Consider the following 72089-nt stretch of genomic DNA (forward strand, 5'->3'; position numbering starts at 1 on the left):
CAGGATGTTTGCTCTGATAGATCAACTGTTTCATCAGCATTGTCGATAGGGGCAGACCAGAAGAACTCATCACAACCATCGGCATTATCTTCGTTTACAATGGTTGTGAGTTCGGCTGTCTGATGTTCGGTTACACCTGTGACCTTATACACCTGATTTGGTGTTGTCCTTACCTTTTGGTAAACAACAGCCTTTTCTTCAAGTTTCAGGGACTTTTGTTGGGCCAAGCGAGCAAACTCCACAGAATTTTCTGAGATGAGATTTTTGTGGTTTTCGGGTTCGCTCTTGACAAACTCAAAGCAGTCAACTTCATCCTCTACAGAAATTTCACTCATGTCATTATCCTCATTAAGCTCAGATGCATTTTCAACATCGATTTTATTTTCTGAGCTCAAATTGGCATTCAACGAGTCAAATTTTTGTATGGTTTCGGTCCTTAGATTCAGTTTGTCATTTTCATCCAAAAGGTTTTTCAGCATGTCCTTATGGTCCTTGGACTTAATGAAAGATTCAATTTTGTCTAGACCATACATATACGTCGGATTAACATCCTCAGACGAAACCACACTTTCACAATTGTATGCTTCAGCGTCGATTTCATCCTCCTTAAACTCAAGGAAGGGCAAAATGATACGATGAATTTTCTACCCTATTTCACAATTTAAATGAAGTTGAGTAATATTATTCTAAAGACGCTTAGCAATCAAACAAAAAACATTTTGCTGTTTGAAAAGTTTTAAATTGTCTCTTTGCAAATAAATGTTTTCGTCCTTGGTTTTGATAAACTCCGACTCCTTCAGTTCGATCCACATCCTCCGTTCCTCACTCTTCGAAGACACCCTGCTTATTTGGTCAGTTAGGTTAGAATTGGTGACTCGAGTTTGAGTTAAACTGCTGTCTAGATGAGAAATTCTTGAATTAACATTTTTTAATTCTTTTTCATATGAGCATTGTGGGACTTTGAATGAAACAAAAACGGATTGTACCTTCTTGATCAGTTCATCAAGCTCTTTGAATTGCATGCTGAGCGGTTTTGCTGTAAAGCACATGTCCTGTTGCTCTTTCGTGTCTTTATTCCCACCATCTGTGTTGTATCCCCTCATCTGAGATACATCAGACACCATCAAGCATTTTCCACTGCTATCCTTCTCTTTCGCCACATAAGCTTTTCCATGAGAAGGTCTCCTTACTTCATCATCCTCGGAGTCGGTTGACCAGACCTCCACTCCTCCGAATTCATCATTTACTATCGAACCCTGCACAATTAAAGCATTCATAGAAGGGTTAGCAGTAGATTTCTTCTTCCTGATCTCATCCAGCTTTTTCAGCAACAAAGCTTCTTCATCTTTTTCCTCATCCTTTTCTGCCATTTTCTTGAGGACACAATCTTTAGCATAGTGATTCTTTCCTCCACAGTAATAGCAGCTCACTCCCGAATCTCCTTCAGCTTTCGGTTCCTTCTTTGATTCTTCTGCTTTTGGTTCGTCTTTGACCTTTTCAGAGCTATAACTTCCCTGCCAATTTCGGTTCTTATTGGTGGGAAATCTTTTCTTGATGAACCTCTTGGGGTCTGATACCATCATAGCATAGTCTTCAGAAGTAAGATCATAGTCTTCTATGTTGAGGTCTTCATCTTCCATCACCTCTTTACTTTTGGATAGTAGGGCCAATGAACCCAGGCTTGAAACTACATTTTTCTCCTGTAGTACGATCTTTTCTTGAGATGTTAGAATACCCACCAGTTTCGCTAGAGAATAAGATTTGAATTGCTCATGCGCTTTGCTGTGGACACTACAGCTCTCCACTCAGATCTGAGGCCGTTCAAAAACGTAACCTTCTGCTCAATTAGCTTCCTTTCAATATCATGTTTAATCATCTTGCTAAGAAGATGATTGAAGCGATCGAACGTTTGAGTCACGGTTTCTTCGGCTCCCTGCTTGAATTCACCAAACTCGGATAAGAGTAAGGTTTGAATGTAGTGTTCAAGATCTTCGTCCGTAGAATACAATTCTCGAAGCCTGTCCCATATTTCTTTGGCAGTAGTACATGAACTCACCAGCCTGAAAGTGTCAGATTGAAGAGCGAATATGATTAATCTCAATGCTTTAATATTGCACTGAAATTTATCTTTTTCGTCTTGGGAAACATCTTTAACATCTTTCAAAAGATCATTATACTCCTTTTGAGTTTTAATAATCCTTGAAGTTGTAGAATGAGCGAAGGGTCCCGATACGAGTGCTTCCCAGATGAGGTATCCATTATCCTCAGATCCTATAACATAATCTTCAAAGTGATGTGCCCAAACTTCATAATCTTGGGTGTAAAGGATGGGAATCTTCGTTGTTGATCCAATGTTGTTCGAAATATTAATGGGATTAGATGGCGACTCGTCCATGCTTGATCGAATAACCTGTTTGAAAGATCAGACTTGTAATATATAATATAGGGCAAAACGAACAAGTAATGAGATACGTCAATTATGGGGTGACGACTCAATAAATATTAGTTAATGCGGAATAAACCCTAATAGCTTCTTTCACAGAAGAGATGTGTATGAATTACACAGCCTCCTGCTCTGATACCAATTGATGAGATATAAACTCTCTTTGATCGGTTAGATCTTTGTAACAGGTATATAAAGAATGTAAAGCAATGAAACAATACTCAAGAATGGATTTGAATGTGTTGAATGATTAGAACGTTCAATCCTTAGCAGAGCTCGATAAAGAACTTCCACTGTAGAGGATTCTAAGGTTACAAAAAGATATCTTCTTCAATTACACGTAAAAACCTCGATCTATCAGTTACTAAAAAGATGCATGAAAACATCTATTAGTACACAAACCCTAGACAATAAGATACGGATGGACAGGCCCATACCGTATAAAAGATGGGCTAGGAAGCGAGCCTAAGACGCAACACCAAGTACCCAACAAAGACCTAACCAAAAGTACTTATAGTACAAGGTAATTTCATAGAAAATGCCACATCGGGCATAGACAGAAAACGATTCCTTTTTAACAAGGGAAAAAATAAAGTAAAGCGTCTACTACCGGCGACGGTCATCCCTCTGGTGAACTCTCAGCTCAGCCATTTAACGTTCCATATCAAGCAGGTATCTTTCGTATACCCTCTGACTTCCGCTCGGGTTTCAGCTAGTGCTTATAGCAGGGTTTTGTGGCTTCTCTCAGATCTCTCACGAGCATGTTCAAGGCTGTTGGTGTGAAGGATACACATCCCTTCATTGGTGTCAACTTCTACGATCCGACGTAGAGCTATCCTGCCCTGAATTTCGTTTTGGGCAACTCTACGGATCAGGATTGGTAGAACTCTATCTGCTGTGCTCCTTTCATTTACATTGTAGAAGCTTCGGTCTCCATTAAACGGAATAGGTTGATCTTGATCTTCGCTCCATGCTTCCAAACACTCAACCCATGGAGGCGTTGGGCCATGAAAAGCCGAAAGAGGGTTAGGAATTGGAATGGGAGTTGCCTGGGGTAGGTTTTCAACCTCTGGTTCGGAGTTAGCACTGTCCAAAAGGTCTTCATCCTGGTGATCATTCACAGGGATTGGATGATCATTCTCAAGTTCTTCTTCAAACCCTCCAGCAATGACATCGTTCAGAAGGTAGGGGTTGCTATGGGGATAGAGTCCAGCCATGTTATCTACGCGAGAATTGGGGTAAGAAAATAATTATTAGACGAAACTATCTACATAATTATTTAGAAAATCTTCATTAGTTACATCGCTATTTGTGAAGTGCATACCAGTTATATGTAATGAAACAGGATAGGCCTTCGAATAAGTGATATTAACTCCAAATTCACACAGAATAAGGGTAAAGTAAAAATTTTCACAGATTCTAAGTCTATAACATCCTAATTACATATAGCCTTAGTGTATCCAGTTAGCAACTATCAACTTAGTAACGAAGATCCCATTTTAGTTCTCAAGTATTAGGTAGGTATAGTAACACCAAATACTCCTATAGTATTTTAAGTTTAATGTTATGTTTTACTGTTCTCATTGTGGTAGGGTTGGCAAGATTTTAGACTTGTTGCAACCACACAATTACACTTAGGCACATGCTAGTCAACCCTCAGATAATATAGTTGATCAAGCTATATCTTCCCAGTTTTGACTATATGTCTCTAAGTCCACCTGTGTTGCCCAACAATCGTAATTCTTTTGTCCTATCCTAGTGACACCGATTTTTGTATGAATGCAACACGTATACTTAATTAAATATTTTATTATTTAAAGTATAAAATCTTGGTCAGAGTATTTTTAATCCTATTGTATTTATAGTTAGTATATCTTTTATGGGTTGACATACTTAATTCACTATAAACAATGCTCTGATACCAATCTATCACACCCCAAAACCATGAACGGCAGAAACGTTCTGGGGCGGAGGACGTCATGTACAGTATCACAACAATGAAAAGTAGTAAACAAGCAACAACATCATCCATTGCATTAATAATATAATTATTATACAAGTGTGTTCTGTCAAATTTTGATAAACACTAAAGCATAAATCAAAATGAAAGATGAGTCTTGAACGAGCTCCATCTTCTCTAAACCTTGGATCGGTACCTGTCTATGTTTGACCTGAGGATACAAGTTATTTTGAAAGAGAGTATCAACTTTAAAGCTGGTGAGATTATAAGTATTTTAGTGGATTAATTTGTATGTATATGAATTGTAAGTATTGAAAATGTTTGTAAAACAAATGTAAACGTTTGAAAAACCCTAGAAATCCCTATGAGTGCTACTTTTATAACAGGGAGTCTTCTACCAAGACCTAATTGATCTATATGTAGCCTTCTACCAAGGCATCTAGTGTTTGTGTGTGTCTCTTGTAAGAGTGTGTATTTTCCCAAGTATGACTATCATTAACCAAAACTATAGTTTCTACATTGTCGTGCGCCGTGTTTGTGTTCACGAAGTGAATGTAATGGGAAAATAAAATAGTATTATGGTGTAGTGCCGAACTACAACCATACCAATTACCTTAAGTCTAGGGTAATTCTTCTAAGTACTGTAGCATTTGAAATAAATAACTACATCGGTACTCAACTGCCTTATTTGAGGGATAAGGTATAATGTGATGTCTAGATCCCAGGCTATATGCTCCCCTGTCAAAGGGATTTTGAGACCTACCCACAATGTAACGACCAAAAAATTTCAACATAATTTAAACTTTTCAAAACAATTCATTTTAATAACATTATTACAAAGAGGTTTTCAATACATTATTTATCAGAGTATTCCCAGGTCCATTTCATAAAACATAAACGCCATGAACGGTACGATCACGCCTTTGCCTTGCCACAGTCTCCTGAAGAACCTGAAAAGCATTAAACCACAACTGTAAGCCCGAAAGCTTAGTGAGATACCCCCAAAATACCAACCACATATATGCCCTTCCAGGCCACAACCTTCCGGTCCAAAACATATTGCCTTCTGACCCATAACATATTGCCTTCCGACCCATAACATAAAAAGCATACATAACATAACAGAACATAGAACAACCATGCATATCGAGTCAAACTCCTGTCCAAACAACCCTGTGTACATAACATTCAATCATATAACAGTTCACGGTCAACAAATCGATCAAACAGATCACATAACATATCATCACCCTAACCCGGATACCGACCTAATCGATCACGAGCATAACATCACCCTACGTCTCATCCAAAATACTACTTACGCACATACGCCTTTCCAGGCCATGACCTTCCGGTCTACATAACATAGAATGCCTTCCGGCCCATATCATAATGCCTTCCGACCCATATCATAATGCCTTCCGGCCCATATCATAATGCCTTCTGGCCCATATCAAGCAATATCATAACAGACAACTATCCGGATTTCCATCCGGTAAAGGGTCGGCCTTGGTGCCGTAGACCCTGTTGATATAGTGAGGATAACTCACCTCGCGATTACCGATACTCTGAACCGAAGAAGCGGACTCTCGAATCACCAACTCACCGCAAATCCTGAACTAACCATCATCACAAAAATAAACATAAGGTCAATCATACTTTCACTTATCGGGCCAAGACCCAAGTCCAAATCTCACACAAAGTCCAATAATTGGACCAATTTAGCAAATTGGGCCCACCTCACCAAATGGGCCTAGATCCAAAGACCATAACAATAATTGGGCCCAAAACACTTTATTCATAATTTCCCCGACTTGTCCCAGTAACCAACAACCCAAAAATAGCCCAAACTCAAAAGCCCAAAATGAAAGTCCACAGGAGGAGTACTGTCACACCCCCGAACCAGACGGCGGAAACGTCCGGGGGCTATCGTGACTCATTGAATACCATTACAATGCATATATATGAAACATAACATTATACATCACCAACATTTGGAATTGATACAACTGGTAACGTTTACATACATTACATTGTTCCAAAAATTACATTCAAAGAAATAACTGTTTGGTACTACTTAAATCATAGCAAACGTCAGCGAGTACAAATCATCTTCACTTTATCTGTTACCTGAGAATACAAGTATTTTGAAAAACGTCAACATACGAAATGTTGGTGAGTTCATAAGTAGAGTTTGAAATCCGATGTGTTGTTTAAAAACCATTAGAAAATCCGATATTTTCTAGAAATTGAATGGTGTAAAAATAATAAGTGATGATCCATGAGTATGCTTGTTTGAATTCTATAGATGTAAGCGTAAGGGTTGTGAAGTTCGATCGGCAATTGGTAATCGTTATTGAAATCCCAGGAAAACCCGACGTTTTCCCATCGTTGTATCGTTGTATTCCGGAGGCATCGAGGGTACAGAGGGTGGTGAAGTGTTGGGACAAGCGTTCGTGAAAACGACAAGTCAACAACCTTACAAGCGATCCTTATAGGCGTCACTCGTAAATCTTCACGCGACTCGATCCTACCGGACTTGTTAAGTCCCACGACCGGAGGGAAGGAAAAAGGTACGAAACCTTCGGGGTTTCCCCGCGTCGTCCGAGACCAAATGCAATTGCGAAGGGCCCGAAGCCCAACTCGCAATCGTGAGTTACAGACTTTACTAGCAGCACTGAAGGACCCTTGGGGACCAGCAGCATATTGCCATTGAAAGTCCTGTTACGTCATGTAGGGTCGGTAAAACCCAACACTTCGTAAGAGAGAGAGACCTTCGGGCCTTAAGATCAGGTCGTTGGGCTAGCTAGGCTCAACGGACAAGATTTTACACTTTTGGGGCCCAAAGATGGTGCGTAGACGTCTGTGCACACTCGCATGTAATCGTAATCGTTATGGTTATGAATCGAAATGTCGTAACTTCGTTGTGTTAGTGATTTTGGATTTTTATTGGTTCGAGACCGAACTAATTCGTTTGACAACGACTTTTGGTATTGTAGTATATTGTATTTCGTCGACAAGCGTGTTACCATCAATTGGTCAAATTGCATGTATTAATTAGCCTTGAAGATTTTCTGTTTTCAGCCCCTCCTTGATTGAAGGATTTACTCTTTTTACCCCTTTATTTAAAAAATTTCCGGTTTGGTCCTTAAATCAATTTTCTTGACATTTTTATACCAAAAATTATTGACATAAGTATTTTTCCAGCAAACTTATCATAGAAAACAGTTTAAGCCCTTGAAACTTCAGTTTTCTCGGTTATAGCCCCTATTTTTCGCAACTTTTACATTTTTGACCCAATTTGGAAAAATTTTACAATTTTGGTCCCTTTTAAATTTGGAAAGCATTTTAAACCTTTGAAAAGCATATGGAACACTTATAGCCCACTGTTTTACAGAAAAATGCAGTTTTGGTCCTCCAATTTAGAAAATTTCGCATATTGGGCCCTATTGGGCCGAAAATGTCATGTTTAGCCCAATAAGCTTGGAGTTTATGTTTTTTTAACCCTCTAAATGGTATATTTTCAGAAAAATACATTATGCAAACTGTTTTGACTCATCACACCCATCAGATTTCGAAATGTTTCATGTTAGGCCCTTCAACTTTGCATTTTCAACATTTTATGTCAAAAAAATGAGTTTTTAGCCCAAGTTAAGTGTTGTTAAGCTATTTAGCAATTTTCTTAGCATACTTTGCATGTGATAGTCTATTTTATGCTATGATAAGATGTATGTCTCGGTTTTTAGCATATCACCCTAGATCTATCAATAAAATCATACAAAACATACATATAAGCATAGAAATCAACCACAACATACACATAATGATGGATCTTCACATTTTCTTGTATTCTCCCCCATAAAAACTCATAAAAAATCGAAAATAAGGGGATATGAAACTCACCTTGGGTGTTGTTTCGGTTTTTGGGAGAAAAGATGGAAGAAAACTTGATGATTTTTGGCCTTAGCACCTTCCCTTGGTAGATCTCGAGTTTGAGATGGTTCTAGGGTGCAAGATCACGATTTTTGCATAGTTTAGGAAAGGATTTTGATAAAAAAAGGATTTAAATCATAGATCTATGCATAATCTTACCTTAGATGAAGAATTTTGTGGAGATTTCCTCTTGAAGGCTTCCTAGAACTCGAGATTTTTGAGTGGAGAGGGAGAGATGTTCTTGAGTGATTTAGAGAGGATTTGTGAGAGAGTTGTGGTGTGTGTGTGTGCTTGTGGCCGAGAATGAGAGAGGAGAGAAGAAGAGATGTGATCTTGAAGTGATTTGCATGGAAGAATGGGAAATAATGCATGGAGGTCCTATGGGTAATAGTGAGGTGGCAAGCAAATAGTCAACTCTTCCTCACCTTCTTGGATTTGGGTCTTGGGCCGAGATTTTTGAAAGGGAAAAGAAAAATTTGGGCTTTTTCCCTTAAGCCCAAAATTAGAGTTAGTTAGAGTGTATTTTATGCTTAAAAGAATGTAGTATGATTTTTCTATTTTTGATGAACTAGTTTAGGGTGTTCATGGCTCAAAGCTTTCAATTCATTTCGTTTCTAGGCCCAATATGGCCCAAAATTGTTGAAATAAATAAGTGTGGGTCCAATTAGAGCCCAATTAGGGTTCTAAGCCCATGATAGTCCAATTGGAAGTTTATTGGTCCATTTGGATCCAATAAGGAAGTCTTAGTCCAAAATGGACTTAACCAAAACTTCTAGGGTCTCCAATTGTTTGATGACTATTTGTAGTACTTGCATATTGTATTTGATTGAAGTTTTTGATTCACATTAGCTTGAATGTATGGATTACATGACACAAAATTTCCAGTTGTGACAAGTACGCTGAGCGTACTCTCCTTGGTACACTGGGCGTACTGCCATGATCACCAAAAGAAAACGGGGCATTGGCCCGCTACGCGGGGCGTAACTGCGAGATCTATTAAGCCTTTCTAACCTCTTAATGGCTTAAGCTCTTAAGCCCAAATTTCAGATCCAAAGGTCAAATATCATTAAAATTCATAAAGTCTTAGACTTTATAACTTGGGACTTCCTTAAGCCCTTAATCCAAGGTCTTAATCCATTAAGACCTATATATCTCATACATGGAATAGCTACAGCCCTTGGGACCTCATTTTTATCACTCAAGACCTCTCCAAAGGTCTGAAAGGACAAATAATCTTGACCAAATTGAACTATACCACAAGGTGGGGACTTTTGGGACAAGAATGGTGACAAAGCTTCAAGATACATAGATCTATGCAATATGAAGGTCAAGCAAGAAACTTTATACCTTAAACAAGCCCCAAAGGGTGATATTTCTTCAGATCTACAAGCTCCACACGTTCTTCTTCTTCTTTGACAACTTCCCTTTTCTCCTTCAAGCCTTTCTTTTGCCAACACAAGCTTTTCAAGGTCAAACACACCCAAATATGAGAGGATACGAGATCTAGGGTTTCTCTGAGGTTGAAGATGAGCATAAGGAGGCTGAGGGGTGAACCAACATGTTCCTTATATAGTGGCTGACCCTAAAAATAGGGTTTAAGGTTTCTGAGAGTACGTTGGGCGTACCTCCCTGGTATGTTGGGCGTACTCACCCGGCCACCCACATCTATTCGCCCCTCTACGCTGGGCGTACGTCCAGCTTAAGCTGGGCGTACCCACCCACCTTTCAAAATCAAAAGCATGAATGCATGGGACCATTTCCTTCTTATTCCACAAAGTACTATAAACAATGATCAACTTCGAAGCACCGCAACTCCTCTAATCTAAACCCACTCTCAAATAAATTTACATTCATACGAGGGTGACGAGAAGCCCAATACTTCTAACACATACACCTGTCCAAAACCTTCTCAGTTGAAGCTCATTTCTCGAAAAGGACCAGAATCACCCTTCCTCTTAAATCTCAAGGACTTATAAATGAACACTCGAAGAACGGGGTGTTACACACAACTTCTGTATGTATGAAAGCCCTGAGCATCCACATTACTATTATCATGTATACTCGATATAACTATCACAATTGCGATGTGATACACACAACTTCTGTATGTATGAAAGCCCTGAGCTACCCAAGGGTATTGAATGAACTGGAAGAACCTTTATGACTATATATGTACACATGTTATATAACTAATATTTAAACGACGTTCAGACGGGTACCCGTTATCCCACCAGACCACATCGCAAGCGCGAAAAGGAAATAGGGTGGATAGCCTTCCTAAGTCTTTTAAACATTTCTTATATAATTATACATATATAGGCATGCAATTGATAATATAAAAGCATAAAATAAGTTTGGTAAAACCTTTGAACATAATTATTATCTAAGAAACGATCAACTTGATGTCAATCTATAAAACGGTTTGAAAGCGTGGGTTTGATAAAATAGTTTAAGTATAAAAGAACATTTGCTTGAAACACAATTATAAATGAGTTTGAAATGAAGCGTACAGAGTAAAGTGTACAACTTAAAAAGGAGTGTTAATCATATAAAATGTTTACGAAAATCATTTGAAGGAAACTGTTTGGTAAAATGGCTAATGAGTAGCCAATCATTTGAATGCTGCATACTAATCACATGTGATTGATATAGTAACTAGCATAATTCTACTTGTATCCCCCCCCCATAAAACATTTAAAATTGATTAAGGGGTATGAACTCACCTGTTGTGGGTGATACGGATGAACTGAAGAGGTAGGACTGCTAGGTGTCAAGTGAAGACTTTAGACACACACAACGGTCCTAATTTCATATGAAGACATATGTATATAAACAATTAGTGATTATAACACTAATTAAACATTTATAAACATCCTAATGCAAGGAAAACACTTTTGGTCAAGTGCTAGGAGGCTAATGGGTTGCAACAAAGGAGTGCAAGACCTCTTATGGGAGTTTATGCTCAAAAGACCATATGTGTTGGAGTTTACAGCCCATGGGAGTAAACTCCTGGCCGTAAACTCTCTATAGGGCCCCTAAATGAAGCTTAGCATTATTACAACTCAATTGGTGAAGTGATTCTAGGCTTAAACAAGTGTTTGGGCTTCCTTTTAACTCCTTTGAGGAGTTCACGGCCCTGGGACCAAATCCCATGGAGATTATGACCGTAATTTCTATTGGGAGGGTGTTTGTGGTGTTTTCAACTCTCTAATTTAACTAGGAACTAAGCTAGCCTAGTGTACAAGGCTTTAGAACAGTTTATAGCACCATTTGGCACTATTGTTTGGAGTTCACGGCCCAGGAACTTTTTGTTCCGTGAACATCTTACTCTTGGTGTTCTAATGGTGTTTGCTAGTCCTAAACTCATTAGGGTACATGTTTAAATCCAAGCGTAAGCCTTAGGAAGTTTTTGTGGCATCAAAACACCCCTAACTTGAGTTTTCGGCCCATGAACCATTTGGTCATGAGTTTGCGGCCATGAACACCCATAGGTGTTGGTATTTTGATTGTTTTGGGTCCTAGACACGTCAAGGTAATGTGCTATGCTAGTCTCTTGGCTCAATGAAGGCATTTAGGGCATTTTGGCAACCTAAAATGGAGTTCACGGCCCAAGAACTTCCTTGGCCGTGAACTCACTTTCAACCTTTGATTTTTAATGATTTTGTGGTCTAAACATGTCCTGGTAGTTCCTAGGTTGAGTTTCAAGGCTTAGAGGGACATTAGGCACTCTTTTGGCCCTTAAAAAGGAGTTTACTCCCCAAGGTGTTCTTGGGCGGTAAACTCATGGATCTTAGTGTTTTGACATGATTTGATGTTATTAAAAACAATCTAAGCTATATAATATAACTAGATAGAAGTACTCACGATTTGGGATAAAAAACCCAAAGATCCATAAGAGAGAATTCAGCTTTTCTCTAGTTGGAAATGCAACTAATGAACGAATATGGTTCAGATTTCTATATACAGTCCTGAGATTTTTGGTAGAAAATATTTTATTCCCGGAATAAACTCTAATAGCATAGAGTATTGGAATAACAGTGTTGCACAAAAGCCTAGTGCATCCACTCTCTTGATATCTCCTTAAGTGCTAAACCTAAAATACTCAAAGTTATACCCAAAGTCTGAAATTTCACTGTAAATGTTCTAACTTCTATTGGCTTCATATGGTTCTTTCAGAATGGAAAGTTCGGGTTTTCATATACGATGCGTCTCCCGAAAATTACCGTGGTGATGGTAATTGCATTTGTTGCACTTTGGCAGGTTCCCAGCATATTGTTTTGTCGGTGCGGGGGTAGCGGGAACAGCAGTGGGATCAGTAGCAACATGGACCACCACTATTTGTTTCATAGTAGCGGCATGGACCGCCACTATTTTTTTCTTTGAAGGTTCCTCGAATTTTGACCTTTCCTCTTGTTACAAAACTTCTTCTTGTTTTTGTTGTTGGCATTGATGTCATTATTGTTGCTCCCTTTGGTTGGTTCTGGAATGACGGTTGTGACACTTTGGCAGACCCTATGATCAACGAGAGATTGTGCCGGTTCCTTGGCCCTGTCGAACGTTGTGGGTTTGCAAGCTAGCACACTTCCTCTAAGCTAGGGTGACAGCCCCCAGATATACGTTTCCACGTTCTAGCTTTCCAGAACCATCATTCCTGGACGAAGTATCGTCAAGTCACTAAATCTATTTGTATAGCTTGTGATGTCTGAGCCTACCATCGTAAGGCCCCAAAGCTCCTGCTTGAGCTTCTGAATCTCACCCCTTGGGCAGTACTCTCGTAGTAGCATCTGTTTTAGGTTCTCCCAACCCATGGAGTTTGCCACCACCAGAGTTAGTGATTTGACATGGCCATTCCACCACGTTAGGGCTCGCTCGGATAAAATACATGCAACAAATTTTACTTTTCTTTCTTCGGGGCATGAGCATATCTCGAACACAACTTTCGTTTTCTTTATCCATTAGGATAGAGCGATCACTCCCCTAGTTCCATTAAAGGGGGTGGGTTTGTTGTTGAAGAAGTATTTATAGGTACATTCCCCGGAACGACCCTGGTTTTAGCCATTTGTAGAGTTGTTTATCCCTCCTCCTGATCCGTTGTTACTTATTTGTGCCATTGTTGTGGTTACGGCAGCTGTTACAGCAGCCTGAAAAGTAGCAACATCCATCGATGGAGGGGGTGGTGGAGGTGTTGCTGGTGCTTCATTTGTATTGAAACGTCGGGGATTCCTTCTTGGTGGCATAATTATGCCACAAGTTAAGAGACAAATACTTGATAAGTCATTTGAAATGATTAAGGAAGGTTTATAAATTTTAGTTCTGAACATTTCTGGTTTTTGCATGTTAACGGAAACTTCCTAAAGAAAACAAGCGTATGATTCTTTTAAGAATTAATGGGATACTCAAGGAAGTAATAAATGTGTTTCAATTTCATTGATATTAGTATATGATACAACGATCAAGAAAATTTGACCTTTTATAGGTCTAGGGTACATCAATGAAAATGGGAAATTTTGATAGCATTCTGGCCTCCGAATTGTGTACTCACAATCCATCGGGTTTACATTTATACAAGAAAAGGCAACACCAACACTTAGCCAACAGATATAAATATAGCATCAGAAGTACGCATTCTACTTCGAGCGGGTAGGGCGCTGCGGACCATGGTAGTTAGTTGTGGAATTCTTAGCTCGGCCTACCTGACGTTCAACCTTGATGATACGCCTCTCCATTGTGGCTTGTTGCTCACGGAACTCCCTTACTTTGGTTCTAGCAGCAGTAATGTCTTTTTGAAGGGAAAAGGTGTGCTCTATTGTCCGATCGTGTTCTTCGTCCAGACGACGAAGACATACCGCAGTGACAATAGCGGTGGCCCCAATGTCCAAGAGTTGGCTAGCATTTGTTCTTGTTTGCTCGCCTTGGTTGGCAATGCAACGAACCATGACAGGGAGTGCTTTGTCAGCCGAAACCTCGTTGCGGAGGTCATAAAAGCTTTGCGTCATATCGTAGGGTGGGCTTTGCCCTTGTTCCCTGCTCCATTGCTTCAGATCCATAGCCCAGCGGGGCGTCAGGCCCTGAAAGTCTCATTGGGGAATTGCTGCTTCTTGGGGAGGGTTGTAGACCTCAGGGTCCGAGTCTGTGCTCCCACCATCTCCTTCCTATTCTGATCCTTCGTCTGGGTCTTCCTCGGGATCCTCTTCGGATTCCTCTTATGGTTCTTCCTCTAGAATTTCCTCTTCGGAATCCTCTTCTGGGTCGTCCTCAATCTAACCTCCATTTCCTTGGTTGGGTAGGGGTCCCCGGGAATGTGAAATCCTGCCATTTTGTCTGGTCGAGAAGTAGAGGTAAGAAAACTTCGGAGTAAAAAGGTAATTTTTGATAAGAAAATATTTATTTGACGATTTCCTAATTTTAACTAAATATTGAGGTTTGCATGATTTCTATAGCTTTTATGGGTCTATTAAAATACTCCTATAGTATTTCAAATTTGTAAGTTTGATTCTAGTAATTTCTTTGGTAAGTTTTTGACTTGTTACTCACTACGACCATTCCTCGACATATGTTGGTCACATCCAGGATAAATATAGTTGATCAGGATATATTTATTCTCGATTTGATTACATATCCCGAAGCCTAGTCGTAGTGTCGCAACTTGCCTTAATACTTTTTAAAAAAATTTCTATGATACGAGACTGATGCATCCGTGTACTTATACTTTTATAAAAAAAATGTATATCACTTTAATTTATTAAAAGTATCGTTTATGAAAATGTTTTGTCAAACGGTTTTTGGTCCCTTTGCATTTATAGTTTGTATATCTTATGTGGTTTGATATAATTAATTCACTATAAACAATGCTCTGATACCAATCTGTCACACCCCCAAACCAGAATGGCGTAAACATTCGAGGGTGGGTGACTTCACGTAGTATCATAACAGTTGAGTATTGTAAAGAAAGTAAACACAACCATCATATATATAACAAAAAATTACATTGTTGCATGTAATACATGTTTCAAAAGAATATTACAAATATGATGATTTAAAATGTTTTGATAATAGACGCCTTAGCACTCCTTCTCCAAAAGCTAATGGTTACATGTCTTACTGATTCCTTGAGAAATACAAGTAGTTTTGAAAAAGTGTCAACAATTAACTTGGTGAGTTCATAAGCGTTTTTGTACTGAAATATGTATGTCCTTTAGTAAAAGTAACTGAACATGTTTTCCAGAAAATCCAATATTTTCTTCCCATAGTTTGAAAAAGTTCCAAAGGCTGGAGTGCAATAGTATCTTTCGTGCTTAAATGGTGAAAGTGTATGTATACTCAAAATAATGTATTTACTGAATGCATTCAAGAGTCTCATAAATCAAACTTGTTTTTAATACTTCCGTGTGAGCCTTATAACCATGCTATTGACCCAGACTGCATGTAACAAAATTCTTCAGGTCTTGTAGTGTTATGACATTTGTCACCCCAGACCTACCGGTCTAACTGTAGCTAACAGTTTAGGTGTGGGATTGTCAGTCCTGTATAGATCTATACACAAGTATCACGCTCTCCCTCCAAGAGATAATGGTTTATAATACAGGGCTTGAAATGCGTACTTGAGAGTACGTTGAAGCGAAATGTCTCACAAGAAAATTCTATGTTTCGTGTAGATGAAAGTATTTCATTTTCATAATGTTTATGTAAAGATGTAATGAATAACTTGTAAACTATACCTATTATAGTTTTTCCGAAAGTGTGTACTATTTGGTGATAAAAACTCGATGTAATACTAACTTTGTATATGGATTATACGTTGATATTGAAGTTATTTAACATTTATAAAAATATAGGTGGTGTATTTGGATTTATATAAAACGATAAGTTTTTCTCGTACAGCACCTGTATTCCCCCCCCCCCCCCCCCTTAAATATGAAAAGACGTGAAAAGAAAGTAGGGGTATGAACTCACTTGGAAAGTGTGATGATTTGAAGAGAACGAGCTTTTTCTCGGGCGGCACTCCGACTGGAAAGTGGCGAGATTCTGGGGAATCTCGAGGCTGAGGTATGAAAACGGAGTGTCGGGATCGTCTTGGGATGCTAAACGGGGAGTACAAGTGAGAGATAAGAGAGAAATGAGCAAGGAAAGTTGGAGGTCTCGCAAGGTATTTATAGGTGAGCTGCCATGCTTCGTACACTGGGCGTACTCTGACGTACGCTGGGCGTACCCTCGTACGCGGGGAGTATGTCAGCGATGACGTCTCCAGTCTCTGGTCGACAGATGGGACTGCTGTAGAGGGTGTAGGGATGATGTGGCCAATCCGATTCTGTGCATTACTAAGGCTGGGCGTACTCCGAAGTACGTTGGGCGTAGTCCTTCGGATAAGCCTCGAAGTGTGTGACAAAAACTTCAAAAATGCGTAACTTTTGCATACGAGCTCTGTTTTTGACGTTGTTTACATCCACGCATAGGTAAGAATATACTCTACAAATTTCATTTAGACTTCGTCGGCTAATTTTGACTTTAATTTTTAATATTTTATTTTAAATAGCCCGGGATAGGATAATTTCGTTAAAAATCCATAACTTCTTTATCTGATGTCCATTTTCTTCTGTCTTTTTACCATTGTACTACTATTGTAGAGACCTTCAACTCTCGTTTAGGTTGCGTCGGCTAAAAATCGCTCGATCTTTATCCCGAGTTTTTAGTTGTCTACCGTTGTTCCGAAATTTATAAAATTCGTAACTTCTTTATACGAAGTCAGATTTGGGCATTCTTTCTATGCATGCTCACGGTTTAACGTAATCTACAAATTTCGTTTAGGTGTCTAGGGCTAAAAATTATTTTATTGAAGTTTCACTTTTTGCGCTTATCGGTGTCTTACTAGGTGTCTCGTGGATTTTCGATTGGTTATAAATTTTTCATTATAACTTGGATTTGAGTGTTTTTTATATTTTTGGAAACCTTGACACGATATCTAACACTTTATGCATCCCAATTTAGATTTTAGAACACTTCATTTTTTACACTGATTTCTTTGATTCTAAATAGTTCATTATATTTGACTTTTTGAATGTTACATTGGTTTGAAAAATATTGGGTTGTCACAATTTTTTCCGACGTCCTTCATCATCGTGTTATTAGTCGATAGTATGGTGCAATCATCTCACGTTATACCTTAATTAACAATTGATTTAAGGTAGTTAGCACAGCAGTAGTTACTATAATTCAAACGCTACAGTACTTTATTATTTCCCCATTGCATTCACATTGTAATCTTTTCATATAAACGGTAATGTAAAAACTATATTTTTCGTTAATGATAGTCACACTTGGGAAAATACACACTCTTACAAGAAACAAACATACAGACATCCTCCGCCCCCGAACGTTTCCGCCATTCCGGTTTTGGGGTAGGACACATCGGGACTGTAGTTAAAGGGAGTTAATGATATGTTTCTTTTACATGAAAACCAGGCCATGTTAATGTTTCTTGTCCTCAGATAGTGGATATGATGGTTTTGGATCCGACACCTTTAGCTTGACAATTACCAGATGGTTGGCTTGGTATAGTTGGAGTCTCGAGGGTTGGGGTTTGAGTTATCAGTTTTCTTCGATGCGGTCAGATGTAGTATTTGTTGGTGTCTCTAGTTCCTTTTTCATTTATGATTCCGATGTTTTAGTTGTAATATTGAATGATCTGCTAAATGGTAATGTCTTAATCAACTTTGGTTTTATTTTAAATGATTATGTATGGTTAGATTATTTTTATTGTGATTTTGTGAATGCATGTTGGAACTCTTTGGTGTTGTTTGAAGGATTTAAATTATTTCATGACCATTATGGTCAGGTGTGGTTGTTAGGAACCAAGTAGTAAAGTTTTTGGGTTGAGTTGAAAATTCGAATGGTTATGAAGTCATTAAAGTTTAGCCAATTTCAAGTGGGGGAGAATTGCCTTGTCATATGGAAAGATTTCAAGCTACAGGTAATCACGAAGTTTCATATTTAATGATAATAGAATATCAAGTTTTGGTTTTTATTAGAAATGAAGCTTATGTAAGGGATGTTGTTCAGCAGTCAGTTCTGATTGAGGTAGCAGATGTTGAGGATTTAAGGTTATCTCGTCTGAAGACTTGAAACATTGATAGTGACACAATATTGAGTTAATGTCTAGGCTCAAGTTAAGGGTTGTGTGAGGGCCTTTTTGCCTGTTCTTGTCTGATGAAGGCTTTGGGGTTCGAAGCACGACCTGAACATCTGATGGGGTCTAGTAGATTATGGCTTTATCTCGTGTCATTGTTGTTTGTTATCCTTGTAGTTTTGTTTGGAAGACCATGGTTGGATCATGACAGGAGAGACTACAGTTGGGCTGTAGCAACAAAAGTGACTATAAGACCATGGTTGAATCATAAAATTCATATATGAAAGACCATGGTTGGATCTGTTGGGTTATGAGAATCCTAACACTCCTAAGTGTACATGCAACCCTAAATACCTTGGATCTACGTTTTCTCTATTATACATGAAAATATGAATATCCAAGGTATTATCCTAAACTAGCATACAAAACTATCAATATAACAAGATAGAATACATACCTCTTTGATGGTTCTTGTCTTCATGAAGCTTGAGTGCCTAGTGCCCCAAGTGTGACACCTCAAATGGTTCACAATCATCAAAACACTTAAAATAACTTAGAGAGAATTCTACACTTCATGAAATCGGCTAGCCCTTTCTTATTCTCACTAGTGGCCGATTTTTCCTCAAGAATAAGATGCTTATATAGTTATACAATTAGGGTAAACCCTAATTGTCATGACTTTCCATTTCCTTGGATCCATGGGTTCAAATACACCATGGAGCATCCATGGAGCATCATATGTGTTTTGGCCCAACTAGATAATCCATGGAGCATTAGCCCACTATACAAGTATGGATGATTTACACAATCAACCCATATATTTAATTAGTCTTCTTTTGATCACTCAATTAATGCTAGATTAATTCTTGATCAATACTAATTAAATAATCTCATTATTCTTATTATTAATATACTAGAACTTATAATATATTAATAACCATAAGTGTTTTATTTCTCTCATTTAGTCTATCCAAGTGCATGATGGTATGCAACCCAAATGGACCATGCCGGGTCGGGTCAAGTCTTACCAATTATAGTTATGGACTTAGACATTAATCCAATAGTCTCCTACTTGGATAAGTCTAAAAATATTATTGCGTATGACTTCAGGAACCAACTAGCAATCGTAGCTCTCAAAAGCTTCTGTCGAACTCTGACCTTTGTTAATGACTTGTCCATTAGATAAGGGATCATATATTCCTCCGTTCTAGATATCATATGGACTGAGACATGGATTATAATCATTCTCTCTGTCCATTTGTTGTTTCCCGATTTCCGATTTATGATGACTGACTAATTGAACATAATCAAATCAGTCCTAGCCCGGCCGAGCACTTCCATTGGTCATCATCAAATCATCGAGGGGCCCACAGATATCGCTTTTATCCCGAAGGTAAAAGGAATGGATAAACTTCGACTCATATGGCTTGTTCTACTACTTGTTGAATCGTACACAAAGACACGTTTAATAGCACCGAGTTACCAAATGCGGTTTCGTGCAATCAATGTACAACCAACTCATAGTAACAACTCATATCTCTAGGTTTGAAGAATATAAGATATTATCGTCTCATGATCACTCGTGATAAAATCCATGAAGTGATTCCAATGAGCGCGGGTTGAATCCAATACTCAGAACTTATGAGCACTCATGAGTGTTGTAGCCATTTGTCCAACAACTTAGACCTCTACAAGCCAACCCATGACAGTCTTAATTCATATCTACTTCCAACATATGACCGACTATGGATGGTTTGAATAACTTAGTCATTCCGGAAGAATAACCTAGTTTATTCGGGAAGTCAAAACATGCAAAGTGAAACACAATAATAATTGAATCCAATATGGTATCAAAACCTATGAACATAAATAAAACACATTTTATTTATCACCATATGATTACACATTATTCATTGTATACTGTTTCAGCTATCAACTTTATTCTTGAATTTAAAACAATAGTTGTTCCATTCTCCAAGCATGTACACTATGTTTTTCTAAACACTAGTCATGCCATACACCAAGTATGCATACTATGTTTGTCTATGATCTTTACTTTGTGAACTAGATCAATTGAACATAACTTCAATGATTCTCTTTTCACACTCCCAAATCCTTACTGCAAATGCAAGAATTCCAAATTCATGCCATTTACTGAAATCTGTTAGATTCTAAACTTATATGCATTGATCCTCTTGTAACGATTATGCACAAATTCACAAAGACTTGGCAACAATCATTACAGAGTATTCCAAAGGAGATCAACTCCTTGGAAACATCCTTCTTGCATTAAATTTCCTTAATCTTACACAGATTGAAAATTCTAACTTTGAAACATTTCCGGATTCATTTTGACTATCACTTCTGAACAAGAGTTGCCTCCTTACAGATTATGTCAATATGGTCCTTCCAGAATTATCACTATACTTCCAATTGTCCTTGAGCAACCAATCTTTGGTAAACCTTAGATTGTCCTCGACAATTGTTTAATCCTTTTAGTCATATCCAGTTCTAAACCTTTTCCCTTCTTAATGCCCCAGGCATTTGGAAAATTTTTAGAAAGGATGAATATAGCACATGTAATCGATCCTATATCCGAAGCGTATGGGACACGATTCATGATGTCTCACATAAAGACTAAACCAGTCTTTTGCTATAACATTTCCATTTCTATTTGCCAAGTTCTCATAATTCAGATTATGAAAATGGATGCCGTAATCATAATCGAATTTTAGAACGCAAATAATGGACCCATATACAGAATTTCCTTATGTTGAGCCATTCCAACATGAAATTCATATATATACTTGACTAAATGATTAAAACCTCACGATCTAAGCTTATAGATTTGAGATGAAGTATAATTTCCTCTCCCTTAATTATAGTAAAACAACTTTTTCCCAATTGAAACCTTTTGTTTTCTATAATTAACATTGCTAGCTTGCAATACTTATCATAATTATCATGCTCCCACTAACATGATGATTATTAGCATAACACTTATGCTCCCACTAGCTTTGACATGTACTCAGAAAGCTCGACTTCTAGAAATCAATACTTTATTGACTTTCTTACCAAAGTTCAGATTTCTGATACTAGATTGTTTTGATAAGACTTTATCAAAAAACATACACCTTCCCTAAGATAGCACACTTGTGTGTCTAAACAGTTATGAAGAGGGATGCCGTAATCATAATGGTTAGACCTTTTTGCCACTTCTCACAAGTCCAGGTTAGTGTGCCGGTAAACCACACACGCTCCACTAACGACTTTGAGAATGCAAATATCACAAATGCTATCTAACTAAAATCTACTTAGTGAAAGTGTTTCCTCACCATCATTTTCATGAATCGGAGAGAAACCTTATGACACTTAGATTTAATGGTGTATCTGTTCTTATCCATGTGAATTGTCAAAACCATAGTCACAAGACAAGGATAATGACAAATCCAAACTCATATGGATTGAACTCAATCTTAACTTCTTGCCACCTGGCAGCTCAAGGGCCTGCCGTTGCTTCCAAGTTGTTGTGCAACCAATTGAGAACTCTAATAACTCATATGCAAAGCCAACTTTAATTGGAATGGGCACAGAATATGTAAACACGATAGGCTATAAACCTTAAGTCGTGTGCTAGTGAAGAACTTTAGGTTTTATTCTTGATTAGTTCTTGAGACTTTCAAGACCTTTAAGACTCCCACTGTCCTCTTGACCTATAAGACTCCCTTGTCAAACATCCAAGAGATAGTGTGGATTCTAACCAAGACAAACACTTCACACAATTGGCCTAAGTTGGTCTTTGTTTTATCCAAAACATCACAACTTACCAATTTCAAATGTACAAGAGTAGAAAACTTTTACTCTTACATTTGATAAGTGTTTTTAAACTTTATTAAAGACATGTCACTCAAATTACAATCTTGGAGTATGACTCTAAGACTTGTATTGGAACGAAGTATGACTCATCTTCTTGATTTAACCATTTCAACAATTCAAGATCCCTTCTTCTTAGTCATAAGAATGCACTAAGACTTCCTTAGAGAACTAATTTTGATATGGTTTCTTAATCATTAAGATGATCACAAAGCTGACACTAAAGTACTCTCCCATCTTTTCAGATTTGAGAAACTTTTATCCTTCTGCCTAATTTGATTCTTCTTATTCGCTCTTCTATACGTTGGAACCTCTTTCCAATGTCTCAGAGTTACACTTAAGCTTGTAAGTATAATCATATTTACTGAGCTTTAGTAAACTATGACGAATTGTCTTATCAATCTTTTGTGGTGGACTTAATCAATGCACATGACTATGTACTCGATGCCTTAGTCCATTACTTGACTCACACATCCATGTGAATAAGTAATCAGTCTTAATTTTCCAATACTTGAAAGTTCTCATTCATCATGCTATAGAACTTGCATGAATCCAAGTCCCGGTCCACTTGAGACTTGGGTGACGAGAATCTTTCCTTATTTGGTAAATTTAGACATTACTACAAATGAAAGAATCAATTTCATATTTCCACTCTTGCTATTAATGGAATTATATAAGCAACAATTTTTCCTCAAATGCCATTGTAAGGATATTTTAAAATAAATAAAATCAAAATTTTCTTTTATTTAAAAATTATGCGGAAAAATTTATCCTTACAATCCATATGAAAACTTGTTGTTATCTGTTCCTTAGCAATATCTCATAACTCTTAAGAAGTAGCTCAAGAATCCGATTTTCAAACTACGCGATAGAAATCCATCTATGCGATCAGATTCAGCATATTCTTTCTTTAAGTTCCTTTACTTTTGTTTGATTCTTAAAACATTACCATGTGACCCAGTCACATCATGTATCAGGAATTTCATAATAGAAACTTAACAGAGTTAGATTAGTGGACTTTACCTGAAGTAGAGTCAACCTTATTGACTTTAACATCCTTAGGTAAATTTGGCAGCTTCGCAACTAATAACCCTTCCTTTGGCAATATAACCATATGGACCCTTTGATAATGGTACATGGGACTATTACAGACTTAGCCTTTTCTCTTTACCATTTGGTCAACCTAGTTGACTATGGTCAATCCCTTTCCTTAGGAAGAGAGTGCTTTTTCTGTGTTTCCAGTGTCACCATTGTCAATGTCCATAGAGTTTCAGGAAGTTGATCTTAGCAAATAGATAAGATCATTAAGGGTCTTTTCATAGTCTATTTCATAGGTGTCCCAAAGGAACTCACTATGTGACTTAGAAAGTGATTGAACCACCAACTTTCTCAAGACTTTGACACCCAACTCTCCCGGCTTGTCACTATGTGACTACATCTCCAAGATGTGATCACACCTAGACCTTGCCTTGCCAATAGGGCTTGAGTGACTTTAAACTTTTCAAGAACTTGTGGGGTAGGGAGAATAATTGGAGGAGGTGAAAGAAGTATGATTTCCATTGGAATATCATCTTCATTTAGGAAAGCTAGTTTCAAGAGATTTGGGAAGATCATAAATGTCTAAACCAGACATGTTTTGGGAGATATTCAAGATAGTTGATCTTAAAGTCCTTAATATGACACCCAATATGAAATATTAAGGCTAGGATCCAACAAACTATTATATAACTTAGAAGAGGTATGCCGTAATCCAAGCTATAAAACAATTTGATGGTAGGTGAATGACGATTCACCAATTTCCACCAAGATAAACGAAATGTATTATTAGGTTTTAATTGGTTTTTGAAACTCCTAGATCTTTTGAGATTCATTGAACTGTTCAATGGCATGTTTCAATCTCGAGTGTGCCCTTCAGGTTTTGTGACTGGGATGCCGAGGATCACAAAACAAGGTGTGAAGTAACCATGCAAATTACTTGGTACCCTTAAGTGTTTACCCCTCAATCAATGTGCCGGTTAACCACACACGCTCCATCGATACTATGATAAACATTAAGTTACCCTTTGCCTACCTTGTTAAATACGAGTTAGTGTGCCGGTTAACCACACACGCTCCACTAACCGACTTAAACAAAGTGCAGAGTGTAATTTCATGGATTAGCACCTTATTCACACTTTCCTAAGTAACTAAGATTGGGAATTATTAAGAGTTTAGTTACTTAGTATTTATCATTAATACTTTTAATGAAGGGAGAATTATAGTCCTGTCAAACCCGTTCGGCTAACGACCCTCCACCGGTCAAGCAAGCGGTGGGTGAGAGTGGACACCCATTAAGTTTCCATTTTATAGGCAACAACCTTATACCCACCTTATAGACCGGCTTCGTGAATGAGGCGTACTAGCGGTAAGACCGACTTTACTCTTATACATATATATATATATATATATATATACATATATATTATTAACTTATAATATTATAAAGTATAAGGGTTGAATTTTAACTTTTAAAATTCTAAGGGCTAACTTGGAATTAAAGTATTCATAAGAGAAAACTTTACAAATTCCAAAACTTGAGGGCAAGTTTTGAAACTATTCAAAACTAATTAATTCCATAACTTATGTGTTTAAAGTAGTTTTAATCCAAAAACTCTTCAACTTCCATAACTTATGGAAGACTTTAAACTAATAAAAGAATTAACTTTTCTTTATTTTTATAACTTATGGAATTAATTAAGGTTACATTTTTTTTTATTTAATGAAGAGACTCTTGGTCCTCCATAACTTGAGGACAAATTATGGAGTCATAACTCCAATTAATTAGAACTAGACTCTTCATTTTTTTTGTAACCTTTGCCAATTTTATGAGTTTTATGAGTCTTTAATGTGACTCTTCATGTAACTTGAGGACAAGTTACAAAAAACACATTTTAGAATCAACTCTTAGATTAATTTGGATTGAAAACAACTTTTTCACTCAACTTTTCTATTAATCTAAGCAACTCATAAGAACAAGATAATTCAAATCAAACTTTTCATGTAATTAGTCTAACCTTTAAACTAATACAAAACATGAATCTATTGACAATTATCTTTGAAAATGGATTAGCATGAACATTACCACATTAAAAACAAATTTATAAGTTCAAAAACAATTTAGGGTAATGTTCCTAGTCCATTTCTAGCCAAAAACCTCGAAGATATGCTGTCTGGGGTCCAACTCTCGAGTGCATGAACAAAACTCAGCGAGTTGGATGCATTTTGCCTTGGACTCATCGAGTCCCTTCATGGACTCGGCGAGTCTGCTGGGCTGACAGCATCAAAACTTGATTTTTCAGCTCCATTTGCAAATATAACAAGAAAACAAGCCTAGGCTCTGATACCACTATTGGGTTATGAGCATCCTAACACTCCTAAGTGTACACGCAACCCTAAATACCTTGGATCTATGTTTTCTCTATTATACATGCAAATATGAATATCCAAGGTATTATCCTAAACTAGCATACAAAACTATCAATATAACAAGATAGAATACATACCTCTTTGATGGTTCTTGTCTTCATGAAGCTTGAGTGCCTAGTGCCCCAAGTGTGACACCTCAAATGGTTCACAATCATCAAAACACTTAGAATAACTTAGAGAAAATTCTACACTTCATGAAATCGGCTAGCCCTTTCTTATTCTCACTAGTGGCCGATTTTTCCTCAAGAATAAGATGCTTATATAGTTATACAATTAGGGTAAACCCTAATTGTCATGACTTTCCATTTCCTTGGATCCATGGGTTCAAATACACCATGGAGCATCCATGGAGCATCATATGGGTTTTGGCCCAACTAGATAATCCATGGAGCATTAGCCCACTATACAAGTATGGATGATTTACACAATCAACCCATATATTTAATTAGTCTTCTTTTGATCACTTAATTAATGCTAGATTAATTCTTGATCAATACTAATTAAATAATCTCATTATTCTTATTATTAATATACTAGAACTTATAATATATTAATAACCATAAGTGTTTTATTTCTCTCATTTAGTCTATCCAAGTGCATGATGGTATGCAACCCAAATGGACCATGCCGGGTCGGGTCAAGTCTTACCAATTATAGTTATGGACTTAGACATTAATCCAACAGGATCATGGCAGGAAAGACTACATGTGGGCTATAGCAAAGGACGTGACTGTAAGACTATGGTTGGATCATAGCATTCACATATGGAAGACCATGGTTGGATCATGGCAAGGAAGATTGCAGTGGTGTTATAGCAGTGAAAGTGACTATAAGACCATGGTTGGATCATAACACTCACATATGGAAGACCATGGTTGGATCAGGACAGGACAATGAAAGTAACTATAAGACTATTCTTGGATCATAACATTCACATATGGAAGACCATGGTTAGATCATGGCAGAAAAGACTGCAACCAAGCTATAGCAACGGAAGTGACTGTAAGATTATGGTTGGATCATAACATTAATATATGGAAGACCTGCAGGAAAGATTGCAGCTATGCTATATCAATGAAAGTGACTGTAAGACTATGGTTGGATCATAACATTCACATATGGAAGACCATGGTTGGATCATAGTAGGAAATATTATAGTTGGACTATAGCAACATAAGTAATTGTAAGACTATGGGAGGACCATATCATTCACATAGGTTGAGGCATACCTGTCATTGTTTATTTGTTTGTTAGTTGTCCCTTTTTTTAGATGTAATGATTGTTAGAGTCATATTGGTGTGTAGAGTTGTTTAGTCTTGGTTTATTAGGCTTTTGTCCGGAGTTCATTTTTACGTCTGTGTTACCAGTAAGACGGCACGAGACCAGTAAAACGGTTGGTTGTAGATGTCATTCTCCACCAGTCACGAGACCAGGGAGATCTTGAGTGAAGCATGTATGTGAGCTTCTGGTTAGCATAATTGGCATATGGAGTGGTCTGGTCTGCTTGGAAGGTAGCTATGATACTGAAATCATCGGGTTATAGATAAAGAGTAGCTCTTCTCGGTGTCGGTTGGTTGTGGTAGGTTTGGTGTTTGTTCCATCATTGGGATGCATGTTCTTGCTAAGGATTTAATCAACTCTTGGGTTGAAGGAAGTGTTTGTTCAAAGCATTGTTCCAGTATTGTAACGAATGCAATTTCAACCTTTGGAGGTTTCTACTTTATAACTTCTGAATCGCCAGGTAAAACTTTGCTAATTATTTTGATTACCCATGGACTAGACTTGAGTATGATGGGCATACACAAGGTACGCACGGTGTACTCCTATGCATGCACGAAGCAAGGATGATCCCTACGGATGTTGGGCATACCTATGTGTATGCAAGCTAGAGAAAACCCTAATTTTGGGGTTTACACCCTATTTAAGGTCATTAAGCCCCCTAAGTCCTTCACTTTATCATCCCCCATTGCCTTTTTGAGCTAATCTCGAAACCCAAGCCATCTTGAGAGCATTCTTGAGCTTACAAAGAGTTTTTAGGTGTTCTTTTGTGCTCTTGAAGAAGAATAAGACTTTTTGTATTAATACGTGTATAATCATGAGACATACCATTGGTTTAGTCAACTTTGATATATTCAATTATGACTTTTATCATATACATCTTGTTTTTATTTTGAAATCTACTATACTCAAGTGATCCTTATTTACATTTGCTCTTTCGTTCTAAATTCAAAAAACTTGATATAAAATGCAATTTTCATTCTATTTTTCCTTATATTTAATACACAAGATGAATACTCTTATGCTTATCATTTTTCTATATTCAAAAATTTTATGTGAAGAATATGTTTTCTTATGTTTTTCTTTTCTTTAAAATACATCAAAAGTTTTGAATTTTACGATTATCTATTCTCTAAATGATTTTTTTTGTAGAAACACTAAACCAAGAATGCACTATTTTCAAAGATCGACATTTTTACACATTTCTTAAAATAGCAGTTTACTTTGCAATTTTCAGTGAGTTCCTAAACTCTCAAACTTGTTTCCATAAATATTCTGACTCCTCGTAAACTTGTATTTGTCTTGCCAAAAAGAAATGCAATTTTTTTCAAAAGAGTACTCTAAATATTTTTTGTATAAACTCCCTTATTGAAGGCAAGAACCTTTAACCTTGATTAATGTCCTTATTATTTTACTACTCCGTTTGATCTCCACACTTGTATCTTCATTATCTTGGCATTATTACACATTTTGTTAATAGTGAGATTTTTATCACTTCTAAACACTTAAAATGCTATCTATACAATGTGATTTAATTTATCATAAACTTTCATTGCCTCCATTTGCAACAATGGCTCTCTAAATATATTTATTCTTCGAATAAGGTTTCATTATTGTAAGAGTAACCGTAGTAGTAATTATAGCCTCGGAGATCCTCAATCGTTTCGTAATTTATTTTGTCGACGACACTTAATTAGCCTTTACATTTGAGATGTACCAAAACTTCGTTGCCTACCCTTAGTACGTATTTTTAGTAACTTACCCTCGATCAGTTCCCTTTCATTCATGCTACCCCTTCTTATTTCGGAATATATCTTTTCTAGATGTAATAGCCAACCCGGAAGTGAACAGATTGTTCCTAATCTCTTCATTATTAGGCGGCGAATTTAGGCTTAGTGCTAATTTAGAATGCAACTTAAGGATCAATGCGGATTTAACGCTCAATGTAGTTTGTGCTTCAACATAACTTATACCGCTCTCTTAATTCGGATAATATATAACTAGATGATCTTTTTTCAACTAGGTCGCCGTGGTTGGATCATGATTCCATGAATCAAATTTTCCATAATCTAGAAGAAAGAACTCAAATTAAGGAAACATTAATTTGACTATAGCTAAAGAATTGGGTTCTTCCTTTGAGGAAATAAACCCAAAATAATCAAAGAACACTCCAAGTCACCACCTCTCAAACTATATAATTGTATTCGACTGAGTTCTTATAGAATACGTCACGAATTGAATTTCAGGGAAAAATTCTTTCAACCGGGGGAAAATGTGACAACTGTCAAAATTCGAGTTGATTCTAGATTTGAATAAACTTAGTTGCACGTATATGCACGACACATACTATACTTAGTAACTATAAGTTATGATATAACCTATTAGAAACTTGGAAACAAATAGAATCGAAGGATAGTGTACTTAGATTTCACATGGTTATGTGAATTCTACAACTACTTAACTATAGAGACTATGCATATTCGGGTCACTCTTTGACTCGAACACCTTTTCATGAATCATATACACCCATCTTGCACTTGACTTAGTAGTATAAATTAGGTCAAAGTTGAAGACTAGGGCTAGTATACTTGATTCCTCAATTTCGTTGGATCTTGGAATCACTACATAGAATGCCAATAAACCGATAAAAATAAATTACAAACATTATTTCTAACTTGAATAAGAGTTAGAAAACACAAAAATAATTTGAAGTCTTAAAATTTAATTAGTTTTGACTTTTGATATCCAAAGACTTACAAACTATCAAAAACCCTAAATGCCCTAAAAACTCACATTTATAAACTTTAACCTTGAAAATTCTATAAAAATAATTATGAAGCTTCTAATATTATCTTATAATAATTAAAATTAGGAAAATTCATTTAAGGAAAATAAAATTTAACTCATTAACATTTACCCTTAATTTATAAATCAAAATCAAGGTTTTGTGAAGGAAAATTAGGATAAGGTACATATTTTATAAAAACTTGATATTTTATAAAATAAAGTTATATTTTATAAAATTTAAAAGAGGGAGACCCTCTCTCCATTCAAAAGTCGGATTCCTCTCTCTCTCATCTCTCTTCTCTTCCCAAAACACTCAGGTGTTGTTTGTTTTTTCTAAAAAACCTCTTCTGACCTCTTATTGCTACGCCGCGCAGCACACACGTAGCACTTGACCCTTCGTAGCTGTTTGTTTTTTAGAAGACATCTGACTTAAAAACTACTTCGTATGTACCAACTGCTTCAAACATCTTCACGTCTTACTTTAACTTACTGCAGCAGTCTACAGACGTTAAAAAACAAACAGATTTTTTTTTAAATGCTGCAGCCATTTGTTCCAGCTCTTCTGCTACAGAGGATTGCAGAGGTGGTCTGTAGACTTTAGAAATTTTCGCTTCGAAAAAACAAACAACACCTCAATCAATTCCCCTCCACACTCTATTTCTCCATACTTCACTTTCTCTCTCACACTCCCTCACTTTATTTTCTCTCTATTCTCTCTTCCTATCTCTAGGAACCACGGAAAATTTCTAGAAAACAAGTCTAAGAACACACCTCAAACTCAAAATCTTCATCATCTAGTGGTGTTCATTAAGGTAGAACACGATTTCCTTTCATTTTCCATCAAGTTTCATGGTTTTTCTTGCATTTCTTTCTTCTTCTACACCATTCTCTTAGAAAATTTGTGTGAATATTCATTCACTTCAGTTTTGATGATTATGGTGGCATATTTTCACCAAAAACATCTTGCATGTTACAAAATGGTGAAGATCCATGACCTAAACCTAAGTCAAAACCATGAAAATGCACTTTTCTACATGTTTTGGTGGAATAACACCACATGCACTCTAATTTTTCTTTCAAAAATTATTTTTGAACATTTCAAACAAATGAATGGTCTTCAAACCAACATGCGTGTGATGATCTTCAAGCTTAGATGCTTGATGATCAAAGATGGTTGTTAAAAAGCTTTCAAATAGGTTTATAAAGGATTTATTCCCAAATAAATATCTAAAAAACTTTTCTAATCAAATACAAATTTTCACTGCATTCCATCAACAAAATGAGATGTTCAACAAATTTTTAGAAAATACTTCATCTTTCTCGAATTATTATAATTATTGCAACAAAATACGGGAATAAATCATATAAAATACTTTTTGAGGTATATAAATCCTAAGTATATTCTTGGATGACCCCTATGCTAAATAATGACTTCTCATTAAGTTTCATCGATTTTGGTTACATTTTAGCATGGTTTTGAATTTTCTTTTTGTTTAGCCCCAATAAATCATAAAACCACTTTAGACAATATAAAAAGGGTGTATAACAATTTTCGCAATTTCTATTATAGGTTTAAGACTCAGAACAATATTTTCAGAATTTTTCATACTGCATTCCTATTTTTCCCCGATTTTTGTATTTATAATGGACTAAAAACACGAAAAATAAGTTTACTCATCCAAATTTCATGAAAATTTACCAGGAGACCTTAAAATATAGTATAACTCTAAATAAAATTTCTGATGATTTTTTTATTCAGTATACTATTTTTCTCTTATTTTCTAAGATTAAATACACTTAAATCCACAAAATCCGATTCTAGTAGATAAAAACCACCTTTTGGATTTTTCCTAGATTATTTACACTGTAAATGAACTTTACAAAAACTTTGGTAATTTACTTTAACTATTTAATAGCTAATCTTCAATTAATGATTATTTAAGAGGATTAAACAAAGAAAAATACCAACACTAATTGAAAAATATCTTTTATACTTTTCACAGCTTCTATATATGAAATAACAGTGTTACAAAACTATTAGGTAATTGATGTGCACAAAAGTACCCACTAATTTTAATATTTATAACCTAACAAACTAACACTAACTATGCACTTATAGGCAGTGTACCTAGTCTGATTACAGTATAGCTTAGGTAAGTCGGCTGTCGATCACAGGGAACGGTGTTACTAACTAATCTACTTACTATTAAATTAACCTAATTTGTTAACAAATTTAATAAAGGGTTTTATCTGATTTTGCAAGATCAGATGAACTTAATCAAATTAAATAAAAACACACTCTTGCTTAGTTGAATCCACTTCTTCCTTATGGCTAGCTAATGATTATGGGTTATTAAGTTGGGTTTTAGTTATATTAGTAATTTAGTTCTATCTTACCAATAAGTAACTAATTCATGTTAAACCATGTATGTTCACACATAATTAAACACAGAACTAATTATGAATGTAGATATGCTATGTAAGATTTGTTGTATAAACGCAATTATGATCACAATTCATGTTCTCTAGCACAACTAAGATTTATTCAGTCTAATTACTAACTAAGATTGGTCAATCCTAGCTCTAACAATTTAATGTTCACTAAATTATTAGGTAAACAAGTTCATGCAGTTTCATGGTCACTAAGCTACACAGAACATGCGATCTAGCAATTAGATAAACGAATAATAACATGCTAGGTTATACGAATCAAACACAAACAATTCTTACCAACTCAAATTAATCCATAAACATATAACTATTCATAAGTTCAAAGCTTCATCTAGCTAAGCAAAAGTAGCTAGATTTAGCTGCTCATCATAGTAATTAAACTAACACAACTAAAACTAATGAAAAACATGTTTATAATCAACTAAATATAAAACTTTACTTCTTTTGGTGTTGAAATCTCTCTTCCAGGACCTTTCTTCTCTTCTGAAACGTCTCCTGGAACTCCTTTTTCTTCTGCCAAAAGTTCTCTTTATTCGTAATAATAGGAGGACTTATATAATCCTCAAAATCCTGCGCCACGTCGTGGCCATATGCGCCACATCGTGGGCTTCAAGTAAAACGTATCCTCCAAGGAAATCCTCCGCGTCTCGATCCTTATCTTCTGTAACACCCGTGCCATGTCGTGGGCTTCACCGCCACATCGTGAATTAAGCTCTTATTATAAATTTATTATTTTCTTGTCTTCCAAGCCTCCCATGTTCCCCATTTTGTCACCTCTGGTCCCTCTCTTCGAAAATCCTTTGTATTGACTAAAAATAACAATTTAAACTCATAAATATCACTATTCTAAACATATTATCAATTTATTAATAAAAATGTACTTAAATACTGCCTAAAAATAAATATAGATATGGCAATATCAAAATACCCCACACTTAGGCTTTGCTTGCCCTCAAGCAAATTTAAACTTAATTCTTAATTACTAACACTACACAGAACAATCCGACTCTAATTCAGCCATTATGCCAAAACCTCAACGCATGCATTTGTGTCTAAAATTCTCCTAAAGTACCCCCCCCCCCATACTTTAAATACTAACAATCTTCATAAACACTCGCCCACTTTTTCCGAACAATGCTCATTTTATGCAACCCTCCGAATCCATCCGCAGAAAACCTCCTAACTTCAAGGTATTTTTAGTTGAGCAACCTAAGCATACATAAACTAGAAGTACAATTTTTTCCCGATACCACTATGGAGCTTTTTAGGAATTCTTCACTTTCTTGATAATTTGATCTTTGATTTCTTTGAATTCACCACCTTATTTGATTTGATTTCTTGGTATCTTCAACTTTTTGAATTTCTTGGAATTTTGATCTTTTGATCTTCACTTTATTTGCTCCAAAATTCTTCAAACTTTTTCGTAATTCTCTCTTCTTTTTTTTACATGTACCTCTCTTTTTTCACTCAAAACCTACATGCTTAACCAGAGGCGCTCAACCTCAACCTTTATTGGTTAATGATAATAATTTTCCTGGATACATTTCAGGTTTAGGCGGCTAAACATATTGCATCCTTCAAACCGAGCGGGGTTATGTTTTTGTTCCATGATTTCACTAAAATAAGGGAAGCCACAAATGCACTATAACGTATATTGGCTCAACCAAACATTTGAACTTTCATCGGATCATCCCACATAATACTAGCAATTATAGCTCAAATTATTATTACTAGATTCAATTAATAAAAATTTGAATTTTCAAAATTTCCTAGCAATTTACTTTTTCTACCCCTACCCCACACTATTTCATACAATGCCCTCATTGTATGTATAAAAACAAATCAAAATTAAAGAAAAGGGAGAAAAAGGAACAGACTCCCCTGGAATAGTGGCGTGAGCATCTCGAAAAGTGTGGAAAATGCGGAATTGGACTTCCAAAAATAGAAACTCGGTGTAGAACTGGTTGAATATGTGAATAAACCACGAACAGGACTCGAACTTGAATTCGTCAAAGTGGGTATTTGCAAGGAACAACATGGCAATGATAAACTGGATCACGTCGTGGCATATATCTGGACACGTCGTGATATGGGTGGAAACTGCGAACACCAAAATGCTGAACTACTACAAACTGCAAGCGTGCCACGACGTGGCATAAGGAATCCACGTCGTGGAACTGAGCTAGAAAATGACTTATTTGCTTTATTTACTCTAGCAGCTTTGACCAATAGCTAACTGGTGTCCGACACTTCTATGCAAATATATTTCCCAACTAGAATCTCTCTCCTAATATACCCCACACTTATCTTGAATTGTGGGTTCGGACTCACGACTCTAAGCTTCCTTGACTAGACAAACACGACTCGAAAGATAACCTGCTATGCTCCTTAGAATTCCAACGCTAATCTGCAAAGTTAGAACAACCCAAAAGAAACAAAAAGTAACATCATAGTTTTAATAAGCTTTTACATCACACACCAAACTCAAATTAAAAAAGACTACTCAAAACAAAAAAATAAAATAAAATCAATCATCATCTTGATCTTGTGCTCCACTTGGCCCTGCCTCATCATTTTGCGGACGCCATAGCTCCTCCCATGTTGAAAAATAGGGATACTGCGATGGCATAGCAGGTAGTCCGGTCACACCCAAATGTGAATAAATACCCTCGGTAAGCTAGGTATGGTAAATGGCATGACCCCGTAGATTATCCAAATATGTTCGCACCCGACTCTGAAAAGGGTCGGTGGGCACTCCCTACACATACTGCGAAGCAGCACGCTCTCGCTCGACCTCACCTCTAGCCCGCACATTTCGACGCCTCGGCCTAACTGGTGGTTGCTGTCCCGGCTGCCCCTCCTCTTCCTCGTCATCTATTGGTGGTATCATAAAACGACCCCCGATATTCACCACTGCTCGCATCACACCCAAGACTTGAATGGTCAAGTCGGTATCCGGGAATCGAGTAAGATTCCTCACAAAGTCATGGGTCAGAATTTGATATGACCTAGCCAGGCGAGTAACCAAATGCCCCCCAGTAATCGGGCTCCCAGGCCTAGAATTGGCCGCTTTCTTCCCCATAAACCTTGCCAACATATAAGGCAAATCACAGCAAACCCCCGGGGTAATAAGAGTCCATAAATAAAATAGATTCTGGATGGGGACCTTGTCACCATGATGCTTGTGATTTATTGAAAACGTGATGAGGCGGTGCAAAAATCGGAAAACAGGATTCCGAATTTGTGACTCACTCGAGTCACGAGTGTTGTATTCATGGTTAGAAATGCCCCGCCAAAACTGCACATCCAAGGTACCCTGAGCAAAATTCCGCACACATCCAAGCAAGAAAGGGATAAAAAACGGAGATTGCGTCTCCACTTCCGTATAGAGCCCCATACGCCAAGCAAATTCCCTAAGGCTACACTCACGATATACACCACCCAAACGAAAAACAAGTGCTCTATTGTAGGTGGCATCAAGGGTGCGTTCTTCGAAACATACGGTAGAAAAAAAATTCTAACGATAATTCCCGGTACACGGGTTCTTGAATGGTGAATAAATTCCTCCACCCGTGACAAGTAAACGAAAATTGATCTCCAACATAAGTCTTTGACCAATAACGTTCCAGCTCCGCTACCATGCCCACTCCACCTAGCCATCCCCAATCAATAATCGGGGCTATTGCAAACTCCCTATTGTATAACCATCCAAGCCGATTCTCGTAGGTTGTTAGCAACGGTTGGGGAATGTTTTGAGGAAACTGGTATAAAGGATGTATGCTTGCGACATCTATCGGGTCTTCTTCCTACGGAACAGCTCGTCGTGGTCCCATTTATGCAATCAGAGCAAACCAAAACAGCAAACAACCAACACATTAAACAGTTTAAATAATTTGATAGGAGTCACGACGTGGCCAGGTTGCGCCACGTCGTGGGTCGCATCGTTCACAGAGTGTGGCTTGATCTAATGGCATGCGATTTCTACTAAAATCAATGGTTGGGGTTAGTTCCTATGACCATTAAAGGTATACTTAATCTTAAATCAACCATTAGAGTCAACCAATTTCGTGAATCATACAAACCCTAACCATGAAAACTTGAAATTGGAAGAATTACTATAAAATAATGAGGAAAAAACGTACCAAATAGAATAATTGGCAAGATCTTGCAAGGAAATTAAACGTAGAATACGAAATTAGCTGTGGGGTTACAATGTTTCCGTTCGTGCGGCAGCCTCACAAGTAGGAATGAAAATTATCGGTCAAAGGGTTATAAGCAACTGGTCCCCCCTGGTTTTTAAAGGCCACGACGTGACGGGCTATGCCCACGTCGTGGACCTTAAATTGTTTTTTTCTCAGTCGCGCATTCCCTTTTTCCCACGACGTGGCTGGGCTATTCCCACGTCGTGGAGACTGCCAGATGCAAAAGTCTCAATAATGTTTATCATACTAATTAATTATTTTGCATATCAATCATTATTTAAAGTTCCCTACAGCTAATTTTCTACTAGTTACCAGTTTTTTTAGATGATGAATCGATGTCTTTCCTATTTAAAAAGAAAAGAAAGAAAGGAAAATTTTAAAAAGAAAATGCAAACCAAACTCGGGTTACCTCCCGAGAAGCGCTTCTTTTTCTTGGAGTCTTGAGCTAGACTCCATGACTTCTACGTTGAATCTTCGGAAGAGTCCTCCACCAAGATCTTTTGTTCCTTGAACCGCCTTTTGTAAGCTTGAATTCTCCTTTTATACGCCTTCTTTGAATTCTCCTTTTTAGCTTTTCCCTTTTCTTCAAGCTTGCGTTTTGTGCCCTTGGTTTCCTCCTCGTACTTTATGTCATTGTCTTCTGCTTTCACCACCGGCCTTGTTACTCTTGAAGTGACCTCCTCTTCATCACTTGTTATTTCCTCATCCTCTTTGCTTACCAAAGAAGGCGGTCTCTTGTAAGCTATGACTTCAATCCAATATGGAACAGATGCCTTTGGTTTTCTCATTTTGACTTGATGAACTACTTTTATCTCTTCTTCCATAAGCTTTTCCAGTTCTTCTAGTTCATTCTATTCATTAATTGTGAACACCTCTTCTTTATTTTCTTGAAGGTCATCCTTTATCCCAAAGACTTCTTGTTCATCTCCAACCCTCAAAGTTAGCTTCGACTCGCGGATATCAACAAGGGCACCAGCAGTGTTGAGCAATGGCCGACCTAGGATTATCGGAACATCTGGATCTTCTTTCATGTCCAAGACTACAAAGTCTATTGGCAAAATAAATTTTCCAATTCTCACCAAAATATCCTCCACTATGCCTCGGGGTTGTGTCACCGAACGGTTCGTCATGTGAATCTTCATTTTTGTAGCCTTCATCTTCTGAATCTCCAATTTTTGATAAAATGAAAAAGGAATTAGATTAATGCTGGCCCCAGAATCGGCTAAAGCATTAACCTTCATTTTATTCCCAAACTCGCATCGAAGAGTGAGGCGTCCAGGATCCCCCATCTTTTCTGGTGTTTCTCCCAACACAACTTTTGAAGTTTGTTCACTAAGAATCACTGTAGACTGCTTCTTTAATTGCCTTCGTGTATCTATCAAGTCTTGCAGTAATTTCTGGTTTTCGGAAGCTTTGGATAAGGATTCAACAAAGGGAGTATTAATTGGAATCCCTTTCACATGCTTCACAAACTCTAAATGTTCCTTCTCTAGTCGACTAAGTGCTGCGCTGGTGGGAAATGGCATAGGTGGATGATAAGCTGGAATAGGCGCAAAGGGTTTTTGCTCAGACTTGCACCACGTCGTGGCGAAAGGAGTGTCACATCGTGGGTTGCCTGGTTCAGCACTTTCTCCATTGTCGATCCTTAATTTCTTGGGCTGCTGCGGTTCTTCTTCCAACGCCTCCAGGAACTCAGATATTGTATCTTCTTCAGTATTGATGGCCATTACGTGAGATTGGGCTTGTACTTCGGGACTCTTCGGGGACAATTTTTCATGAACTAGAGTTGCTAGTTGACCAAATTGTACTTCAAGGTTATGGATGGAGGCTTGTTGGTTCTTTATCAATGTTTGTTGTTCCATGATAGCGGAATCCATGGCCTCGTGTCGCTTTTCCGATGCTTCCATAAACTTCATTAAAATGGTCTCTAGGTCGGGTTTCTTCTCGGCTGGTGGCTGCTCCTTTTGATAGTGGCCTCGACCTGTCTGCCTATACTTCTCTTCTTTTTGCTTCTTACATTCTTCATATGGCAGCCACTCCTTCTTCGGTTTCCTCCAATCCTCTTCAAACTTATCCCCATTAGAGTAGCACACTTGAACTTTTCTGTTCCCAAACTCATCCACGTTGCAGTCCTTGGTCAAGTGTGGACCATTGCATCGCTCGCTCCCCACTCTTATGGCGTGTATCGACTGGTCCATTTGTGTTATCCTGCGATCCATGTTATTCAGCATGGCCATGACAGCTGCAATTTCTTCAGTTTGGGCTCCTCCACCGCCTTTGCTTCCATCCTGCCTCGGGTTATGGTATTCGCGGGAGTGTTTCGCGAATTCTTCAATTAGCTCCTTGACCTCCCTTGGATTTTTCCTTGTCAACGGTCCTTGAGAATCAAGGAGTTGTCTTGTCATCACATTGACCCCATCATAAAAGATTGACATCTCTTGCTGCACATTTAGGTCATGTTGCGGGCAGTTTCTGAGTAAGCCCTTGTACCGCTCCCATGCTTCGTACAGTGACTCCCCCAGATGTTGCTCAAAGTTGGCTATTCCCTTCTTGAGTTTGGCTATCTTGGATGGTGGGCAAAACTGGTCTAGGAATTGCTCACGCATTTGAGCCCAAGTGGTGATTGTACCCGGTGGGAGTGCTTTTATCCACTCCTTAGCAGCTCCTTTGAAAGTGACGGGCAGCATCCTAAGCAAGCCTGTGTTCCTGTTGACATTTGGGACATTGAAGTAATCTGCAATGTCATTGACTTCGTCTAGATGCTTAAAAGCATCCTCATGGTCTTTCCCAAAAAATGGGATGTCCTTCAGCGCAGTCAATATGTGTCCCTTCAGCTCGAATGTGGCATTGGCAGGTATTGCGGGTTGGACTAATCCGGGACCCACATCTTCTCAGATCCGCTTCTTGTAAGTTCCCATGGACATTTCTTCAATATCTGTCATCTCGTTCCTTGGCTCGTTCTCGGGTTCACTCGTGTGTTATTCAAATTCTGGCTCGGTGTCGCTTTTGTACTCGGTTTGCAAGGGTGTATGATCCAAATGCTCAAGATTGCTCTCGTGTTTCGTTAATGAACTTGACTCTCCTGTCTTATTTCTTGACTTCTTAGAGAAGGGTGACTTCAATTCTTGCAAGGGTGTCTTTTTCTTGTGAATTGCAGACTCGGGATCTTCTAGTGGTGGCACCAATGGTGTGTTTGATCCTCTGGTCATTAACTCCTGCAACTTGCTAAACTAAAACGTAAAACTGGACTAAAATAAGAAAAACTAAAAATGAACTCTCAGATTTCACGTCCTGAGTATACTAAATCTCACGTCGTGAACTCTGTGACAAACAAAACAAAAATTAAACTAAGATAAGCTAGCAAAATAAATAACCAATTAAGCTTTCTGCAAATTTTATTCCTAAAAAAAAGATTAATCTAATGCAACTAAATAAACTAATAATCTGCACCATTCCCCGGCAACGGCGCCAAAAACTAGATGTGCACAAATGTCACACCCCGAAAACCGAAGGCGGAATCATTTCCGGGGTTGACTCCACGTTGAGTATCAAATCCAATGCACATAGTAAGTAAAGTAAAACAACCATTACATAACATAATAAAAGTTTTACAGTTGTTTCAAAAGTAAAGTTTGTACAATTGTGATACATTATATATATAAACAAAAGGAACGGATCTTCATGTACACCGTCTTCGAGCAAAAGGATCTTCGAGTACCTGTTCTAACGCTGACCTGAGAACACAAGCGGTTTGAAAATCAGCATAAAGCTGGTGAGTTCATAAGCGGTTTTGTTTTATGAAAATGTATCAGTTTCCTTTCTGTATCTGAAATGTTATGTTCACTAAGAAAAATCCCGTATTTTCTTAACGTTGGTTATTGTTTCACAAATGTAAAGTATAGTAAGTTTGTACACTGAAAATATGTTTATTCATGTGAAAATGTATAGTTGGTTATCTGACTGGTCGAACTGTTCTGTTTACTTATCATGTGTTACCAGGAAAGTCCCATACTTTCCTTATTGTATGTTACAAATTGTAAAAGATGTAATGTTATCCAGTTTGTTATTCTTTCTAGTTATGTAAATGTTACCCAGGAAAGCCCGATGCTTTCCTGCATGTATGTATCTAATGTAAACGATGTTAAAGATGTAAAAGATGTAATCGTGATTAGGTTCTATGTTTTCCGCAGGAAAGTCCCGTACCTTCCTGAATGTTGGTTACAGTAAGTAAAAGATGTAAAAGATGTCAAAGATGTAAACGATGTATAAAGTAATCCATTATTACTGTAAGTAAATCTTTGTTATCCTAATTGCGAGTTCCATAACCATACAATAAACTGAAACCTGTGGCAATAAGTAGTCCACATGTGGCAATAAGTTGTCCACATACTTATGACTTTCGTCACCCTTGAAACATTTCGGTTCGGCTGTAGCTAGCAGCCAGGTGTGGGGTAGTCAGCCCCGTATAGATCTATACACTCAAGTCACGCTCTCTAAATACCAGAGATTCTGGTTATGGGTGTAGTCCTCCACTCGCGTAATCTGGGTGGAGTGTTCTCCGAGGACGTGTCTCCAATCATACAGGAATAACAAATTTACTAGTAATAATATGATAGTCCTCCACTCGTATATGTGTGGGGAGTGTTACCGAGGACAAAACAGTGTACAGGTATTATGTTCAAATGTTTTAATGTCGTGCTTTTAACTAATAAAATGTGGAAAACCATTTGTGAAATACATGTAAAACATACTAGTTTAAAGACTTATTTCACAAATACATGTTACGTGATCTATATGTTCGATCTGTTATCAGTTGTAATATCAGTTATAAAAGCATAAGAATATGAAACACACAATTGAAAACATGTTTTGAGTACAAGAATTCCCTTGTACTTTGCTTGTGTTCCCCCCTGAAAACAGTGGAAAACAGTGAAAAAGGGTAGGGGTATGAACTCACCGGACTCGGAAACGTCTCGGTTTTGAATGCTAAACGTTGGTTCGGGGTTTGATTACTCATGATGATCCTATGTAAAATGATATAATGTCCATATATATACAATTAGATATACATTCACTAATCATATGGGACATTACACTCCAATGAGGTTAAACACCTCAAGACGAGCGTTTGGAGTGACCCGGGTGACATCTTCGGACTTGTAATGGCACTAGGGACTTGGGACTTGAGTTTACTCCCCAAGAGTAAACATTTTAAAGAGTTTACAACCATAAAACACACACATACATGAGTTTACGGCCGTAAACTCATGTGGGTGTGGTTTTGATGGTTTAAGGGCTCAAATGGACATAGGGGTTGCTAGAATGGATTATCTAAATTGCCTTGGAACACTTGGAATGAATTTAAATTATCAAAATGATTATTTTTATGGGAGTTTATGGCCTAATATAGGCTCCTGGCCGTAAACTCCTTAATCTTCATGAAAATGGTGTTAAATGTTGTTAAAACAAATCACATGTGATTAATAGGATTATTCCAAGACTTTACATGAGTTTTATGGGACATTTGAGAGGTGTTATGGAGTTTACGGCCCATGAGACCCTCCTTATGGCCGTAAACTCTTATATAGGGTCATACAAAGTGTTTCAAGGTCTAAAACTTGCATAGAAGGACTTCTAAAATTCATCTAAAGGCTTTAGGGGTGTTTAGTTTGCATTCTAACACCAAAAATCTTGGAGTTTACAGCCCAAGAACAAGCGTTGGCCGTAAACTCTTATAAATCCCACAAATGATGTGTTTTAGGCCCTTAAAGTATTTTTGGTTGGTCCCTTGATTTATTCCAATGCTTTTGGTGGTGTTGGATGGCTTTCTAACACCTTAGAATTGGATTTATGTCAAATTTTGGGGAGTTTACGGCCCAAGCACATACCTTGGCCGTAAACTCACATAAGTCTCCCAAAATTCATGTTTCAAGTGTCCAAATGCTTAAACCAAAGTCCTATAATTCATATCTAAGCCATAGAAGTGATTTGGAAGGGTTTTAGGGCATGAAAAAACCCTTTTACATGAGTTTACGGCCTAAGCTTATGCCTTGGCCTTAAACTCCTTCAAATGGCTCAAAATCAAAGTTTCAAATGTTCTAAGTCCATATCTTGAAGTCCCATAGCCATATCTAAAGTCCAATTGAGTTTAGGAAGGATTTTAAGGGCTTAAAACCCCATTTAATGGAGTTTACCGCCCAAGCTTGCTCCTTGGCCGTAAACTCAAGTTCTTGGTCCCAAAACTCAATTAATTCATCAATTTGAAGGCTAAAGGTGTTGAATAACATGTTAGGGAGGTTACCTTAAAGATTTGAAGCCTTAAACTTGAGATTTGGATCTTAATTCTACCTTGAGGAGAGAGGTTGTAAGAGTTTAGTGAGAAATTGGCCAAAGGCTTCAAATGAAGTCTTAAACACGTTTATATAGTGTTTGAGTTTTGGACACGGTGGAATTCTACCCGATACCGGTGTTAGACGAGGCTTTTGGTCATACCCGATTGAGTTACCGTAACCCGATACGGTAATTTCTAGAAATATTCCGATCACTAAAGTTGGGTGCTAAAATGATTTCTAAATGTATTAAGACACCCATTAAGTCATTTTAAATGTGTACTAAATAATGACTTAATTAAACGGAAGATCGGAAATCGAAATGGAAACGACGATTGGTTGCGCGAATTGTACTACGAAAAAGTTACAGTAAAATGATACGGAAATTTCGGGTTGTTACATTATCCCCCCGTTAAAGGGAATTTCATCCCGAAATTCAAGTTTAGAACATAAGACAAGATACAAATCATGGATAAGAAAAGAGTTGCGGATACTTCTGTTTCATTGAATCTTCCCGTTCCCAAGTGAATTCCGGTCCCCGCTTGGCATTCCAGCGAACCTTCACTAACGGGATGCGACTTTGTTTTGTACTTTTGACTTCTCGATCCATGATTTCGATCGGTTCCTCTACAAAGTTGAGGTTTTCATTGATCTCGATCTCGTCTAAGGGAATTGTTAGGGTTTCATCGGATAGGCACTTTTTGAGATTTGAAACATGGAAGACAGGATGAATGTTACTGAGTTCGTGAGGTAAATGAAGTTTATAGGCAACTGGACCGATCCTGGAGAGGATCTCAAAAGTTCCAATGTACCTCGGATTAAGTTTCCCACGCTTACCAAAGCGTACAGTGCCTTTCCAGGGCGAGACTTTTAACAGGACACGGTCTCCAACCTGGAATTCTAGTGGTTTCTGACGATTATCAGCGTAACTGTTTTGACGATCACGTGAGGCTTTCAGTCGATTACGGATTTGAATGATCTTTTCGGTGGTTTCGCGGATGATTTCAGGACCAGTGAGAGCACTGTCGGGGACTCGACTCCTGGCTAATTGGGTATCCCCCACCTCGGCCCAACACAGAGGGGATCTGCACTTACGACCGTATAGGGCTTCGAACGGAGCAGCCCTAATGATGGTGTGGTAACTGTTGTTGTACGAGAATTCGATCAAGGATAGATGTGTATCCCATGACTTTCCAAAGTCAATGACACATGCCTGAAGCATGTCCTCCAGGGTTTGGATTGTTCTCTCACTCTGTCCATCGGTCTGGGGATGATACGCCGTGCTCATATCTATTTTGGTTCCAAGGGCTTTCTGAAGGGATTGCCATAATCTGGAGGTAAACCTACTATCTCGATCAGAGATAATGGATACAGGTACACCGTGTAGACGTACTACCTCCTGGATGTAGATTCGCGTGAGTCTCTCCATCTTGTATGATTCTTTGATCGGGATGAAGTGAGCGGATTTTGTCAAACGATCGACAATTACCCAAATGGTATCGTACCCACTAGAACACTTGGGTAGTTTGGTGATGAAGTCCATGGTAATCATCTCCCATTTCCACTCGGGAATCTCGGGTTGTTGGAGTAGACCTGAAGGCTTCTGATGTTCGACTTTGACTTTGGCGCAAGTCAGACACTTGCCCACAAATGTAGCTATCTCAGCTTTCATGTTCGGCCACTAGTATTGTTGTTTGAGATCCAGGTACATCTTGTCCGAACCCGGGGGAACAGAGTATTTGGTTCTGTGTGCTTCCTTCATGACTATTTCCCTGAATCCACCGGATTTGGGAATCCAGATTCGATTCATGAAACAGTGAACTCCGTCACCTCTGATCTCAAGTTTCTTTTCCATCCCTCTCAAGGTTTCATCTGACACGTTTGAGGGTTTGAGGGCTGTATCCTGAGCTTCTCGGATTTGCATGGGTAAGTTGGAATGGATGGTCATTGTCTGGTTCTTCACTTTGTGGTCTGCACTATCCTTTCAGCTAAGGGCATCTGCTACCACATTGGGCTTTCTGGGGTGGTAACGGATTTCACACTCATAATCACTGAGTAATTCTACCCATCGTCGTTGCCTCATGTTTAAGTCTTTTTGATTAAAGATGTGTTGCAAACTCTTGTGATCAGTGAAGATCGTGCATTTGGTTCCGTAGAGATAATGTCTCCAAATCTTCAATGCGAAGATTACTGCTCCTAGTTCCAAGTCATGTGTGGTATAGTTGACCTCGTGTGCTTTCAGCTGTCTAGAGGCATAGGCAATCACCTTTCCTCTTTGCATAAGCACACAGCCTAAACCTTGATTAGACGCATCACAGAAGACAACGAAATCTTCTGTCCCTTCGGGTAAAGACAGAACAAGCACGCTGCATAGGGCTTTCTTTAATGTTTGGAATGCGGTTTCTTGTTTATCACTCCAACAAAAGGGTACACCTTTCTGTGTTAGAGTGGTTAAAGGTTTGGCGATTTTGGAAAAGTTCTGAATGAATCGTCGATAGTAGCCGGCGAGACCCAAGAATTGACGAATTTCTGTGGGTGTTTTTGGTGCCGACCAACTCTCTATCGCTTTAATCTTGGAAGGATCTACATGAATACCCTCCTCGCTTACCACGTGACCGAGGAAACTTACCTTCCGTATCCAGAATTCACATTTGGAAAATTTCGCGTATAGCTTTTCGGATCTAAGGGTTTCCAACACTAGCCTCAAGTGTTGCTTGTGGTCTTCCTCGCTTCGGGAGTAAACTAGAATGTCGTCAATGAACACGATAACGAATTTGTCTAAGAAGGGACGGCACACCCGGTTCATCAGATCCATGAACACAGCCGGTGCATTGGTTAGACCAAAGGGCATCACTACAAATTCGTAGTGTCCATACCGAGTCCTAAAATCTGTCTTGGGAACATCATTCTCCTGGACTCGTAACTGGTGGTACCCTGACCGAAGGTCTATCTTAGAAAAGTAGATGGCTCCCTGGAGTTGATCGAAGAGGTCGTCTATTCTTGGAAGAGGATATCGGTTCTTGACGGTTAACTTGTTCAGTTCACGATAGTCGATACACATCCGAAAGGATCCATCTTTCTTTTTGACAAACAGAATCGGAGCTCCCTAGGGTGAGGAACTCGGTCTAATGAATCCTTTACTGAGCAACTCATTGAGTTGACTGGATAACTCCTGCATTTCTGCCGGAGCTAAGCGATACAGAGATTTTGCTACGGGAGTAGCTCCAGGAATCAGGTCAATACGGAACTCGACCTGTCGTTCGGGAGGAATTCCTGGAGGTTCTTCGGGAAACACATCGGGATAGTTACAGACTTCGGGGATGCTCGCGAGGTCTCTAACTTCTTGTTTCTCGTTGATCACACGAGCTAAGAATGCAACACACTCCTTTCGAAAGGAGCTTTTGAGCTTTGATGCAAGAAATGATATGAAGGTTGGAACTGGGTTTATCGCCATAGATTTCGAGAGTTTGATCTGAAGGAAGATTGAGATGGATAGCTTTTTCGTAACAAAGAATGTCAGCATGATTGGGACTCAACCAATCCATGCTAATGATAACATCAAAGCTCTTAATGGAAACGGGCATGAGATCCATAGGAAATGAGTGATCATTTAGGGTAAGCGTACAACCTATGAATACATCGTTAGCGCTTTCTTTCTCACCGTTAGCCATCTCGACGGTAAAAGTTTCAGTTAGTGGTTGAGGATTTGGTTTTAGATTATGTTTGAATGCATGACTAACAAAACTCCTTTCAGCACCCAAATCGAAAAGAATACTAGCATATGAGTTGTCGAGAAGGAACGTACCCGAAACAACAGTGGGATCAACAACTGCTTCCTCCCGTCCCATGGTTAGAACCCTTCCAGTGTTATCGGCAGTTGACTTCTTGGGACAGTTCCTTTTAAAGTGCCCAACTTCTCCACAATTGTAGCAGGCTTGACTAACACCTGCTCCCGATGATTGGTTGGCTGATTGGGTAGGAGTTCTGCAGTATCGAACTGTGTGCCCTTTCTTACCACAGTTGGTGCAAGACAATTCTTGACAGGGACCAGGATGATGATGGTAGTTACACTTGTCACACAGAGGGAGGTTACCAGCATATTTATTGGTAGGAGTTGAGGCTGTGGATCCCATGGCAGAAACAGCAGCAACAGGAGTAGTAGTAGCAGTATGGACTGCTACCGTCTGTTGTTTCTTGGATGATCCTTGAGAATATTGACCCTTCTTCTTCTTCCAGAATTTCCTCTTTTCACCACTCCTTTGAGTCGGCTCAGAAGTGGTAGTGATTTCCTTAACATCGTCGCTGTGATCAATCAGAATTTGAGCTAAAGTCTTGGCACTATCATAAGTATCCGGACGAGCAGCTAAAACGTGACTCTTTATTGGTTGAGATAACCCCCAAACAAACCTTTCGATCTTTTTGTTTTCAGGAGTGACTAATCCCGGGCAGAGAAGTGAGAGATCATCAAATCGGGAAGTATATGCAGCAATGTCGGAACCTTTCATCTTCAGGTTCCAGAGCTCATGCTCTAATTTCTGCATTTCACCACGGGGGCAGTACTCGGCAATGAGAAGTTCTTTCATGGCCTCCCAGCCCATGGCATTGGCTACGGGTAAGGTCAGAGATTTGACTCGGCCATTCCACCAAGTCAAGGCTTTATCCACGAAAGTACAGGCTGCAAATTTGACTTTATCGGACTCCGCACAAGCACAGATTTCAAAGATGGACTCAATTTTCTCGAACCATCGAGATAAGGAAATGACACCTCCAGCGCCATTAAAAGATGTTGGTTTCGCATTCATGAAATCCTTGTAGGAACCCCCTCTTTGGTGTCCCTGGCTACCCTCAGGGTTTTGAGATTGAGTACCACCACCTGAACCACTAGGGTTCATTTGTGACATAGCTGCTACCATCGCAGCGGTCATCATCATCTGGAGCGATGTTAGATCGAACTGGGGAGGAGGTGGCGGCGAGGAAGGATAGTTGTTGTTCTTTGAGCTAGGTCTCTTTCGGGGAGGCATCTTGATCTAATAAGATCAAGGAAAAGAGGATGGTAAGTCCTCTACATTGAATCAATAGATATGACAGTTATATGATTCGAGTAAGCGATAAAGCAGGAAAGAGTTATCGAACAGATAATTTATCGCTAAGAGTAATCACAGAAAACCACTTGAATAAGGATTACTACAGAGGATCAGGATCGAGAAATACTCCCATAGTATTTCATGAATTGTTTACGACAATGATTCGATGTTTGGGATATTAGGGTAAGTTTTAGGCATGCCACATACCACAGTCACTCCCAAGCACATGTTGGTCGTGTCTCGAATGAATATAGTTGGCCAGGCTATATTGATCCTAGACACAACTACATCACTACCCAGGTTTAACCGTAGTACACAACACCCATTTACTTATGTTCTGTTCTACTTGTGGTTACGGATGACGACGGTTCGGTATACTTGTATACTTTTGAAAATACTTGTAGTTTGAAGATACTTTTAATTCAGAGCACTTAGACCCTTTAGTGTTTATAGTTTTATACCATGTAAGGCTTGGTATACTTCATTCACTATAAACAAGGGCTCTGATACCAATCTGTCACACCCCGAAAATCGAAGGCGGAATCATTTCCGGGGTTGACTCCACGTTGAGTATCAAATCCAATGCACATAGTAAGTAAAGTAAAACAACCATTACATTACATAATAAAAGTTTTACAGTTGTTTCAAAAGTAAAGTTTGTACAATTGTGATACATTATATATATAAACAAAAGGAACGGGTCTTCATGTACACCGTCTTCGAGCAAAAGGATCTTCGGGTACCTGTTCTAACGCTGACCTGAGAACACAAGCGGTTTGAAAATCAGCATAAAGCTGGTGAGTTCATAAGCGGTTTTGTTTTATGAAAATGTATCGGTTTCCTTTCTGTATCTGAAATGTTATGTTCACTAAGAAAAATCCCGTATTTTCTTAACGTTGGTTATTGTTTCACAAATGTAAAGTATAATAAGTTTGTACACTGAAAATATGTTTATTCATGTGAAAATGTATAGTTGGTTATCTGACTGGTTGAACTGTTCTGTTTACTTATCATGTGTTACCAGGAAAGTCCCATACTTTCCTTATTGTATGTTACAAATTGTAAAAGATGTAATGTTATCCAGTTTGTTATTCTTTCTAGTTATGTAAATGTTACCCAGGAAAGCCCCATGCTTTCCTGCATGTATGTATCTAATGTAAACGATGTTAAAGATGTAAAAGATGTAATCGTGATTAGGTTCTATGTTTTCCCCAGGAAAGTCCCGTACCTTCCTGAATGTTGGTTACAGTAAGTAAAAGATGTAAAAGATGTCAAAGATGTAAACGATGTATAAAGTAATCCATTATTACTGTAAGTAAATCTCTGTTATCCTAATTGGGAGTTCCATAACCATACAATAGACTGAAACCTGTGGCAATAGGTAGTCCACATGTGGCAATAAGTCGTCCACATACTTATGACTTTCGTCACCCTTGAACCATTTCGGTTCGGCTGTAGCTAGCAGCCAGGTGTGGGGTAGTCAGCCTCGTATAGATCTGTACACTCAAGTCACGCTCTCTAAATACCATAGATTCTGGTTATGGGTGTAGTCCTCCACTCGCGTAATCTGGGTGGAGTGTTCTCCGAGGACGTGTCTCCAATCATACAAGAATAACAAATTTACTAGTAATAATATGATAGTCCTCCACTCGTATATGTGTGGGGAGTGTTACCGAGGACAAAACAGTGTACAGGTATTATGATCAAATGTTTTAATGTCGTGCTTTTAACTGATAAAATGTGGAAAACCATTTGTGAAATAAATGTAAAACATACTAGTTTAAAGACTTATTTCACAAATATATGTTACGTGATCTGTATGTTCGATCTGTTATCAGTTGTAATATCAGTTATAAAAGCATAAGAATATGAAACACACATTTGAAAACATGTTTTGAGTACAAGAATTCCCTTGTACTTTGCTTGTGTTCCCCCCTGAAAACAGTGGAAAACAGTGAAAAATGGTAGGGGTATGAACTCACCGGGCTCGGAAACGTGTCGGTTTTGAATGCTAGACGTTGGTTTGGGGTTTGATTACTCGTGATGATCCTATGTAAAATGATATAATGTCCATATATATACAATTAGAGATACATTCACTAATCATATGGGACATTACACTCCAATGAGGTTAAACACCTCAAGACGAGCGTTCGGAGTGACCCGGGTGACATCTTCGGACTTGTAATGGCACTAGGGACTTGGGACTTGAGTTTAATCCCCAAGAGTAAACATTTTAAAGAGTTTACAACCATAAAACACACACATACATGAGTTTACGGCCGTAAACTCATGTGGGTGTGGTTTTGATGGTTTAAGGGCTCAAATGGACATAGGGGTTGCTAGAATGGATTATCTAAATTGCCTTGGAACACTTGGAATGAATTTAAATTATCAAAATGATTATTTTTATGGGAGTTTACAGCCTAATATAGGCTCCTGGTCGTAAACTTCTTAATCTTCATGAAAATGGTGTTAAATGTTGTTAAAACAAATCACATGTGATTAATAGGATTATTCCAAGACTTTACATGAGTTTTATGGGACATTTGAGAGGTGTTATGGAGTTTACGGCCCATGAGACCCTCCTCATGGCCGTAAACTCTTATATAGGGTCATACAAAGTGTTTCAAGGTCTAAAACTTGCATAGAAAGACTTCTAAAATTCATCTAAAGGCTTTAGGGTTGTTTAGTTTGCATTCTAACACCAAAAATCTTGGAGTTTACGGCCCTTAAAGTATTTTTGGTTGGTCCCTTGATTTATTCCAAGGCTTTTGGTGGTGTTGGATGGCTTTCTAACACCTTAGAATTGGATTTATGTCAAATTTTGGGGAGTTTACGGCCCAAGCACATACCTTGGCCGTAAACTCACATAAGTCTCCCAAAATTCATGTTTCAAGTGTCCAAATGCTTAAACTAAAGTCCTAGAATTCATATCTAAGCCATAGAAGTGATTTGGAAGGGTTTTAGGGCATGAAAAACCCCTTTTACATGAGTTTACGGCCTAAGCTTATGCCTTGGCCGTAAACTCCTTCAAATGGCTCAAAATCAAAGTTTCAAATGTTCTAAGTCCATATCTTGAAGTCCCATATGTTGGATTAATGTCTAAGTCCATAACTATAATTGGTAAGACTTGACCCGACCCGGCATGGTCCATTTGGGTTGCATACCATCATGCAATTGGATAGACTAAATGAGAGAAATAAGACACTTATGGTTATTAATATATTATAAGTTCTAGTATATTAATAATAAGAATAATGAGATTATTTAATTAGTATTGATCAAGAATTAATCTAGCATTAATTGAGTGATCAAAAGAAGACTAATTAAATATATGGGTTGATTGTGTAAATCATCCATACTTGTATAGTGGGCTAATGCTCCATGGATTATCTAGTTGAGCCAAAACCCATATGATGCTCCATGGTGTATTTGAACCCATGGATCCAAGGAAATGGAAAGTCATGACAATTAGGGTTTACCCTAATTGTATAACTATATAAGCATCTTATTCTTGAGGAAAAATCGGCCACTAGTGAGAGTAACAAAGGGCTAGCCGATTTCATGAAGTGTAGAATTCTCTCTAAGTTATTCTAAGTGTTTTGATGATTGTGAACCATTTGAGGTGTCACACTTGGGGCACTAGGCACTCAAGCTTCATGAAGACAAGCTCCATCAAAGAGGTATGTATTCTATCTTGTTATATTGATTGTTGTGTATGCTAGTTTAGGATATTACCTTGGATATTCATATTTGCATGTATAATAGAGAAAACATAGATCCAAGGTATTTAGGGTTGCATGTACACTTAGGAGTGTTAGAATGCTCATAACCCAACAGTGGTATCAGAGCCTAGGCTTGTTTTCTTGTTATACTTGCAATAGAAGCTGAAAAATCGAGTTTTGTTGCTGTCTACCCAGCAGACTCGCCGAGTCCACGAAGGAACTCGACGAGTCCAAGGCAAAATGCATCCAACTCGCCGAGTTGTGTTCATGCACTCGACGAGTTGGACCCCAGACAACATATTTTCGAGGTTTTTGGCTAGAAATGGACTAGGAACATTACCCTAAGTTGTTTTTGAACTTATAAACTTGTTTTTTGATGTGGTAATGTTCATGCTAATCCATTTTCAAAGATAGTTGTCAATATATTCATGTTTTGTATTAGTTTAAAGGTTAGAGTAATTACATGAAAAAGTTTGATTTGAATTATCTTGTTCTTATGAGTTGCTTAGATTAATAGAAAAGTTAATTGAAATAGTTGTTTTCAATCCATTTTAATCTAAGAGTTGAGTATAAAATGTTTTTGTGTAACTTCTCCTCAAGTTACATGAAGAGTCACATTAAAGACTCATAAAACTCATAAAATTGGCAAAGGTTACAAAAAAAATGAAGAGTCTAGTTCTAATTAATTGGAGTTATGACTCCATAATTTTTCTTCAAGTTATGGAGGACCAAGAGTCTCTTCATTAAATAAATAAATAAATAAATAAAATGTAACCTTAATTAATTCCATAAGTTATAAAAATAAAGAAAAGTTAATTCTTTTATTAGTTTAAAGTCTTCCATAAGTTATGGAACTTGAAGAGTTTTTGGATTAAAACTACTTTAAACACATAAGTTATGGAATTAATTAGTTTTGAATAGTTTCAAAACATGCCCTCAAGTTTTGGAATTTGTAAAGTTTTCACTTATGAATACTTTAGTTTCAAAACATGCCCTCAAGTTTAGGAAGGAGTTTAAGGGCTTAAAACCCCATTTAATGGAGTTTACGGCCCAAGCTTGCTCCTTGGCCGTAAACTCAAGTTCTTGGTCCCAAAACTCAATTAATTCATCAATTTGAAGGCTAAAGGTGTTGAATAACATGTTAGGGAGGTTACCTTAAAGATTTGAAGCCTTAAACTTGAGATTTGGATCTTAATTCTAGCTTGAGGAGAGAGGTTGTAAGAGTTTAGTGAGAAATTAGCCAAAGGCTTCAAATGAAGTCTTAAACACGTTTATATAGTGTTTAAGTTTTGGACACAGTGGAATTCTACCCGATACCGGTGTTAGACGAGGCTTTTGGTCGTACCTGATTGAGTTACCGTAACCCGATATGGTAATTTCTAGAAATATTCCGATCACTAAAGTTGGGTGCTAAAATGATTTCTAAATGTATTAAGACACCCATTAAGTCATTTTAAATGTGTACTAAATAACGACTTAATTAAACGGAAGATCGGAAATCGAAATGGAAACGACGATTGGTTGCGCGAATTGTACTACGAAAAAGTTACAGTAAAATGATACGGAAATTTCGGGTTGTTACAACAAAAGTACCCACTAATTTTAATATTTATAACCTAACAAACTAAGACTAACTATGCACTTATAGGCAGTGTACCTAGTTTGATTACAGTATAGCTTAGGTAAGTCGGGTGTCGATCACAGGGAACGGTGTTACTAACTAATCTACTTACTATTAAATTAACCTAATTTGTTAACAAATTTAATAAAGGGTTTTATCTGATTTTGCAAGATCAGATGAACTTAATCAAATTAAATAAAAAGACACACTTGCTTAGTTGAATCTACTTCTTCCTTATGGCTAGCTAGTGATTATGGGTTATTAAGTTGGGTTTTAGTTATATTAGTAATTTAGTTCTATCTTACCAATAAGTAACTAATTCATGTTAAACCATGTATGTTCACACATAAGTAAACAAAGAACTAATTATGAATGTAGATATGCTATGTAAGATTTATTGTATAAACGCAATTATGATCACAATTCACGTTCTCTAGCACAGCTAAGATTTATTCAATCTAATTACTAACTAAGATTGGTCAATCCTAGCTCTAACAATTTAATGTTCACTAAATTATTAGGTAAACAAGTTCATGCAGTTTCATGGTCACTAAGCTACACAGAACATGCGATCTAGCAATTAGATAAACGAATAATAACATGCTAGGTTATACAAATCAAACACAAACAATTCTTACCAACTCAAATTAATCCATAAACATATATAACTATTCATAAGTTCAAAGCTTCATCTAGCTAAGCAAAAGTAGCTAGATTTAGCTGCTCATCATAGTAATTAAACTAACACAGCTAAAACTAATGAAAAACATGTTTATAATCAACTAAATATAAAACTTTACTTCTTTTGGTGTTGAAATCTCTCTTCCAGGGCCTTTCTTCTCTTCTGAAACGTCTCCTGGAACTCCTTTTTCTTTTGCCAAAAGTTCTCTTTATTCGTAATAATAGGAGGACTTATATAATCCTCAAAATCCTGCGCCACGTCGTGGCCATATGCGCCACATCGTGGGCTTCAAGTAAAACGTATCCTCCAAGGAAATCCTCCGCGTCGCGATCCTTATCTTCTGTAACACCCGTGCCATGTCGTGGGCTTCACCGCCACGTCGTGAATTAAGCTCTTATTATAAATTTATTATTTTCTTGTCTTCCAAGCCTCCCATGTTCCCCATTTTGTCACCTCTGGTCCCTCTCTTCGAAAATCCTTTGTATTGACTGAAAATAACAATTTAAACTCATAAATATCACTATTCTGAACATATTATCAATTTATTAATAAAAATATACTTAAATACTGCCTAAAAATAAATATAGATATGACAATATTAGTAATTTTGGAAACTATTTTCTATTTATTTCAATTTTTATTAGAACAAATGCACAAAAATAATAAAGTTAGGTTAAAGAGTTTAGAAATCCTATATCTTTCCCAGCTTAAGAATTTTTAATAACATTAATACAAAAAGTTTGGCCAATTTTGGAAACTGTTTTCTATTTATTTCAATTTTTATTAGAATAAATGCACAAAAATCATAAAATTCGGTTAAACAGTTTAGAAAATCATTTTTATAATTTTCCCAACTTAAGAATATTTAATAACATTAATACAAAAAGTTTGGGTAATTTTTAAAACTATTTTCTATTTATTCCAGCTTTTATTAAAATAAATGCTCAAAAATCATAAAAATGGGTTAAATAGTTTGGAAATCCATTTTTATATTTTTTTTCCTGCTTAAGTATGTCTAATGAAAGTGTTATAAAAAGTTTGGGAATTTTTATCATCTGGATTCTATTTTTCACGAATTTATATTGTTATGAAGGCAAAAAAATTTGGAAAAATAGTTAATCACATCAAAATTTCAAGAGAAAATTTATGGAAGACTTCTAATGTATTTGGAACAAAAATCTAAATTTTTATGAATTTTGGAAACTATTTGATAGTATTTTTGGATTTTTAGGAGTTTAAAACACCTTTAAATGTATTGAAATACCCTTAATTAATATTACAAAAATATGGAAAATGATATTCAAAATTATCTTAATCACATGAGTTATAAAATTTCACCATTTCAGAAAAATGGTTGTAACTTAACAATATTAAATTTTGACACATTATTGGCATAATTCTATTGTAGTAGTAAGTATACTAGTATTAGATTTCAATTAGAGACTCATTAGTTTGTAACATCGTTGTAGGAAAATGATAGTGGTACGAGTGGAGCATAGATGAAGGCATCATTTGCATCATCTCAATGCATTGTGAGTATTCATGCACTCCCCTATGTTTTTTTTTTGTTTTTTTTTTTTGGGTGGAAAACCATGTCCGAAAAACTATTATTTGTTCGTTGTATTTAAATTGATTTGTATCAAACTTGATTGCTATTTTATTGCTATATCTCTTTATGTATGTCTATGCAACACGGAACATGAGAACTTATCGTCTTAAGTCCCTTCCCTTATACTTTATTCCAACCATTAACTCTTTGAACCAATGGTCATTGTGGATAGCGCTATTAGGAATTGACAAATCCTCACTCGCCCGATTGTTGGAGTGCATGATACCATATAATCTATGGAACGATAAGCATACATCTTGATAGTGCATCCGTCATAGGCTTGGTTGGAACTCATTGTTTGCTCATATACATACAAACTCGTTTATTAATTATAGCAATGAACTTTGTTTCTCATTATAGCAATGAACTTCATTTCTCATTACAAGTACAAACTTTTATTACTGGAAACTTATATACTTCTTTTAGCAGTGAAATTGTTTGCTCCTTGTAGCAACGCACTTGATTACTCATTTCAGCAATGAAATTTGTTTACTCGTTTGAGTAACGAACTTTATTTCCCATGAGAATATGAATGTTGCATCTCATTTGGGGAACTTACTTTATCTCTCATGATGACAAAGAACTTTGTTTACACAAACTTATTTACTCATTTTTGCAATATATTTCTATTTATGGAAACTTTTATCAAAACTTTGATTTCAATTCATGAAACCAAGATTATATTTTTTTTTATCTGTGAATACTCACCAACTATTTTTATAGTTGACGCTCGTTTTACATGCTTTTTCAGGAATCATCGAGTAAGTGGCACTTATGGACACATCACTTTTAGTAGCATTCGCATGTGTTGTATTTCAATTTGCATTGTAATTTCTTTTAAAAGTTGTTTAAACCCATTTGTAAATTTGTAATGATTTTTAATACTATGGTTGGTGTTGTCTTTTAACTTTTACTATGAAACCCTTTATATTGCCACACCTCGTGTTTCCGATTTAGCGGGGTGTGACAATCGGAGTGCATGAAGTCATAAAAATCGGATCTTGGAGATTAGAACTCAACCATGCAAGAGTCGGTGACCGCTTAAGGGAGATAGAAGGCTTAATCCGTGGTTTGAGTCCTATTAAGTCATTCAAAATAATAAAGTTTGGACCTTTATGGATTAATACACTTTAATGAACTTAGATCTGAATTTAGACGTTAAAAGCTTAACGAATTAAGACATTTGGATTGGTTTAGCTGTCCCGTCAGTACGTCGGGCGTACTGCTATGTACACTGCGCGTACTGGGCCAGCACCGCAATTCCGGATCAAGCAACGTACCTCGAGTGTACAAGCTAGATACGTCATGTGTACGTCCTTCAATGGGCTTTTGGAGTTTTGGGCTTGGGATTTTTTGGAACCGGAAAGTGAACATCTAGCAATCCTAAGTCCAAATTCCGAAGTACTTGCATTCCGGAGTAGATGTTCCGGAGTCAATAACGGAGGAGTGGTCCGGAACGAGTCCGAACCAGGAAAGAAGACAAAGTGAAGACTGAAGGCATTCCATAATGACTCTCACGTTCGGAATGGATGCTAATCCGGAACAACTTAATTTTGTCTTAGTGCATTTATTGTATTTGTCCTTGTATTGATGTAACGTTTCATATGACTTAGTCTTTTGTTGTATTTAATTGGACAATCAAAATGTCATAATCATTTATATTGTCCAGTCCTATGTGAACACTTTAGTTAATTCTTTGTACCCTTTACTCCTATTTAAAGGAGCATTCAATACAAGTCAACTATGGTGTCACACCCCGGCCGTCGGCGGAAACACCGGGCGGTGTAACGTCATTTCTTGTATCATAGTTATCAACATCCTAAAAACACATGCATTTAAAAATACGTCAACATAAAGTTGGTGAGTTCACAGGTTTTGACTCCATATAAAAATAACACTTTTTCTCAAGTTCAAAATTTCAACATTTAGTGTATATATATATATATATATATATATATATATATATATATATATATATATATATATATATATATATATATTATGTATAATGGTTTACTTAACAAATATGTAGTTTACCTATAAGTCTCATATACTATAAATATAAGTGTTTGTAATTCCATACAAACGAAAGTTGCTACGTATAAATCTTATTTCAATTCTATACGAGTAAAAACCACTACGTATAAATCTATTTCAATTCTATACGAGTATGTGTGTTAGGTATAATTATCTACTTAATATACAAGTAGTACCTAGGGTATAAGTAGGGGAAACTTATACTTAACATTAATACTTGTATAGCGACGAAGTATAATGTTTCTAACAAGTTGCTACCATTAGTTTGTAACCGCTGCTTGACAACAAAACCTCTGACAAAACAATACACTCATGATTTACCATGAGAAACAATACACTCATGATTTACCATGAGAATGAATACACTCATGATTTACCATGAGCAACAATGTTGTACGCTTCATCGACGCCGGAACAATTACAAATAAAAGGAACGGATCGTCACTACTTGTCTTGGGTTGTAATTAACAACCTTTAGTGGGGTCGTCAACCAGTATCTTATTCATACACGACTTCCTCGCTCGCACGGGATTAACGGTTACAGGTCAGAGGACTTCTACTAAGATCCCCAATCATAGTTGATGAATGAGGTAGCTCATGTAGACTTTGACGGCGTTCTATAGCTCTAACAACAAAAGCATTTTCGTGTCAAAAATTCTAAGTTACTAACTAGAATTGCTTTTAAACATTACTCCTAACTTCATAACATTTAGGCAGTATAACAGCTATAACTTGAAGTAAAACCAGGTTTTATCTTGACATAAAACCAATAACAACAACATACTTTATAAATTAACATATAGAACTTCCAAATATAACTTCGGAACTATATCGCACACAACATATATATAAAATCTTAAGTATAACTTAAGATCTACATTTATATAATAACATGCTAATAAGTTGATGATAGTTGTGTATATTCAAAATATTATATTTAGAACAACTACATCCTGGTTAATATAACTGCCTATGTTGATATTAATACACTGTCATAGAGACATAATATTATCGTGTATACAATATTTAGCATGCGTGTTCCCCCGAAAATATTAGAAAGTGGGGCCATGAAACTCACCTTAGCAATGTGATTTTATGTAATGTAAGTAGAAATGGTTAGTGTACGAGGTCATCGGGGCTCGGGATGTAAGAGAGCTTCAGCAAAGGAGAAAGGAGAAAGAAGTTTAGGTGTAAGAATGGTTGGGGTCGATCTTGCTTGTTATACTAAGACTTTTGGCCCTCAAGACGTGAAAAACTCATTGTTCACATCGTGAGTTTGGATCTTATCTCTTCGTAGACTTGCCATCCGTCTTCTAGCTTCCGAAGGTGGCAAAATAAGCCCTCACGACATGAAAAATGCCTTGTTCACATTGTGAGTTTAGATCTTACCCCTCGCAGCCTCGTCACACCTTCTAGATCCAAAATATAGCGGTTTGACTCCTCACGTCGTGAGTTTTTATGCTCACGTCGTGAGTTCAGTCCAATTAGGGTTTCTGACAACGACGTCTTCGGAAGGCCATAACTTTTGCATACGAACTCCGTTTTTAACGTTCTTTATATACACACGTAGGTATTTACGAGCACTACAACTCTCTTTTAAACTCCAATAGATTTAGATATTCTCTATATTTTTGGAATCGTATGGATGTATACTTTGATTTATATCATAAAATATGTATGAAAATTCATACTTTAACATGAATTACATAGTAAGTTTATCACGTTACTAGTTTAACAAAAATCACATTACATGATTGGCATAATCACATGTGATTGTTTTTGACCTATTTTGATTGGTGTTACATATGGATCTTTCACTCAACTTTTGGCTCTTTACTAACTTACTTCAAACTTTTTTCAAACATTCTTCTTGTTCTTCATTTGTTAACTTTACTTTGATCATTTACTCTTATTCTTCATTTAATGACTTGATCATTTGTTGAATATATTATCTAAGACTTGACTGGTCTTTCCAGGCTTGACATGCACATTTATTAGCAAACAGACATTTATCTTAAGCATTCACTCAAGGTTTGAGTTTTCAAATCTTGTCCTTGCGCATCGATCTTGTTCTCACAATTGGTATCGAAGCCTGAGTGGTTGTCCTTTGAATCCATAAGATCAGATTATAGTTGGTTTGATATTACCTTGGTATTTCAACCATTTATGTGTTAAGGATAAAAGTTCTTCTATATATCACTTTAGCTTGAAGATATCTTAACTTCAATGGCTGCTTCTAATCCTCAGCAAAGGATTTCAATGCAAATCGCAAATAGTGTGTGTTGCCCTACACGTGCCCAATTACTAGTTGTGGAAGAATATGATCACTAGAAAGTTAGAATGGAAAGGTTTTTACTGGCCAAAGATAAAGGTGAAGAAATCTGGAGATCCATCACAAAAGGTCCACATGTTCCTTGTAATAACAGTTGTAAGAGGTGCAGCTGATCGGCTCATGCGTGATGATAAAACTCGCACAGCTCCTCTAACTGCATATGATATCGAAAAGCTTCATGTTGATCAAGTTGCTTTCTCTGAAATGGTGTTTGGTGTTCCTCCTTCACTCTTTGAGCACATATAAGCTATGAAAATCAGCCAAAGAGATTTGCGACACTCTTCAGGACCTGATTGAAGGTTTTGAAAATATGAAAGATAAGTGCCTCACTCAATTGTCAATGACTTTGACACATTCACCACCACTCCTGGTGAATCAGTGCCCTCTGCCTCCAACCGTTATCGTATTATGGTGAACAACATGACTGCTCATGGGATTGTTCGTACTCCTTTGGAGTACAATCTCAAATTCATAAACAATCTTAGCAAAGGATGCGGAAATGTAAAATCTTATCTTCAAAGCAATGGTTCCTTGAAAAAGTTGAAGCTCTATCAACTTTTTGATGAATTTCAAGGACATGAGTCAAATGTTGCTCAAACCATAAGGGAACTCTCCGGAGGTCAACTTGCCCTTGTCAGTTCCTTTGAATCAACCATTCTGAATTCATCTGCTTCGGATCCTTTCAAACCCATTGTTCCATCAGTTCAAACATCCACACCTACCTTCCCCCACAAACCTACCCTATTGATGATTCTGAAGCCATGGACTCAGAACTCCATTTCCAATAGGAGTTTGCTCCGCTCTCAATGAAGTACAAACGTCCATTCAATCCTTCTTACAAACAATACCAAAACTGATTCCATGCTCCTCACCAGAACAATCCTCAACCATACTCAGCTCCAGAACGTAAACCCTCTTCGGAAAATCCTCATGCATACAAACCAAATCTCTTTAAGACAAACTCTACTTCCGAACCCTCTCAGAGTCCCAAATCAGACAAACCAAAAATTGTGTGTCATAAGTGTGGACATGCAAACCATTTTGCTAAATATTGTATGGCCAATGCTCCGCAGAAACCAAAAATCAAGGATTCTGCCTACTATGTTCGAAAGGCACAAGAGATGGTTGAAAGTGAAAAAGCCTTTGTAATAGCGGTTTCAAGAGATGTTGAAGGATATTGGTCTTCCAGAGATGATGACGACATGGTAACTAGAAGAAATATGTGTTTGATGGCTAGACAAATGGTTGAATGTGATGAAGGATATTGGTCTTCTGGGTCAGAAGATGAAGATGATGCTGCTGAACCTCAATATTGCTACATGGAAACCAATGATCCACTATTGCTGCTGAACCACTAAGATTCTCAAAAGACCTTCTGAATATCCTAGTCGTATAGAACCCAAGAAAGTAGATGATTCTACTCGGCCTAAATCTCGTGTGAATGTCAACACAGTCCAAAACACCTTTCCTCATACTATTTCATCTGTTTTTATTGCAAAATCTGATGGCATAATTTTTAAACCAAGTCTATCTAAAACCAATGTGTCATCAAGCAACTCCACAAATGCAGGGAAAACATCTTTTTCAAAATCTTCAAAGAAAAATCTTGTGTGGAAATTCAAAACTCCCATTAACGAAAAACCAATTTTGGAGGTTACATATGTTACCAACACTCCGAAAGTCAAAGGTCCAAAGAAGACTGTTCGGAACCCTCAAGTCATTGAATATGACTACTGGATAGATGAAAAGACATTAAACTTCTGTCTGTTTCCAAAAAATTCAAAGAATACCACCCAAAAACACAAAGTTGTTCCAAAGTCACCATCAAAGTCCAAAGCCCATGCCTACGTCCCAAAGTTTAATTCAGAGCCTAAAAGCTCCATTACTCATTAATTTTGCAGGCACTTTTCGCTTCGGAGCAAGATACAATATGGTATATTGATAGTGCTTGCTCCATGCACATGACGGGGCAGAAAGATTTTCTATGAGACTTAAAGCTTTCTCCAAATGCTGGTTACGTGACATATAGCAACAACTCGAACTCTCAAATTCGTGGTCATGGAATTCTCACCAGTGGAAACTTATCTATCTCAAATGTGGTTTATGTAGCTGATTTGAAACATAATTTGATAAGTGTTGCTCAGCTCACTGATTCAAATCGACGTGTGGAATTTTGCAAAACGTACAGGTATGTAATGACCAAAGACCGAAAAGAGTGCTTAATAAAGTCGCTCCGCAACAAGAATAGGTATCCACTTGACATCAACATGATTATTGGCAAACCACAACTCTGCCTTCTCACCAAAGCTTTTCCTGACATCAAGTGGTTATGGCACCGAAGGCTCGCTCATCTAAACTTTCGGTACATGAATGATCTTGTATCTGGCGAAATTATGAGAGGTTTACCTCTCCTCAAATTTGAAATTGATCATTTGTGTGTTGCTTATGAATGTGGTAAGCAATCGAAGAAGGTCATCCTGTTATCATCGAATGATCCATTTTGAAACCATTGTAGCTTCTACATATTGATCTTTGTGGACCATCCACGGTAGAAAGTCTTCATCATAAGAAATATATTCTTGTGATTGTTGATGACTTTACGCGGTTCATTTGGGTCTTCTTCCTGAGGTTGAAATCCGAAACAGCCTCTGAACTCATCAATTTTATTAAAGGAATAGAAGTTCTCATCAAACTCCCAATTAGGAGAATCCTAGGTGATAATGGATCGGAATTCAATAATTCCACCATTGAAAAGTTTCTCACAGAAAAAGAAATTGACCACAACTTCTCAGCTCCCTATACTCCACAACAAAACGGTGTAGTTAAAATACACAATAGAACTCTCATTTAAGCCGCTCGATCCATGTTGAACTTCGCAAATCTACCACTCTACCTTTGGGCTGAAGCTGTGTCTACTGCCTGCTTCACTCAAAATCGAAGTATCATCAATCGACGCCTCAACATGACACCGTACGAAGCAATGAATGGTCGGAAGCCAAAAATCTCGTTTTTGCATGTTTTCGGATACAGGTGCTTCATTAAGAAAAAACGTGATCAGCTTACTAAATTCCAACCTAAAGCTGATGAAGCCATCTTTCTTGGGTACGCCTCAAAATCGAAAGGTTACAGAGTTCTTAACTGGGGAACTCGTGTTTTGGAAGAAAACTTTGATGTTACTTTCGATGACAACTTCATTCGGAATTCTGACCCAACTCACATTATGGACTCTGATGCTCCTCCGCCAGGATGTCCGAACCCCCAAACAATTCTTGAAGTTGACTTTAAAACTCTCTTTGGTCCTTCTGAAACCGCTCTTGAATCAGAATCTCGATTAAGACTAACTCTCATTCCTATCCCTACTCCAGAAGCTCTTGTCTCACATAATGTCTCCGGTACAATCCCAGGCCTCCCTCAATTTGATTCGAACCATTTCAACCATCTCAGGTTCAGGGGAGAATACTCATCCCACTTTTGAATCAAATATGGATGGTTTCCAAGATGCAGCTGCTGATTTCGATGATTCCAATCCTCTCAACAATGATGAAAATGAAAACTTTTTTGAGTTCCCTTCTGATGATAATGTCAATCTCTCTAGTTCAAAATTTTAGGGGGAGCATCATCCTCACACTTAAACCATTCAGGGGGAGTAAATCAATTCTACTGTTGATATAGGATCGACGACCGCACAAGAGCTACCATGGTTACATGTTTGGACAAAGGATCATCCTCTGAATCAAGTAATCGGAAACCCCAATGCTGGTGTACAGACTCGTTCTGCTACATGTATCCAAAATGAATGCCATTTTTCAGCATTTATATCCCTGGTTGACCCAAATCCATCAAGGATGCATTGGAGCATGCTAACTGGATTACATCCATGCAAGAATAACTAGAAGAATTTGACTGAAATGAAGTTTGGATCCTAGTGTCTCCTCCTCAAAATCATCCCATTGTCGGTAGGAGATGGGTATTTCGGAACAAGCTAGATGACGTTGGAGTTATTATTCGAAATAAAGCAAGGTTGGTAGCAAAAGGACTTACTTAGATCGAAGGGCTTGACTATGATGAGACCTTTGCTCCTGTTGCACATCTTGAAGCTATCAGAATCTTTCTTGCTTATGTTGTTCATAAAGGATGCAAAGCTTACCAAATGGATATTAAGAGTGCCTTTCTTAACAGTGAACTTGACACTGAAGTATATCTTCAACAACCCCCCAGTTTTGTTAATCTCTCTTTTCCGAACCACTCCCGAAGGTTGTCTACGGACTCAAGCAGGCTCCCCGGGCATGGTACGAGACCCTCACTGATTTTCTCAAGCGCTATGGTTTTCAAAGAGGAGTTCTATATCCCACTTTATTCCGAAGATCAAATGGAAAGCATCTCATGCTGGTACAAATTTATGTGGACGACATCATTTTTGGATCTACGGATTCATCTATGGTTGCTGACTTTGCTAAACTAATGGTCAATCGATTCCAAATAAGCATGATTCGGGAGTTAAGCTTCTTTCTTGGTCTTCAAGTCAAACAGACTAACAGAGGAATCTTTATTCACTAAGAGAAGTACATTTCGGAACTCCTCAAGAAATACTCAATGGACACTTGCGCCTCAACCAAGGTACCTATGGGCTTCGGGCACAAGATCTTTGCCGACCCTTCATGTGTTTCAGTTAACGAAAAGAAATATCGCGGAATGATTGGATCCCTACTCTATCTCACTGCAAGTCATCCGGATATCATGTTCTCAACATGTTTGTGTGCCAGATTTCAAGTCAACCCAAAGATGTCTCATCTCTTGGATGTGAAACAAATCTTCTGATACCTTAAAGGCACAAAGAGTCTTGGAATCTAGTACCCAACAAATGAAAGCTTCCTTCTTCAAGCATATTCAGATTCAAACTACGGTGGTCTTCAACTTGATAGAAAAAGCACTTCAGGTGGTTGTCAATTCTTAGGTGGTCATTTAGCTAGTTGGTCATCCAAGAAACAGAACTACACTGCATCCTATACAGCTGAAGCCGAATAGATGGTTGCTGCCAGCTGTACATCTCAGGTTCTGTGGATGAAATCTCAACTCTTGGACTATGGTTACCGTTTTCAATGTATTCCTATCTATTATGATTCTTACAATGCCATTGCAATTTCCCACAATCCAATTCAGCACTCAATGACTAAGCACATCGATATAAGTTACCATTTCATAAAAGATCATGTACTTAATGGTAACATTGAACTCATTTTTGTTCCATATGACGATGAGATTGTTGATGTCTTTACCAAGGCATTAGACGAAACCAAATTCAATGGTTTTCTGAACAAGATGGGTATGATGATACCAAATCCTCAGTTCTTTCAAGAGACTTGTTCTCTTTGATAGACGTATTTGAATGAAATCCGGTTCCGATCTCAAAATATTTTCATCTCGGAACTACTTTCTCTCGGAATACATAGGATCGTTTTACTTGTCTTTATTTCTGACCATCACTTGAGTTTTAAGTTGTACAGTTCATCCTAATTGATTGAGTCCACATTGTCATTGTATGTGGATTTTTATCTTGGAGTATACTTCATAATGGCATCCCGGAATTCCACTCCGGAAAGGTATTACGCTCTCGACTCTGGAATTTCAAAAGTGACTCCGGATCTTCAAAATCGACTCCGGAATTTCAAAATTCACTCCGGAAGTTATCTAAAATCTTACTCCGGAATGCTTTCCAAACCATGTTCCGAAACCTTTTCTAAATTTATTCCGGAATTTCTTGAAAATTACTAGTCCGAAATTTCTGCTCCAGAATCTCCAACCTTTTCGAATCAAACTTAATTTTTGTTCCGGAACAACCAATCTTTTCCGGAAGCACACAAAATTTTTGACTCCGGAATTGAAACTCACTCCGGATTGTTTCTTATTTCGGACCTCTTTTTAAAACAAATATGTTCTGGAATACAATTTTTACCCTCGGGATCACAATCTGTATAGAACATATCATCTGGAAGTCCAAAGGATAATAAGGTGAAATGTTTTTCTCTCAACGGTTAATTTCTAGGAAGATCCCTGGCCTATCTTCCTCGATTCTCGTGACATCATTGCACGCCCCCATAAACGTAGCCATCTACTCGACGGTTGTGTTTTCCACTTTTAGCCACAAACAACCTCACATTTCACCTCCCAGGTCAACTCAGCCCCCTTAAACCTCCTTACCATTTAATGCGACCCGTTTTCTGTTCGGATCCTCATCATAACATCTACCAACCTGACCCACTAACCTTACCTTTAAATACCGATCAAAATCATCTTTACCTCTTTACGCGCCCAATACTCTCAAACCCTTGATTTCTCTCAGTGTTCTTCGTGTTCTTCGAGCATTCATCTCCTACAACATTGTCATCTCCACATAAATCCACTCAAACTGCCTCCACCTTCAAGAAATCCATTGCAAGAACGAAATCAACCAAGGGTTCATCATCATCTACCAATCAAGAACCTTTTCTAAGAGATACCACTCAATTGTTTTCTCTCAATCCCATGGATTACGATGAATCCATCAGGTTAACGATTGAGTTTATCGCAAATCACCCCATCTCCATTCCCCTTACTAAAATCCCTGAACCCCCACTACCACTTCATCATCTTCATTGTGCGTTTACCAGTATCAAACTTAGAGATGGTGCTCTCGAGACTACAATCATCGGTGACAGAACTGTTCCCATCTACAAATCGACCTTCCTTAAGGCGATCGGTGTGAAAACCAACCCAAGGGGTTTCAAGGTCCAAGAACCAACGACTGAAGAGTTTCAGACGTTTTTGAAATATATCGGTTACAATCAGGACTACAGAGCTAAAGATTTCAAGAAGTCCAATGTCTCCAAACTCTAGACCGTGCTACTGCACTTCATCATCAGAGGTATGTCCGAAAAGCATGGAGGAACTGATATGCTAAGCAAGGACTGGCTCAACGTCGTCTACAGTATCTACTCCGGACGTGACAATGCAGTGGATCTTCCGAAAGTCCTATGGCAGGATTTTTGCAAATTTGCCACCAAACGAAAGGAGAACGAGATTTCGAGCCCTATTTTCTGGGCACTGACTCTCCAACAAATCTTTCAAGAGATGTCCAAGCCATTTCCGGTTAACACCATTCCTCTGGAGGTATGTGTCTCATTCAAAGTTGTTAAGGCTTATAGGATTCCAGACCAATCCTCTTTTGGTCCGGTTCGATGACTTCCGGACCACATGTTGGCCCTTATTCCTTTCGAGTCCATTTATGTAAAACATCACTTAGAGACTTCAGTTGTGTTCGACCCAACACAACCTGCCCCAGTCTTAGTTGAGCCCATATTGGAAGAGGCCAGGCCTACTACTTCCGGACCAAGGTTAAGAAACCTGCTAAGCAAAAGGCTTATCCCACCAAGTCAAATCCTAAAAAGAGAACCAAATTCAGCTCTTCTTCTCCAAAGGAATATGCTATTGACATTCTGGCTGACTTTGGCCATCCAAACACCCCCCAAGTCCACTCCTCTCAGGTACCCCTCAATGTTTCAAAATCACCTGCACACACTCACGGGGAGTCTCCACATAATCCACCCTCGCCTTCCTAAAAAGGTGATGTCGGTGTTAAATATAGTTCCTTGCAGCCCCCTGGAACAAACCCACGAGTCACTTTTGATGATCCCATTATTTCTTCTACATTCACACACTCTGGAACCCCTGTTCCGGACCCCAAGCTTTCCAGAGATGGAGCAGTCTCTCCAACTCCGGAAGCCTCAACTGGTCTGATACCTGGAAGGCGTACAGGACGACCAGGTGCTAATGATCCCATATAGGAATATTTTGTCAATAGGGTCGCATCTAAATGCCCGGATCTCATCAGAGTTCAAGTGGAGTCCACACTTATCTCCATGAGGAACAAGGCCATCCAAAGCAATTTGACTTATGTTCCTCCTACTGATGTCGATGCATTCAATGAACTTTCTTCCGAACTGTCCCCCATTACCACTCATCAAAGCGTTTCCCATACCAATCCGGATGAAGAGATTTCCGAAGAAGTCATGCTAGATGATGAAGCAAAAACTGTTCCAGACACAAACTTCATGACTTCAATACATTTGCAATCAAAAGCATTCGCATCCAAGTCTGCTTAAAGATGATGATGCAACCAAGTCGGGTCCCTCCACAAATATTTCATCACGCCAAGCTCCTCCACACAACTCATATTCTAATTCGAAATCCTCCGTCGGTGACTATATTGGCCCCTTCACTCTCCTCGAGATCCAGACCAATGTCTCGGACACTATGAAGAAAGTTTCATCTATCGAAACTTCTATCACAAAGCTCAATACGAAGATGGATCAAAAAGTCTCTGGACTTGATTCCAAACTTGATGCCATTCTTCAATATCTATCTCATCAGTCCGGACGAAGCTCAACTGGATCAGTTAATCTCTCTCTGGCTCAAGCACACAACGGAGGAAGTTGACACCAAGTACGATACTCTCGTTGATCACTATCTCAACACCATTACTTCCATGCTCAAAGCCCATGACGACTTGGTGGCTGCTACCAACGACCAGATTAAGCAGACCCATATTCTTCATGAGAAACAAATCCAAAACATGGAGAAGGAGATCAAGAAGAAGCATGAAATGACCATGATCCTTCAAACAAGTCCTCATCAAGCTTCTCCTCCCCACATGGAACATCATTGATGTTCCGAACCGGAAGTTTGATGAGATGCTAGCCATCCTAGGTCATCTGTTCGGTCACCTTGCTACACAAGCTCCCACATCTGAAGCTTACGATTCCCTCACTCTTCAACTCAATACAAGGTTTCAGAAAGTCTTCACAAAATTTCATGATCTCTAGAGCACTTTGGTACTTGCACCGGTTCTGAAGTCCACCAATGAAAGAGGGGGAGAAGGAACAAGGAAACTCTGGAAACCAGCCTCGGAATTCACACTCCGAGATGAAGACCTAGATTTTGAAGATGAATTTCAAGTCATCTCCGGAATTCTAGGGAACTCTGAAAAATAAGAAACTGAAGATGAAGACGAATATATTCTGGATGAGGCTCCTAAGGGAGTTCTTGGTCTTCAAGCTCCCAAGTTAACCATTCTAAAAGAAATGTTAGAAGAGCAAAAGAGAATCTAGTCTGCTATTTCCTGATCATCCTCTCTTAGTGATGCTTTCCGGATGGGTATTCAAATGGCTAAGGTAAAATCTTTTTTAACCGCTCAAGCCTTCCTAGCCAGGCCTTCCATGCAGCCTCCCATTCCGGACCCAAAGATTGCTCCAATCGACCAGGGCACTCATCTCCGTATCCCTGATGAAATTCCGAAAGAACCTCTTCCAAATCCCACTCCGAAATTTACGATTGATGAAAATATGAAGCTCGTTATAAATGCACTTTGAAGAGACAAAGGGAAGAAGCCTATGACTGCTGAGTAACAAGCCCTTCATTCCGGACCTCCTCTCAAGCGAAAACATGGATTGTCGCAGGAAGAAATCAACTAGGCATTAGAGGATAGCATTCGGATCCAAGCTTTAAAGGATAATCCTGATCTAATGCAGCACATCTCCCCTCTTTGCCGTGAAGAAATTATCCTGTGTATGTACTACAACATTTCTACCAGCGACTCCAATCAGCTGGATCTTCCTCTTTCTCCCTACATCAAATTCTACACCAAATTTGCTCCACTTCACCCATATGATGATCCAGAGGTGATTATCCGGACCGAGCGAGAGAGACTTAAAACCTTCTACTCAAAGCACGCATAACCTCTCAAGGAAGTGTGGTCAAGAAATAGAATTACCCAACTGGATGGGTTCAGAAGAAAATTTTTCGTAAAATTTGAGCTCAACTGTCCTCTCTTTCGTTTTCACATCCTCCGGAACAAGCCGACAACCCAGGCTGTTACTGATGCGGACTTTCCCTCTATGAATCTGAATGACATCCTCACCTTAGCTGCCTACTACAGAGAAAATCAGAAGGATGACATAAGTATGGGAGCTTACCATGCTACTCTAAGTTTCCTGAAGGATTATGTTGCGGAATTTTACCGACGTGATTATAAGATTGCACACCTTTACGGAAGTGAACAATTTGTTACCAAAATCGACTTTATTCTTCCGGAAGTAGAAGTTCTTGCAGATGGCCCCATTGAAAAACCGGTTCTAGGATTTGTCTATACCACAAGAATAACAAACAAGAAGGACTATTTCTGAGTCCTTGACAAACATCTAGTTACGACCAAAACTTTAAAGAAGTTCATATCCCGGGCATCCAAGTCTGATGCTCTTGAACAGGTCAAGGCAAAGTTTGTAAGTCAGTTGGCATGGTACAAAGAAGTCCGAGAGTGGTTGTTCAAAGCATACACCTTCATCAAGGAAGAAATGAACTAGGTTCACTGGATTGCTAAGTTCACTTAGGGGAAGATTGTTGGAACCTGAAAGTGAACCTCTAGCAATCCTAAGTCTAAATTCAGAAGTACTTGCATTCTGGAGTAGATGTTCCAGAGTCAATAATGGAGGAGTGGTCTGGAACCTATCCGGACCAGGAAAGAAGACGAACTGAGACTGAAGGCATTTCGGAATGACTCTCATGTCCGGAATGGATGATGATCCAGAACAACTTAATTTTGTCTTAGTGCATTTATTTTATTTGTCCTTGTATTGATGTAACATTTCATAGGACTTAGTCTTTTGTTGTATTTGGACAATTAGAATGTCATAATCATTTCTATTGTCCAGTCCTATGTAAACATTTTACTTAATTCGTTGTACCCTTTACTCCTATTTAAAGGAGCATTCAATACAAGTAAACTACGGATCTTTCACTCAACTTTTGGCTCTTTACTAACTTACTTCAAACTTCTTTCAAACACTCTTCTTGTTCTTCATTTATTAACTTTACTTTGATTAATTACTCTTATTCTTTATTTAATGACTTGATCATTTGTTGAATATATTATCCAAGACTTTACTGGTCTTTCCAGGCTTGACTTGCACATGTATTAGCAAGCAGACATTGATCTTAAGCATTCACTCAAGGTTTGAGTTTTCAAACCGTGTCCCTGTGCATTGATCTTGTTCTCACAGGATAATATAGGCTTTTGCCTTGATTAAGTTTGGGCCTTAGGCCTATTTGTGGTATCAGGTCATTTATGGGCTTTAGGCTATCATAAAGATCTTGGGCCCATGTTGGGCCTTAGGGTCCTTTTTATTTGGACTTGGAATGCCTTTTGGGCTAGTTTGGATTTGGGCCTTGGTGGGGTAGGCCTAATAAGGCAAGGATTAAACAACCTTTTTGCCCTTAAAGTCAAGATTTAGGGTTTGGACTCATGGTTTAGATTATTGACCTAATTTCTAATTAGGGTTTCTTTACTTGTGATTTAGTGAGAGGATTTCACAAGTCAACAGCCCGAGTGTGATTTGATATCTTCAGTCTGAGGTGAGTTTCCTTCACTATATCCATGGGTCAAAGACACCAAAGCCGACCACTAGATTATGTTTGTAGTATGATACCTTCGTGACAATTACCTATTATGCCTATATCTGCTTTATGTCTTTGTGACTCTGATTGTTATGGTTATATGTGTTACTGGTAGGGGTGAAACAGACCCAAAACTGGTTGAAAGATACCCAAGGGGTAAAATAGACCCAATATCGGTTGAAGATACCGAAGGTGTAAAATAGACCCAATATCGGTTAAAAGATATCGTAGGGGGGTGAAATAGACCCAATACCAGTTGAAAGATACTGAAGGGGTGAAATAGACCCAGTATGTGTAACATCCCAAAATTTAAGACCAAAAAATTCATTTTTAATTAAGTAATTATAACCATACTGTCTGGCATATCTGGGTGTCCAACCTACCCTCTGGTTTATCTCAACCGGTTACAGGGTCTAATCCACCCCTCCTACCACTATCACATAATATCATAGCATACTAGCACATAAAGCATAACAAATAGTGGCATACCAGATAATTATCACAAAGACACTCATCTACCTATAAACTAATACTAGTGGGCGGGCATTGGTGCCTTAGACCCACTACTACCGGAAGGTAACTCACCACACTGTTGAAGTCCCGCATATAAAAGTCTAGCTGCTGGATGATAGATTCCCGAACTGTCAACATCAAAATAAACACCCAAT

At 37.9% G+C, this 72089-nt stretch overlaps 1 non-coding gene across 1 annotated transcript; it reads left to right on the top strand.

Annotated features, from left to right (window-relative positions):
* The first annotated feature begins 38966 nt into the window (after positions 1-38966).
* LOC145013431 (small nucleolar RNA R71) lies at positions 38967-39073 on the top strand. Its single transcript, XR_013664991.1, has one exon. It is a non-coding gene; the product is annotated as a small nucleolar RNA R71 (small nucleolar RNA).
* Positions 39074-72089: the final 33016 nt, after the last annotated feature.

This window comes from Lactuca saligna, chromosome 8 (genome assembly GCF_052625555.1).
Source record: "Lactuca saligna cultivar CGN05327 chromosome 8, ASM5262555v1, whole genome shotgun sequence".
Taxonomy (NCBI): domain Eukaryota; kingdom Viridiplantae; phylum Streptophyta; class Magnoliopsida; order Asterales; family Asteraceae; genus Lactuca; species Lactuca saligna.